Source organism: Mesoplodon bidens (assembly GCF_964165515.1).
Source record: "Mesoplodon bidens genome assembly, chromosome: 5".
NCBI classification, from domain to species: Eukaryota; Metazoa; Chordata; class Mammalia; order Artiodactyla; family Ziphiidae; genus Mesoplodon; species Mesoplodon bidens.
The window spans coordinates 129,838,141-129,910,229 of record NC_138161.1 but is presented as its reverse complement, the minus strand read 5'-3'; the positions used below and the strand labels follow the sequence as shown (position 1 = coordinate 129,910,229).

Here is a 72,089-nt window from a genome sequence, read left to right as displayed (position 1 = left end):
GGGACCACTCTTCATCGCGGTATGTGGGCCTCTCACTATCGCGGCCTCTCTTGTTGCGGAGCACAGGCTCCAGACGCGCAGGCTCAGTAGTTGTGGCTCAGGGGCCTAGATGCTCCGCGGCATGTGGGATCTTCCCAGACCAGGGCTCGAACCCGTGTCCCCTGCATTAGCAGGCAGATTCTCAACCACTGCGCCACCAGGGAAGCCCCCATGCAAACTTTTTTTTTTTTTTTTTTTTTTTGCGGTACGTGGGCCTCTCACTGTTGTGGCCTCTCCCATTGCGGAGCACAGGCTCCGGACGCGCAGGCTCAGCGGCCATGGCTCACGGGCCTAGCCACTCCGCAGCATGTGGGATCTTCCCGGACTGGGGCACAAACCCGTGTCCCCTGCATTAGCAGGCAGATTCTCAACCACTGCGCCACCAGGGAAGCCCCCATGCAAACTTTTTAAAGAAATTATGTACCCATTGAACACTTCGAAGTTGACATCTAAAATTTTTCGTTACAGATTTTTATAATAGCAAAGGATTTAATTTCTGGCATGCAGTAATTATTAACATTTTAAATTAAAACTGATGTATCAATCCTTTAAATGTACCCAATGGAATCTAAATACAATGATTGGGTGCCAGCTATCCCTATTTTAAAAACACATGAACAAGCTTTTCTTTCTTGTAAAAGCTCTTCTGTGGTATTTAAAGTAGAACATTTTATTTCTTTACTTTTTCTCCTTGAACTTGCATTTCCATTTCACTTACCCTACAGAATTTTATTCTAACATAATATACTTGTATGCTTGAAAGTCTTTTATTGATCAGGCTATTGTATTTTCTGCAACAAATACGTGTATGTAAAAAAAGGTTTGTACGGGAATAAAGACACAGACCTACTTGAGAATGGACTTGAGGACATGGGGAGGGGGAAGGGTAAGCTGTGACAAAGTGAGAGAGAGGCATGGACATATATACACTACCAAACGTAAGGTAGATAGATAGTGGGAAGCAGCCGCAGAGCACAGGGAGATCAGCTCAGTGCTTTGTGACCGCCTGGAGGGGTGGGATGGGGAGGGTGGGAGGGAGGGAGATGCATGAGGGAAGGGATGTGGGAACAGATGTATATGTATGACTGATTCACTTTGTTATAAAGCAGAAACTAATTAAAAAAAAAAAAGAAAAAAAAAAGGTTTGTAATTATTTCCTGTTACCTCAAGGCTCCAAATGTTAAAAACATTTAGCTTGGGTTGTCATTATAGTTATTTTTTTGTGTAAAGTTGATCAGAATAACATAAATGTATGATACATTTTGATAAACATGTGCCAAAGAAAAAGTAAGCTTGTATTAGAAATAAACTTAATAAAATGATTTTTCAACTAATTCATGTATCTGGATGAATACTGTTTATTTCTAGAATGAGACAAGAGTCGGGGAGAGCAAGAACAAGCCGGAACCCACGAAGGCAGACCGAAACCTTTCCCATTTTCCCAAATACTTTCCCATTTTTATTTTTATTGATATGAGAAATGAGAACATTTATTCACGTATATAGGAAGTTGGACATGGAAGGACTCTTGCTGCAGCAATGACATTTAATTCTTTGAACTCTGTATATTTTAAGGGCTATTATAACAACCCCTGAGAATTAACTTGTAAAGTAGATTATGAAAGCAGTGACGTTGTTGTTTAGATCACATGGACCTGGTAGAATTGATTTATCCACCCCACCTGGGCAAGGAACCACAATTAGCTGAGGTGTTTGCTGAGGGCAACAGTAAAGGTAAGAACTAAAAACTCACGCTCAGCTGAAAAAATCTAACAGGGTATTTCTTTCTTATTTTGATATATGTCAACCATAGAGTTTTGTTTCTCTTCCCTTATTATCCTTTTATCACATTTTTAAATGTGTCAATAGTATTTAACTTTATATCTCAGTATGTAAGTTACAGGATAGCAAAAGGGGCATGTGAATCAGCTAGAAGAATGAACAGCACCCAAGAACAAAAAAAGGGACTTGGCGTCTCCTCTTGTGGAAAGGATTAGTGGGATTTGATTGAGCTGTGGTTCAGCTCATTGGCAAGTGGCGGCAGCTGGGTCTGCTTTAGCTTTTCTGACTCCTGGGCGGGGATGTGTGTTCAGCTACGTGAAGAAAGGCCCTGGCTTCTGCCGGACACCATTAAGGTCAGAGGCAACAAGAGCTGACATAGGTTTTGGTCTGCCTTTGTGGGTTCCAGCTTGTTCTTGCTCTCCCCGACTCTACATCCATCTTCTCTTCTTTTTTTTTTTTTTTTGCGGTACGCAAGCCTCTCATATTGTGGCCCCTCCCATTTGCGGAGCACAGGCTCCGGACGCGGAGGCCCAACGGGCCCAGCCGCTCCGCGGCGTGTGGGATCTTCCCGGACCGGGGCACGAGCCCGTGTCCCCTGCATCGGTAAGTGGATTCTCAACCACTGCGCCACCAGGGAAGCCCCCATCTTTTCTTCTTGATTGCCTGCCCCTCATCAGTCAGGAAGACAAACCCTTACTGTGATAGTTAATTTTATGTGTCAATTTAGCTCAGCTAAGGGATGCCCAGATAGCCGGGAAAATATTATTTCCCCGGGGGTGGGGAGTGGGAATTCTGTGGCTTCTGGAAGAGACCAGCATTCGAACGGGTGAACTGAGTAAAGCAGCCCGCCCTCCCCTGTGCGCGTGGGCATCATCCAACCCACTGAGGGCCTGAATAAAACACAAAGGTGGCAGAAGCTGAATTCACTCTCTCTTTGCCTGAGCTGAGACATTCATGTTCTCCTGCCCTGGTAATTTGGTACTCCTGGTTCTCAGGTTTTTGGACTTAGATTAGGATTTACACTATTAGCCCTTGATTCTCAGGCCTCTGGACTCAGGCTAGATTATACCACCAGATTTCCTGGTTCTCCAGTTCGCTGATGGCAGCTGTGGGACTGATTTCTCAGCTTCCATGACTGCATGAGCAATTCCTATAATAAATCTCCTTTTATCTCTATGTATAGCTGTCTATATATCTGTATCTACATCTATCCTATTGGTTCTGTTTCTCTGGAGAACCCTAATACATTTACAGAGACTACTTAACCAGCTCCCAAAATTGCATGGGGTCTAGTTCCTGTAACAAACCCCATATTAGTGGTTCTATTTCTTTGATAGAACCCTGACTGATACAGTAAGTTGTAAAAATACATTGAAATCAATATGCTATTTAAAAAAATTTGCAGTAATGCAATGCAATTTGTGGCTCACATTGTAAGTTATTTTGTTGTTGAAGCCAGTATGTAGTTTGATAAAGACAGGGTATTTCTCCTGTAATTAAGTGTGGGAGCACATAGGAACCGTGGTGTTCTGTCTTAGAGAATAATTATAGTGGAATTTAGCATAATAACCTGAAATAACTTTGATAATTTTTTGGGCACTATAATCAAACTTTTCTGACTTATTTTATAAAAGAGAAAGGTAAATAACACTAAAAACTAATTGGTCCAACAGCCAGCATATAATTTTTTTAATTAATAAGGGATTTAAAATATTGAACTTTTTATGAAAAATAAATGAGATTTTACTCAAATTAAAATAAATGTTTCATGATATATAATAAAATATACTTTAAGTAGGCTGTTAACAATATACACTGAATCTGAGAAAATGTTACACATAAATTAATTCCAATGTGTCCTGAAAAACTGACAAATCTAGAAAATATTCTTGTTATATTTAAAAGAATCAGCATCACTAATCTCTGCTGTTTTGGCTGCTCAAAGTTGCTTTTCTTTCCAGCTAATGGCAAATTCTAGGCATGAGTATTGAGAAAAGCAGAAAATATTTGCTTGTGTTTAAATACATGAAAAAAGTTATTTTTAGCATTCAGGATTTCTTTTTAAATTTTATTTATTTATTTTTGCTGTGTTGGGTCTTCGTTTCTGTGCGAGGGATTTCTCTAGTTGCGGCGAGCAGGTGCCACTCTTCATCGCGGTGTGCCGGCCTCTCACTGTCGTGGCCTCTCTTGTTGCGGAGCGCAGGCTCAGTAGTTGTGGCTCACGGGCCTAGTTGCTCCGCGGCATGTGGGATCTTCCCAAACCAGGGCTCGAACCCGTGTCCACTGCATTGGCAGGCAGATTCTCAGCCACTGCGCCACCAGGGAAGCCCGCATTCAGGATTTCTAATCGATGCTCTCTTTGCTTTGCTGTCATGAAATTCTCCCTCGGATGATTCATCCTCTGAAAGTATGCTGAAAAAAAATGGACAAGAAATATGAACAAATAGTCCACAGAAAAAGAGCTGCAAATTGCTTCTAGTCATCAGGGAGAATGTTTAGTTTTATCCCGAATAAGAGAAATGCAAGGTAAAACTGCACCAAGAGAAACAGAGCTCATGGAGAAGTAAGGAGGAGAGACCTGGGGTGTGTGTTGGGTTAGCAGGTGATAGAGATTAATATATGAGATTCAGAGCTGGGGATTCAGGGAAGAGGGGGGAACACTGGCCTCAAAGTGGCAGCAATGTGTAAAGAGGACACCTCCTCCAAGTGTTAGTGCTGTGGGGGAGAAAGCAGCCACCTCTTGAGATGGTTAAAGACAAAACTCAAGACAAGAAAAAACGAAAAATAAAAACCAATCTGCAGGGCCTCCCTGGTGGCGCAGTGGTTGAGAGTCCGCCTGCCGATGCAGGGGACGCGGGTTCGTGCCCCGGTCTGGGAGGATCCCACATGCCGCGGAGCGGCTGGGCCCGTGAGCCATGGCCGCTGAGCCTGCACGTCCGGAGCCTGTGCTCCGCAATGGGAGAGGCCACAGCAGTGAGAGGCCCACATACCGCAAAAAGAAAAAAAAAAAAAAAAAAAAAAAAAACCAATCTGCCAAGATGCAAGATTGACAAAAAATTTAAAAGTTTGACAATTCTGTTGACAAAACTGTGGGAACAGAAACTTTTTTTATTTTTAACATCTTTATTGGAGTATAATTGTTTTACAGTGTTGTGTTAGTTTCTGCTTTATAACAAACTGAATCAGTATATGCATACATATATCCCCATATCCCCTCCCTCTTGAACCTCCCTCCCACCCTCCCTATCCCAGCCCTCTAGATCATCACAAAGCACCGAGCTGATCTCCCTGTGCTATGCAGCTGCTTCCCACTAGCTATCTATTTTACATTTGGTAGTATATATATGTCAGTGCTACTCTCTCACTTTGTACCACCTTCCCCTATCCCCCTGTGTCCTCAAGTCCGTTCTCTACGTCTGTGTCTTTATTCCTGCCCTGCCACTAGGTTCAACATTACCATTTTTTTTTAGATTCCATATACATGCATTAGCATATGGTATTTGTTTTTTTCTTTCTGACTTACTTCACTCTGTATGACAGACTCTAGTTCCATCCACTTCACTACAAATAACTCAGTTTCATTCCTTTTTATGGCTGAGTAATATTCCATTATATATATATACATATATGTGCCACATCTTCTTTGTCCATTCATCTGTCAGTGGACGTTTAGGTTGTTTCCATGTCCTGGCTGTTGTAAACAGTGCTGCCATGAACACTGTGGTACATGTCTCTTTTTGAATTATGGTTTTCTCAGGGTATATGCCCCGTGGTGGGATTGCTGGGTCATATGGTAGTTCCAATTTTAGCTTTTTAAGGACACTCCATACTGTTCTCCATAGTGCCTGTATCAATTTACATTCCCACCAACAGTGCAAGAGGGTTCCCTTTTCTCCACACCCTCTTCAGCATTTATTGTTTGTAGATTTTTTGATGATGGCCATTCTGACCAGTGTGAGGTGATACCTCATTGTAGTTTTGATGTGCAATTCTCTAATGGTTAGTGATGTTGAGCATATTTTCATGTGTTTGTTGGCAATCTGTATATCTTCTTTGGAGAAATGTCTGTTTAGGTCTTCCGCCCATTTTTGGATTGGGTTGTTTGGTTTTTTTTTGATATTGAGCTGCATGAGCTCCTTGTATATTTTAGAGATTAATCCTTTGTCAGTTGTTTCATTTGCAAATATTTTCTCCCATGCTGAGGGTTGTCTTTTCGTCTTGTTTATGGTTTCCTTTGCTGTGCAAAAGCTTTTAAGTTTCATTAGGTCCCATTTGTTTATTTTTATTTCCATTACTCTAGGTGGTGGGTCAAGAAGGATCTTGCTGTGATTTATGTCATAGAGTGTTCTGCCTATGTTTTCCTCTAAGAGTTTGATAGTGTCTGGCCTTACATTTAGGTCTTTAATACATTTTGAGTTTATTTTTGCATTTGGTGTTAGGAAATGTTCTAATTTCATTCTTTCACATGTAGCTGTCCAGTTTTTGCAGCACCACTTATTGAAGAGAGGCTGTCTTTTCTCCCTTGTCAAAGATAAGGTGACCATATGTGTGTGGGTTTATCTCTGGGCTTTCTATCCTGTTCCATTGAATCTATATTTCTGTTTTTGTGCCAGTACCATCCTGCCTTCATTACTGTAGCTTTGTAGTATAGTGTGAAGTCAGGGAGCCTGATTCCTCCAGCTCCGTTTATCTTTCTCAATATTGCTTTGGCTATTCAGGGTCTTTTGTGTTTCCATACAAATTGTGAAATTTTTTGTTCTAGTTCTGTGAAAAATGCCATTGGTAATTCCTAAAGATGCCTCCAGAAAACTACTAGAGCTAATCAATGAATTTGGTAAAGTAGCAGGGTACAAAATTAATGCACAGAAATCTCTTCCATTCCTATACACTAACAATGAAAAATCACACAGAGAAATTAAGGAAACACTCCCATTTACTATTGCAACAAAAAGAATGAAATACCTAGGAGTAAACCTACCTAAGGAGGCAAAAAGACTGTATGCAGAAATCTATAAGACACTGATGAAAGAAATCAAAGATGATACAAACAGATGGAGAGATATACCATGTTCTGGGATTGGAAGAATCAACATTGTGAAAATGACTACACTACCCAAAGCAGAAAATCTTTTGTATTTCTGGGAGGAGTGTAAAACTGTATAACCCCTATGGAGGGGATTTGATGAAATCTAGCAATATTACGTATGCATGTACCTAATATCCCCGAAATTCATTTTAAAGATTCACTGGCAAAAATACAAAATGATAAATATACAAAGACTCTTCTCATCGTAGCACCAAACTCAAAATGCAAATGGAAAGAATGCAAAAGTTGACAAATAAAGGACTAATTGAATAACTATGGTATACACACAGTGGAATACTAGATAGCTATAAAAAGAAGGGACTTCTGCAGGACAAACCGTCCATTTCTTTCAATAAGGGTCAGGCATAAAAAAAGAGAACTGGAAACTGTTATAGGTTAAAATAGTTTGAATGAAGTCAAGTGCAATGTACGAATTTTGTTTGGATCCTAATTCCAACAAATCAACTGGAAAAAAGACATTTTTGAGATACTTAGGAAAATTTAAATATGGCATAGGTAGTAAATGATATTAAGTGATCATTATTTTTGTTAGGTGTGATGATGACATTGTGGTTATATTTAGAGACAGGTATAGAAAGATGTATCTGCTGAGATACGTACAGAAATAGCTATGGATAATATGATATATAAGGTATAGTGTTTGCTTTAAAATATCCCTTCCCCACTACTAATAAAGTGTGTGTGTTTGTGTGTATGTCTGTGTGTAGGGAAATAAATGAAACAAGGGTGGAAAGATGCCTATTTTCGTTGAGGTTGGGTGATGGGTACTTGGTTTATCACACTATTCTCTATTTTTGTATATGTTTAAAAATTTCCATAATAAAAAGTTAAATATTTTCAAATTCAAAGAAAAGGGATAGAGCCTTTTAAAATAAAAATGTATTCCCACCCTCTACTTGACTATGTATTTTAATTCACAACATCCCAACACAAGCCAAACTACTCAGTTGCATTTCACAATTATAGTTCTATTAGAGAGAATCCCTAATCCATTGGCTTTCACTGTTCTGCATTTCGTGCACCCCAACACCAGCTGGCCCACTTAAAGGTTGAGATCCGCCTTTAACCTTAGAGGTGTATAAAACAGAGAAAGGCAGGAGGAATTATGGGTTCCTGATTAATTAATTAACAAAGAGAGAGGTTTTTATACCCTGGGGCAATGCAACCGTAAGATCTGGAATAGGTGAGGGCTAGTGTGGGAGGGGACTGTTGTGATGCAGCCCCCTCTCCTAGGTGGATCAGTTTTAGCAGAGTACCTATGGAAGCATAGGGTCTAGAAATCCAGTACCTTAAAATAATCCCTGCTCTAGTTTCTCTGGGAAGGTCTTTGTTTATCTGCAGAGGTGCAGGCTCTCATGTGAAGACTGCTCATCTACAGCTTGGCGTGGGTCCTCAGCATCCCCTGATGTCCTGCTTCTCTGGCCAGGTCTCAGTGCAGGGTGGCAGTTCGTGCCATGTACAAAGGAGCCAGAGTGCAAGAGTAGGGAGGAAGTCCAGCCCCAGGCTCGCCAAGCTTGCAGCCTGGCAAGGAAGGGCCTTCAGGTACTCATCTTCTGGGGAGTTTTCTGTAACTTGTGCAGAGGTGGCATCTGTGCTAGTGGAGACCCAGGCGCTGGGTGCCCATCCCTAACATTCTTCCGGTTCCATTGATTTCCCAGTATCAGGGCTTTAGGCCTCAATGTTAGGAACCCCAAATCATCTTCACTTTGGGATTTCAGTGGCTTTGTGTTGATTGTAGAAGTGGGGGGTCTTTCATATATCATCTACTCAGTCATGTTCAGAGGGCAGCAGATCTTGGAGTCTCAGGGAAACGCAGACTGTAAAGTAATCTTCATCGTATCCTCCCTTTTCTCCTTTAAACTCTTACTCCCTCACTGCAAAATCAGATGCTTTCAGCATCTTGAAAATTATACACGGATCCTTTTAACAATTAAGATATACAATGCTTGCTACAGAAATATTTTTAGAATAGCATTTTCCTGATTTTAAAAATTATACGTGTTCATCATTAAAAAATCTTGGAAATTTTTTGAATGAAGACAAAAAATTCTACCGTTCAGAATAAGTATTAACATTTTCTAATTATCTACTTTTCATGCATAGATGTCTATGTAGCTCTATTTGACAATATTAAGAATGACGTGTATTAACAGTTTTACATCTTGTTTTTGTCATTAAGTCTTTAAACAATTTGTTAAAACATAATTAAAGAGTGTACTAGGAAAGGCACTGTGCTGGGCTGTAGGGTATACAGTGTGTGTGTGTGTGTGTGTGTGTGTGTGTGTGTGTGTGTGAACTCATATATGCATGATTATATTTTCCAGCTTGTTCCCCAAAGTAAAGAGGCAATAGATGTTATCTCTGCCCTCCCAGACTTTCCAATCTAGTAGAAGAAATACTACATGTACATAATTAATTTCAATACAGTGGCAGCATATAATAAATCATGAATTCCTCAGAGATAACTTGGAGATGGGATGAATCTACACATGCATGTTCTGGGCATTTTCCTGTTCTAGTAGCTGAGATTGAAGAACTATAACAATAGTCTTGGAGCTTCCCACCCCCCCCACCATCTGTGAATGAACAATTTCTGCTTTTCAAATGTAGAAATCATTGAAAAGTTTGGTATGCTCATGACAAAGGGATGTTGGGATCAATGGAATTTGTCTCATTTTCATTGTTCCCCACCTCTGAAAGGTCATTCTACCAACACTCTGTTTTGTCCGAGGCAGTTAGAGTCCTGGGGAGCTCTTCCACCTGTCTCTGGAATGTTTTGAGGGTGAGGAATAGATGAGACATTCAAAGAATGAGAAGAGGTTTGGCTCCTCCCTCCTTGGTGTGCCATAGGAAAACACTAATTTGGAGTAATTAGGGCTAAGTAATGGAGAAGGCATAATGGGACATTAGCCATGCATATGACACAACAGGAGATTGCCCCTGCTAATGAGGAGAGAAGACCCAGTCTCCAGTAATTCAGAGACTGCACAGTGAAGTCCCATCTGAAAAGTGAGACTTCCAGGTAGGAGGGGACTGGGAGATCAGAAGTGAGCCTATGATGGGTGAATGTACCCTTTACAGAGGCAGAGAATTCCCAGTGTGTCTCCTGGTGTGTTTCGTGTAATTTTCTCCTGCTTCAGCGTCTGATCACCATTATGTATAAAAGGGATAATCCAAAGACCAAGGGGTCACCTATGCCTTTGTAGCTGAGGCTCTGCAGACTTAACTGGTTACCCTTCCAGAAAATGGAGGTGGTATTTCTAGTGCTTTTTATTGTCTTTCCTGGGAAGCTTTCAGGATTTTGGTGAATTTGCTTACACTCATACTCATGGAAAAATCCCATTAAATCTTGCTTCAGGGTGATTTGATTTGATTGGGGAAAGAAAGCTCTCTTCCCACCTTCTAGCAAGGATTTGCATATGGTATTTATTCCCCCTTAGTGCAGATAGGCAGATATTTTATAGGAAACTGTGCAGACCTTATTTGGCATTCTTTATTTAAGGAAAAGAATCACTATTTTGTTGGCACTCACCATTCCTGCAGGGAGGAAAGTCATTACATGACAGGAGCTGGGCCATCCAATACCAGGTGGAGAAATTTCAGAGAAAGCCACCACCGGAGCACACTGCTCCCAGAGCGCTGTTCAGAGTGCGAATACATTTGGGTCATCTGAGGGATGTAAACAGCCGGGCCAACTTCGGAGTATTTTTTGGATATGCTTGCATGGAAAAATCAGACTAAGAAAGTAAGTCAGGTTCCACCTTGAGAAAAGCTTCAGTGAATTTATCACTGACTGCAAGGGAGCCCCCTGTAATGATTTAACCCCATTCAGGTGGAAAATGATATTCTTGGTCATATGACCATGGAAATTTTTCTTAGCAAGACAGGAAGTGGAAATTTAGTTTGTTATCGAATAATAGTGGCAAAAAGCAATAAAAGTCTTCCTCTGAGACAGGGACAAGGCAGTGAGGCTCCGCCAGAAGGCGTGCTGACCTGTCATTACCAGGGTGGTCATCTGTATTTGGTCCACCCATTTTCTCAGTCTACAGTTCACAAAAAATATTTGCCTAGGGGGTGCGATGTGTGGGGTAAATGCTTTTCTTTGTGCAAAGCCAAGATTCATTTAGAAAGGAGGACTGACCCCTGGTGACCTCTGTGCCCCTCTGCCGTCAAACTGAGTTCTTGGAAGGCAGAAATCTTTCTGACCCCGTGAACTTCCTGCTTAAAATCCCTTAGGCTTCCGTATGATACCCACACCCTTTGATGATCTGGTCACGGGCTACCCCTTTAGCCTCTTCTCTGATAACTCTTCACTCTGATCTCTGGGTGCCAGTCATACCTACTTTTTCTTTTTCTTTTTTTTCTTGTTTTTTTTTTGCGGTATGCGGGCCTCTCACTGTTGTGGCCTCTCCTGTTGCGGAGCACAGGCTCCGGACACACAGGCCTAGCGGCCATGGCTCATGGGCCCAGCCGCTCCGTGGCATGTGGGATCCTCCCAGACCGGGGCACGAACCCGCGTCCCCTACATCGGCAGGTGGACTCTCAACCACTGCACCACCAGGGAAGCCCCTTTTTTCCTTTTTTTAATCTAATATTTACCGAGCCTGTTCCGTACTACAAGTCAAACACTGTGCTAAGGATTTTTACATGGGTTAGCTCATGTAATCCTAATGGCAACTATACGAGGTAGGCACACAGAGGTTAAGTGACTCACCTGAGGTCCAGTAGTTAATAAGTGCTAAAGCAGGATTTGAATCTGAGCAGTTTGACCACCGAGCCCATTCCCGTCACTGCTGGGCTCCACCGCCTTCTCACCTGAAGGCACCACGCTCACCCGCCTCACTGTCTTTGTTTATGCTGTTCTTTTTGTTTTTCTTCCTCATGGATTCCTTTCCTTGTTTAGAAATCATATGGACGTCACCTCCTTCAGGAAGCCCTCTCACATGCACTCTCCCAGCACCTGTACTTAATTGTCATAGCCCTTGTCACACTTGTGTGTGTGTGTGTGTGTGATATTTTTTATAGTCTCCCTTGTCACTAGGCCAACAGCTTCTTTTAGCTAAGAATGACGTCTTTGATCTCCACAGTCCTACTCTGAGTTCCCAGAACTTAGGAAGTCCTAAGTATATAGTAAGACAGTCAATACAGTTTTTTCTTTTAGGCAACAAATGCGTGATGTGTACCTTTTTCTCCCCAAACAGTCTGAATATGAGGGTCCGGGGTGGGGGTTAGCAGCGCTAGGCTGAAGGGTCCCAGTTTCCTGTCTTTTTAATTCACTGTCCTGAAGGTGCGGCTGTCGTCCATGTGGGCCTAGAGGGACCATCTCCACAGTGTCCACTCACATTCAGACAAGTGGGAGGGGTGAAGGGAGTGACGGAGCCCTCACCCTTTCCCTTTAAGGACTCAACTTGGTGTTTGCACTCCTGACTTCTGCTCACATACCATTGGCTGGAACTGAGTTACATGGCTGCATCTCACTGCAAGGGAGCCTGGGAAATGTATTCTGGGAGGCCATCTGCCCAGATAAAAACTATCAGTGTAACTGTATTACTGTAGAAGGAGGGAAAGAAATATTTGGGGATAACTATCAATTTCTGCCCCAGTGAACAAGAATTTAAAAACCACCGGAGAGTCTATCTTGGGCATGTTAAGTTAAAACAGCAGGTGGAGTGTTGAATGTTTAGTTTACTAAATAGTAATTTATTTTATAGAGTCTAAAGCCTTTAACAGTTTTCTGGCTGGAATCATTTGTCAGTGAACATAGGATTAATGAATCAATTTAGTGGAGCCATGGAGGAGTGGCCTGTCGGGGAAGGTTTCCTGGAGGAGGAGCATCTGATCTGATTTTTTTTTTTTTTTTTTGCGGTACGCGGGCCTCTCACTGCTGTGGCCTCTCCCGTTGCGGAGCACAGGCTCCAGACGCGCAGGCTCAGCGGCCATGGCTCACGGGCCCAGCCGCTCCGCAGCATGTGGGATCCTCCCAGACCGGGGCACGAACCCGTGTCCCCTGCATCGGCAGGTGGACTCTCAACCACTGTGCCACCAGGGAAGCCCCCCATCTGATATCTGACGCATGTGTAGGAGTTAAGCCAGCTGATGACCAACCCATGTCTCTAGGTCCAGGGGCTGCAGTGGTGACCAGCTATGCCTGGGCTACCCCCAGCTTCACGCTTGCCCCTCAGACTTCTTGCCTTCTGTTCTGGGGCCTCCCTGTTGACACCGATGCATGGGAAGTTATGAAACCCCCATACATACACAACCGGAAATGCAGGGCAGAAAACACCCCCTGGAATAAACCATCAACCCGAGAGGAGGGCTGCTAGATACATTTTTCCCCCTTTCTCACCCAGCTGAACAGTCCTGAGGCACATTTTAAATGGCTTCTCAGGATCTCCCCGGTGGTCCAGTGGTTAAGACTCTGCACTTCCAATGCAGGGGGCACAGGTTCGATCCCTGGTCGCGGAACTAAGATCCCACATGCTGCAGGGCGTGGCAAAAAAAAAAAAGGCTTCTCAGAGGAGTGGCAGGAGGTCAGGCTTCTAGCGCCCTCCGTGCATCTCACCCTCGCGTGGTACTCCTCCTTCCCTCTCTCCCTCCCCGTGTCCCTTGCTCCTGCTTCGTGGAATTTCCACCCCTAAATAAAGGAGAAGCATGGAAGCCTTCACCTCTCAGACTCTGCTTGCTGGAGAACACCTTGTTTCCTCAAATCCCATTTCCCAGTCCGTCAGCAGCATGAATCCATTCTCCTCTGTGCTGTCTGTCTGAAAGGGGCAAGGTGCACAATAGCCATCCACATGAGTACCCACCCCAACTTGCCCTGAAGGAGAGCGTAACTTCTGCAAAGACTCAGAGGCACAGGACGTTTTCAGAAAGCCATTCAACCACACATTTCAATTTAGATCTCATTGATCCCATGTTAGCATGGGGAGAGAAAGTTATTAAAGACTGCGGTTGAGTGGTTCCTACCTGGCCTCTGTCTCTCACAGAGGAGCTGGCATTGGCATGGGGTCGGGGTGGGGGGAAGGCAGGGAGGTGGACCTGCCAGCATCAGTGTCCCTCACAGCCTTCAGGAGTGGAGACAGGTTTCTCCAGAGTCAAACTAATGTTAGGATGAAAGTCCCTCTCCCCAACCCCATACCCACAAAAAAATCTCCCACAGAGACTCAGCAAGGCACAAGAGTCTCATCTCGACTGTGGAGTCCCTACTTTTTTAAAAAAGTCGCTTTAATTTTTATTTTTTGTTGAAGTATTGTTGATTTACAATGTTGGGTTAGTTTCAGGTGTACAGCAAAGTGATTCAGTCATATGTCTCTATATATGTATACACACACACACACACGCAAACACACAGTAGGTTCTTAGAGTTCCTACTTTACATAAAACCCAGAGGAAATCTGATAAAGTTTCACCTGTTGACCAGTCTTGTTTTTGCCTTTTATTTGTTTAATTGTGAGAATATGACATTAAAGAAATTTAAGAAAAGAGATCAAAGATCAGCCACAGTCCCTCTCACCTAATACAGTGCCAGGGAGCAGCTGTGGTAGGTGATCTTCATGGTGTCGTCTGCATCCAGGAGCCTGTGGATCTTGACTATGATTGTGCTTCTCTCCCCTGTCCTGGTGAGGCTGGTGACAGCCCATCACCTTTGTGAGTCCCCCAGTCGGCCCCAGCAGGGCCCCCACACTGCCATTCTCCCCTGTGCCTGGAGTGGAGCGGATCCTGGAAAGGTCTGAACTGGAGGGTACGATCCAGATGGTTCCCTTATGAGCCCTACAGGGGCAACCCTCTGGGTGTGGAGGCATCTTCCTGCCATTTGGGAAGAACTTGAATGTTTTTGATACAACAGCAAAGCACATGGGCTTATGATTTACTTTTCTTATAGAATCGTAAAAAATAAAGTGTAAAGAGAATCATCCACAATTCCATCATCTCCTGATAATCATTCTTACTATCTGAATATATTTTATTGTATATGTACATATAAAATGTTCTCTGCTCATCACATGATTGCTTGAGCATCCATGCTACCTTGTTAACAAGAAGCCCAGAATGTCCCCATGGAATTCTGTTCTATAGGATGCCCCACTCCCCATGCTTATTTGTTGAAAAACTCCGGGAGCTTACTTGGGATAGAGTAGCTTAGTCCTGTTTCCAGATGCCAGGTGTGAGTACCCCCAGAAAATGTGATCATTCCTCTCCCACTCATTGCATCATAGAATTGCTCTTGAAGACCGATTCTGTGCTATTGGACAGATGACCTTGGTACTCTCTGAAGCATTACAGAGGTGCTTCACATGTTAGCTTCAAGGTCAGAGTCATGGAGTCCCAAAGCATGAAACAGCTGAGGAATGGCACAGCTGGGAAGTAGCCCATCCCAAGGCCTTTGTGTTGAGTCTAGACCAACTCTAAACTCCCCCCAGTATTCATAGCAGCACTATTTACAAGAGCCAAGACATGGAAGCACCCTAAGTGTCCATCGACAAAGGAATGGATGAAGAAGTTATGGTATATATACACAATGGAATACTCAGCCATAAAAAAGAATGAAATAATGCCATTTGTAGCAACATGAATGAACCTAGAGATGATCATACTAAGTGACGTAAGTCAGACAAAGACAAGTATCATATGATATCGCTTATATGTGCGATCTAAAAAAATGATACAAATGAGCTTATATACAAAACACAAACAGACCCTCAGACATAGAAAGCAAACATGGTTACCAAAGGGGAAAGGTAGGGGGGAGCGATAAATTAGGAGTTTGGGATTAAAATATATACACTACTATATGTAAAATAGATAAATATCAAGGACCTACTGTGTGGCACAGGGAATTTTACTCAATATCTTGTAATTTATAATAGAAAAGAATCTAAAAAAGTATATATATTGATATATGTATATATATATATGACTGAATCACTTTGCCATATACCTGAAATGAATACAACATTGTACATCAACTGTATTTCAATAAAAATTTTAAAAAGCTACCCCCTTTTCCTCAGGGTGATTTTGTATCATGGCATCATTGCCCTTTGCTGATAGTACTGGATCTTGCTTAGGATCACACCATGATTCTCCTAACAAGTTTCCCTAACTTGAATTTCAGTAAGCAGGGGCGGGGTGTTACAGTACCTTCTTATCCAGAAGGAGCCTGGGCACTTTATGCTCGTAGGTCTACCTATCCCCACAATTCTCCAGTCCTCCCTACTAGGGGGAGGGGAGCTTTTGCTAAGCTCCATGAAAGGTAGAGACCAATCACACCCTTCTCTCCAGGGTCATGGGTGGCCACCACGTACACTTCTATAATTAACAGGACCCCTCAAGCAATGGTATATTGGTCAGTGTTTAACCGGCAGATCTCTGAAAAGACAAAAAGCCCTGAGTTTTCGTTTGCCAATTTTTGTGACGGAAATATTCGTACCAATTTCAACCTATCCAGGTGATGCCCCAGGACTTGGACTTGGGTGTTGATGCACACGGTTGGCACACTCTGCCCTGGAAGTCCAGCCAGCTGCAGGACACCACTGCCTCACGTGACTGGGCAGGGCAGAGATCTGCTCTGAGTGCATCTTTCACTCTAGAAGCATCTTCTGCTAGAAGCATCTTCTAAGTAAGTGCATAAGTAACTAAAGTGTACCACACTATATACTTAAAGACTGAGATCATACCAAACAATGTATTCTTTTAACATTGAAATAAGGCTTCTGGTATCCAGTTGTTTTTTTGTACTTATCAAATATCTTAGAGGAGGTTGATTATTTTGTTTCATTATCAGGTTTAAAAAACTGTGCCCATCACTCGAAGCACCTCCCCCTGCCCATAACTTAGTAGGGCCCCTAGTGCAGAGAACACCCCCTTCTGGGGCAGCTCCCTCCACCATGTTTCCCTTGTTTTCTGGGGATTTTGCCCATGGCCTTAAACATACACTGTGGTAAGATGTGATTTCGTTAAAACAGGAAAACCTTATAGGATCTGTGTATTGATTCACCATATTTTTATTCAGAATGTATGGTGTGCCAGGCACTGTTTTCAAGTGCTGAGATTTATCACTGGACAAAACAGACAAAATTCCTGTCCTCGTGGAGCTAACCTCCTAGCGAGGAGAGGCAGACAATGAATGAATGAATGAATGAATCAGTGCTGGCAGCAAGGACCAATGGCATGCTGGGGCAGAATTCACTTTTTGCTGGAGGAAACAGGAGTCTTGGCACCTTTCAGAAAGATTCCCAAAGTTGGTTAACCTGCTGTGGACTCCTGAAGGGCACTGTTTGAGGTCAGGGAGATGGCAGAACAGCCTTCAGCTTTGAAGTCTCCCTTTCTATCAGCCCTCAAGACTCAGACTCAATGGGTTGAGAGCAGTCTAAGGGCCCTGGGAAAAGATGGGCTGGCCCCCCTCCCCTGTCCACACGCCCCCCCCCGCCCCCCGGCTTACCCAGTGAGCCTTGAACTAATTAGCGAGCAGAGGGAGAGGTGGGGGAAGGAGTCCTGGAGGAAACCAAAAGCTACCAGTCCTGGCCTTGCAGTTCACTAGATATAACACGTTGGGCAGCTTGCTTACCTTCTCTGAATCTACTTCCTCACCTGGAAAACAGGTTACTAAGTCCAACTTCAAGATCGTTGTGAAGCTTACAATAGCAGCTGATACATGGGAAAGCATATGGCAAACCTAACACAATTTAAATGCCATCTATTTCATATCCTTTTGATGATGAGCTAAAAATACAGTGACAGAGGTGAGTTAGGCTGGAAATTGATCATGTGCTTTCTTTGTGATTCTCTCTCTTGCTATGTAAACAGCATTTCCAATACAATACTAGATGCTGAAGCTATTTTCAAGTAGGGATTTAAAGCAGAGATGAAAGAAGCATGGATGGTAGCCTGTGGGCGTGTGAGACTTCTGATTAAGTGTGAACCTCCTCCGTCATAGCAGAGGGCTCTTGGGATTGGACCTAATCAGAAGGTTGCAGCGGGTGCTTCCTTGTTCCTGGATGCTGGAAGGAAGGGAGAGGTTCTCATGGTGTGTGACTCGGGTGGAGGTGAGATGTGTGGGCTGACAGAATGTTCTGGTGCCGGAGTGCTGGGGGAAAGACGCAGTCAGTGGGGACAGTGGCCGTTTTACACCTCTCAACCTTCCTGCCGTCTTGCGTTAAATTCCATTCTGTGGAGTTTAAGGGAAAAGCCGTTTCCTACAGTTGTAAATTGCGCACACAAGGTGACCCTTGTTGTAACTTAATAACAAACTTAATTTTGGGTCATTATTTGCCTGATACCACAGGCAGCTGGGCACGTTCACTGTTGCTCTAAAAACAGCCAATTTATGTCAAAGCATTTGCATGAATGAAATGGTCACTTTTAAAATTTGGTAATAGCAATTGGCAGGATGTGGACCTAAGTCAGTGTTAGGAAACGTTATCTATAGCCTTCAATACCATGTCTTTAAAGTACACGGACACATTGTGTTTAAAAACGTATGTGAAGTTCTTAACTATTAAACTTCCACTAAAGCGTGAAGCATGTTTTTTCTTTCCTTGATGATTGTTTTACTGTCTGAAGGAGCCTCAACTAGTTAATGTAACTGCTGTCATCCTAATAATTTTGGAAACAGATTGTGGGTTGTACTTATTTAAAAATGAGAAAATTGGAGCTCAAGAAGGGAATGCTATTTTCTTCTTGTGCAAAATATCAAGGCAGAGTAATTACAAGAAGTCAGCTTTTCTGACTAAACAGGTATCTGTTGTGTCTTTTCCATAGAACATGTGCACAATTACTGGGCTGTACTGTTCTTTTCCTTCTCAGTTTAGCTCTCTGGGTAGCTTGTCCCTTAACAGTCTGTCTTGAGACCTCTGGAGGTTCTCCCTCCCTCCCTCCCTCCCTCCCTCTTTCTTTCTTTCTTCCTTCCTTCCTTCCTTCCTTTCTTCCTTTCTTTCTCTTTCTCTCTCTCTTTCTCTCTCCCTTTCTTTCTTTCCCTTCCTTCCTCCCTTCCTTCCTTCCTTCCTTCCTTCCTTCCTTCCTTCCTTCCTTCCTTTCTCTCTCTCTCTCTCTCACACTCATCAGCATCAGCCCTGCTTCACTCCCTATTCTTTTCATCCGTAAAGGCAGCTGTCTTGATTAGATCACCAAAAGATACCTTTTTATCAACATCAAATGACTGATTAAATGTATCTCTCAGACCAATAAATGACTTATAAGGCCATGTGTGAGAAGGAGCTACTGAAAAGAATAGAAGGCACTAGATGGCTTTAAGAGTTATTGACTCACAGACATGGAAAACAAATTTATGGTTACCAGAGCGTTAGCAGGGGGTGGGAGAGGTAAATTAGGAGCTGGGGATGAACATACACACACTACTATGTATAAAATAGGTAACCAACAAGGACCTACGGTATAGCACAGGAACTGTATTCAATGTCTTATAATAACCTATAATGGAAAAGAATCTGAAAAAGTGTGTGTGTGTATATATGTATAGGGGAAGAAAGTAGAAAAAATCCCAGCCTGGGTATGGCCTGTAGATTGGAATGGCAGTTGTTCACACACATTTCTTCGGTTGTTCCTGGGAAGGGGTGGCACCTTGACAGGCAGAGCAGGGAGATCCGTCACACCTTACGTAGTTGGATCTCTTAAATTCTTGGACAATGAGTTCATCCGTTCCTTTACGCTAGCAGCTGCAACCTGAGTATGCAGGGCAAAGTGACCTAGATCATTCCACGGAGCAAAGTATTTTCTATGGTGTCCTGTTCCTCTTTTGAAATGGGAAATCTCATTCTATGGAAAAGACTCCAAATTGCTTTTTCATTTTACACACTAATAGCCGGGGCAGCTACAAACGGCTTTAAGCAGTGATTACAGCTCTGTGCATGGAACAACTTTCTGCCTTTGGATTACCCTGGAAATTCAGGCTCTGGAGTATATCTGATGTTACTCTGAGCTGGACTCACCATTTGGAAAGGACTCCTAGTGTGCGTGCTTGCCCTCACCTCCCCCGTGACCTGGTACTGGTTGTGCTCTGAGACTGTCCTGTGAACTGCCCACCAGCCAGGGGCTATTTCACTTTCTATGGTGACAGTTGAGTTCACTTAGCCAGCTCATTTGCACAGCTCCTTCCTCCCCGGTGGCTTTCAATTGCCCAGTTAGTGAATCTGTCTTACTTTTAAGTAGCAATCAAGCAGGTTGTTCACCTTCTACTTTGGTTCTGGCCGTCAGGGCTGCCCTGTCTTTCTGCCTGGTCAAGTCTGATTAGTTCTTGCACATTGTGGCTTCTTGGGCTGCTGCCGAGGGGTAACCTGTATGTTTCCTGTGACACATCTCTCGTGGATGGTGGTCAGCCATTCAGGCACCCAGGGGAGAAAAGGGAAGGAGTGCAGGGAAGCTGGGGCTTCTGGGAGAGGAAGGGGCCATTTGCATTGCTGCCCCCCTCCCCGTGGGGTTATAATCTCATGCAAAACAAAAGCTAATTAGAGGTGAAGGGGCTTAATCAAGTAGGGGAGGGTCTGATTTCAGTGTGTGAAATAGGCCAAAGTACCAGCTTCTTTTTTTTTTTTTTTTTTTTTTTTTGCGGTACACGGGCCTCTCACCGCTGCGGCCTCTCCCGTTGCGGAGCACAGGCTCCGGACGCGCAGGCTCAGCGGCCATGGCTCATGGGCCCAGCCGCTCCGCGGCATGTGGGATCTTCCCGGACCGGGGCACGAACCCGTGTTCCCTGCATTGGCAGGCAGACTCTCAACCACTGCGCCACCAGGGAAGCCCCAGCTTCTTTTTAGGGAACAGTGTTGGTTACGTTAGGGAGCAGGGGATGGTGATGAAACTTTCACCCTCTCCCTCCACCATAAACAGTCCTGCCTCTCAGGATACGTTGGTCAGAGGCAAAGACTTCTTGTCTTTGCAAATCTACCAGATCCTTATTATTTTACTATGGCCCCTTTCAAACAAATGGTGTTAGTACCCCTTATAAATAGCTATTTTTTACAAACAGCTTTACTGAGATGTAATTTACGTTCCATAAGGTTCATCTGTTTACATGTTCTTTAGTGTATGTACAGAGTGTGTATTCAACGCTATGATGTAATCTTAGAACATTTTCATCATCCAGAAAAGAAACCTTGTACCCTTTAGCAGTCACTCTCCACCCATCCTCCCTGCCTACCATCTCCTCCCAGCCCTAGGCAGCCACTAATCCACTTTCTGCCTCTATAGATTTGTCTTTTCTGGTCATTTTATATAAATGGAATCATATAGTATGTGGTCTTTTGTGATTAACTTCTTTCACTTCGCATAATTTTTGAAGTTCATCTATGTTATAGTCAACTGTGATGTGGTCATCTATGTAGGCCATTCCTTTTTATGGCTGAATAATATTCCATGGTATGGATATACAATATGTTGTTTATTTATCAGTTGATGGACCTTTGGGTTGTTTCTACGTTTTGACTATTATAAATAGTCATTTATAATATAATGCTGATGTAAACATTTGCATGAAAGTTTTTGTGTGGACATAGGCTTTTGTTTTCTGGGGTACATATCTAGGAGTGAATTGCTGGGTAATGTGGTAACTTCATGCTTAACATTTTGAGGAACTACCAAACTGGTTTCCAAAGTGGCTGTACCATTTTACATTTCCACCAGCAATGAAGCAATCAGCATCCTTACCAACACTTGTCTTTTTGATTGCAGCCATCCTAGTGGGTGTGAAGTAATATTTCTTAGGGTGTTAATTTGCATTTCCCTAATGGATAATGATGTTGAAGATCTTTTTGTGTGCTTATTTAGCCATTTGTAGATCTTCTTTGGAGAAATCTCTATTCAAATCACTTGCACATTTGAAACTGAATTATTATTGAGTTATACACGTTCTTTACATATTCTGGGTACAAGTCTCTTATCAGATTCATGATTCTCAAATATTTTCTCCCAGTCTGTGGTTGTCTTTTCTTGATGGTGTTCTTTGAAGAACAAATGTCTTTAATTTTGAGAGGTTCAGCTTATCAATCTTTTCTTTTACTGCTTGTGCTTTTGGTATTGTATCTAAGATACCATTGCCTAATACAAAATCTCAGATTTATTCCTATGTTTTCTTCTAAGAGTCCTATAGTTTCAACTTTTACATTTAAATCTATGACCCACTTTGAGTTAAATTTTGTATATTGTGTGAGATAAGGGTCCAACTTCATCTGTTGCATGTGAATATCTAGTTACCCCACCACCATTTATTGAAAAGTCTATTCTTTCTCCCATTTAATTGTCTTGTCCTCTTTGTCAAAAATCAACTGACCATGAAATTTAGGGTTTATTTATGGACTCATAATTCCCTTCCATTGATCTATGTGTCTATCCTCAAACGTCCTAGTTCAGAAAAATCTTTTTATTAATTATAATATGCATATAGAAAAGAGCATACATTTAAACGTATAATTCTGATTAATTTTTGCAAGTGAACACAGCTGTGTCGCCAGTGCTCAGACTTGGAAATGCAACATTACTAGCACCCCACAACGCTCTTGTACCCCCCCAGTCACTACTCCCACAGCTTACTGCTCTCCTGACCTTTATCACCGCAGATCTGCCTATTTAAAAAAAAAAAATTAATTAATTAATTTTTTATTTATTTCATTTTCGGCTGTGTTGGGTCTTCATTGCTGTGCACAGGCCTTCTCCAGCTGCGGCCTCGCTTGGCCACTCTTGGCTGCTGTGCATGGGCCTCTCATTGCGGTGGCCTCTCCTGCTGTGGAGCATGGGCTCCAGGCATGCAGGCTGCAGTAGGTTTGGTTCGCGGGCTCTAGAGCACAGGCTCAGTAGTTGTGGTGAAGCTTAGTTGCTCCATAGCATGTGGGATCTTCCTGGACCAGGGCCCGAACCCGTGTCCCCTGCACTGGCAGGCAGACTCTCAACCACTATGCCACCAGGGAAGCCCCAGTTCTGTCTATTTTTGAACTATATGTAAATGGATCTGTGTAGCACGTAGCATTTCCTGTCTGGCTTCTTTCCTTCAACATTATGTTTATAAGCTCCATCCATTTTGTTTCATGTAGCAATAGTTCATTAGTAACTAATACGAGTTTTTGATATGGCATTATAAAATACAACATTTAATGATCTACATAATTCAACAAAGCAATATTTTCCAAATGACTAGTGCATGGGAAAGATGCGTTGAAAGTGTAAGATATACCAATGAATTTTAATATAACAGAGTTTGAAAAGCTCGTTGATATGGTTTCACTTTCTGCATTGCAACTAACCTTTCAGATATGACTACTTGTAGAGTTCTGGTGTAGTATCAAAGAAGAATAGCCACAAAGCTAGTCCATTTCTCCTTTGTTTTCCAGCTAAATACCTATGTGAGGCCAGATTTTCTTCATGTATTTCAGCCTAAAAGTGTATCACAACAGATTGAAATAAGAGGCAGATATGAGAATATATAGCCATCTCATGTTAAGCTGGCCATGAAAGAGACTTATGGAAATGTAAAGTAATGCCACTGCTTCCTTTGGAAAATATAGTTGTTTTTCATAAGATAGGTTAACATGTAATAGGTTTATTATTGTTATTTTAAATGAATAAAGAGATAAATATTTAAATAAATTTTCAGCTTTAATTTCTAACAGGATAAATATTAACAGAATAACCCTGATAAACAAAAGGTTTTTGGGGTCATTGATAATTTTCAGAGCATAAAGGGGTCCTGAGACCAAAAAGTTTGAGAACCACTGGGCTAGTGGGTAGTTAGGCGTTCAACGCTTAAGCATACAAATACGTATGTAATTATTAACCACCACAGTGAGTGTATAAAGGAGAACAGGTGCTAAGAGGGACAAACCAGGGAGAGCTATTAGATGGGGGATAGTGTCAGAGAAGGCCCATCTGAGGAAGTGGTTTTTAAGCAGAGATCTGAAGAGTGAGATAGGACTGAACATCCTTGTTGGCAGAGGGAGGAGGATGTGCAAAGCTCCTGAGGTGAGGGTGAGTTTGGCTTGGGTGGAGCATGGTGATGATCAAGAGAGGGGCATGAGATGAATCAGAAGTTCAATCCCACAGGCTCTTGGAGATCATGTTAAGATTTTGGCATTTTGTCCGAAGTCTATAAACATGACTCTACTATATAATATGATCAGATTCAAAGTTTTAAAAGATAACTGTTGTGTTGAAAACAGAAGTGGACAAGAGAGAAAGGGACGGGAGCACCTGGGCAGCTATTTTTTTTTTTTTTTTTTTTTTTGCGGTACGCGGGCCTCTCACTGCTGCGGCCTCTCCCGCTGCGGAGCACAGGCTCCGGACGCGCAGGCTCAGCGGCCATGGCTCATGGGCCCAGCCGCTCCGCGGCATGTGGAATCTTCCCGGACCGGGGCACGAACCTGTGTCGCCTGCATCGGCAGGCGGACTCTCAACCACTGCGCCACCAGGGAAGCCCTGGGCAGATATTTGAATAGTCCAGTGGTGTCTGCACCAGGAAGGCGGCAATGCAGATGGAAGTATTTTAGAGCTGACATTTATAGTTCTTGCTGCACCCCCTCCACAGCCCTCCCCCCTCACCGCCATTGGAGCTGAAGAGAGAGGAAGACTCCAAGGAGAGCAGTACTACCCACCATGCTTAGTGACACCAGTTCTAAGTATCACAAAAATTAAATATCCGTCGCATCAATTTTATAATTAGTTGCTAATGTGTGTGTGTGATTGAATTGACCACATTTACTTAATTATTTTTGATGAGATTGAAAAAGTCACTCTCATAGCACCACCTTGTGGACAGTAGTGGGAAGTTTTAAAAATTGGGTTTAATAACTGGAGGGGGAAAAAAAAAAAAAAGACACACCAAGTGTTCCAGAAAGTTTACCAGTTATCAGCCACCCCAGGTCCTTCTTGGAAAGAGAGGGGATATGAACATATTCAACAGAATTCATTTCCGGCTATCCTGAAGCTGACTGGCTGTGTTTATTCGAAGTCCGTTCTCTCCGGTTGAGTTTTGACATAAAGCGTCACTGACTGAAAATACCTTTTATTCAGATGTCATTTGAGGGACACCTCCTATATCTCTGTCTGCTCCCTCTCTGTCTCTTTTCCAGGCTCCTCAGAACTTGCCTGACCACTAACAGCAGAACTCCTCGGGGCTCCGATTCAGGCCCAGTTCTCTTCTTACATCATACTCTCCTCAGGCAAATGTATTCCCGACCGTCAGGTTGCTCATCACTGGTGCCTCCCAAGTGTATTTATGTGGTTCAAACCTCTCCTCTGGGGTCCAGATCTTTATTTCTAACCCAGTGTTCTGCCTCTGCATGGGAATGTTTCACATCCAAGACTGAACTTGGGATTTCCTCCCCTCCAAAACTGCTGTTCTTTTAGTGTTTCTAAATTCAATAAAGACACAAACTTCCATCCAACTTTCAAACCAGAAGCTTAGAAGCTATTCCTGATGCCTCCTTCACCCTCATCTCCCCCCCACCCCAGCCCCAGCAATCAATCTCTTGGCCTTGTCTGCTTTACCCACCACGTAGTTTCTCCTGAGTGGCCCACTTTGGCCTACCTTTACTGCCACAACTCTGCTCTGGTCACTTCTTGTCTAGACCCCTGCTGCAGCCTTCTAACTAGTCTCTGTGTCCACCGTGGGCTCGCTAATCCATTCTCCACACTGAGGCATTTTCTCAAAATGCACATCTTCTCAGGCCACTGCAAACCTTCCAAGGCTGCCCGTGCCTCCTAGTCTACAGTGCCTTGTGGTGGGTCCTTCCCTGCCCCTCCAGCTGCTTCTCAGCCACGCTCCACCCCATGCTCTGCATGGCAGACCCACTGCGTCTCTGTTCCTCAAGCGTGTCCACTGCAGGGATTGGCACCTGCTCGTCCCTGTCTCCCTCCCCTGCTTATCTCCACTCAGCCTTCCTACCTCAGCTTAGCCGTCTGTTCCTCAGAGATGCCTTTTCCTGAACGTCCAGCCTTTATTATAAGCTATTACACATCAGAAATACCTTCCCTCTGAGCACTTATCTCAGTTTCCAAGTTTATATTCACTAAAGTGGTTTCTTGATGAATGCCTTTGCTTCAAAAGAGCTCCAGAGAGAAGAGGGCCCATGGCTGACTTTGCTCGCTGTATCTCTCCAGCACCCAGCCAAGTGCCTGGCACATAGGTGATGTTTAAAAAGCTCCCTGAGTGAATGAGTGAACTGTTGTGTCTCTGAGGCCCTGACGAGGCAATTATAACAGTCCACAGTGTATATCCATAGTTTGTGTTACCTACTTGTAAATAAAATCAGGTCCAGGTGTGATGGAAGGTTGAACATAACCTGCAGATGCCAAACCTGGCCAGGGACACTCAGGCCCGCCTGCCCCCTGGCCTGGTGCCACCTGGGCTTGTGACATTGGTAAGCATACCCTTGACAAAAATGACACGTGCATCTTCGCTAAGAACAAACAATGATTTTGAGGGACGTACCAAAAGTATTTGCCGTCTCCTCAGGGGCATGGTCTCACTAAAAACACATTCAGTTTAGGTAACTTCAGAAAAATTATTATCTCTATCTTCATGCAAATAGCTTTTTCCTGCTTTATGTTTTAGAAGCTGACAGGACAATTAAAGTCATTTATCTCAAAACACAGAAAGTTCAAAGGTGAACTGCCAGTCCTAGGAAATTTCTAGCTACTTTTAAATAACATGTTCCCACGTTACAAAAAGAATCAAACATTATTGGGTGCCTTGTTCATAAGATGAAATAAACACTCATTTTCACTGGATATTGACATACAAAGAGATTAATGCCTTTCTATATCAAAATTATTATACAATTATATATAAAACATGTTCTTAATCTTTCCTCTATTATTTTACTTACTAATACATTTGTTCCAGGAATCATTTAAGATATTATAACAGCACATAAAATACAGCAAAGTAACATAAATTATAAATCAATTAAGAATTCAAAAGAAAAATAGGGTAGGATAGAAAATAGATTCAGAAATGGGGCCAATTGAAAAATGCCTTTTGTAGGGACTAATATCCTGCCGGGCAACACTGCTGGTTGTCTGCACAACAGTCATCCTGCCCTCCTTCCTTCTGCAGAGCCCTGATTATGTTCTGATACCGAGTATCCTGTGCTCAGTCCTGGAGGATGAACCGTGGTTGATCTAAGAGAATCATGGGCCCCTATCTGGACCATTTTGTTAGAAAGGAATGTCCTTACTGTGTGAGACACTTTGAGTGGGATCTCTTACTTGTGGCTGGGAGGTTTCTGACCGATGCACTTGCTATGGTTCTCATTAGGCTCTAAGCTTTCCAGCAGTCCACACCAAAAGGGATATTTGGTTAGAAATAAGTCAGTGTCCATAAAACAAAAACAGGCTCGCACCTCAGGAAAAGCACAATATTGCCAAGACTAAGAAGTATGCTGAGGGTCTGTAGGGATCCACTCACTTGTCCAATGTATTTAAAATCCCGAGTAAAAGCATCAATGATAAGGATACTGTAATCAGCAATCCAAGCCATATTGCCTTTTTCTTTGGACATAATTTATTATTCACCTTGAAGTTTCATTTTCTATATGCTTCTCAAGTTGAAACATTATTCTTTGAGCCAACAGAAAATGCATTTAACAAATTAATTTGGACAACGGGTGCAGACCAGTTGTTCTTTGCAAACGAACCTTTGGCTTGTGAATACAAAGCCCTAATTCTGAGTCGGTAGACCAGTGGGGTGGGTAGGAGAAAGGTCTAGATGGTCCCCGTGTGCTTCTTTTAGAAAGAATATGTGTCTTGCTCTGGGTATTTCTACAGAAAAAGTGTAAGCATTCAACAGGACAGGGAAAGATCATATTCTAAAAAGAATTGTTTTCCCCCTTGAACAATGACATAAGAAGACATTTTATTTTTGTATATAATTTTATTTTGTCTGGAAATCAGACTTCTTTCTCAGTTTATCTGTTTGTCCGTCTATGTATTTATATCCAGCTTATAAAGAAACGAAGCAAACGTAGCACTGATAGAAAGAATCTCTCCTTCTGTGGGCTCTCCTTGATGGCTTGAACTCCCAGCCAGCTGCAATAGCCAGCCTACCAGGAATAGACCCCACTTCAAGCCCATTTACTATTTTAATGACAAGAACTTGCTAATGTGGGCACTCAAAATGTAACCTTGGAAGGGAATGCTCTTCATACCAGGAAATCTTTGAGAAGGCTTGAGTTCTTGCCATAACTAAAAATCTGATGATGTATTACTGATGACTTCATCCCCAAATGAAAGCTAGCTCCCTGCTTCCATAATCCCCGGGGAGAATCACACCGAGAAGAGAGGCATTTGGAGAGAACGTGAAGGGAAGAGACTTCAGTTTCTCTTTTGAATAAAAATGAAGGCACCAGTCTAGGTGAGTATAGAGGACACACCTTCCAGATGCTTCAGTAAGTGGCCTGTATGTCTCCTACAGCACTGATATAGCAACTGCAGACACTTCATAGAGGACCAAAGAAAGAACAGATTGCTCATGGGGGGCGGGGTTTGGTGGGGCTTCGGAATGAGGAATGTAGATGTGAAATGGTCTCTCCCCCACTTAGGCTTTGTATCCCAGCGGTGCCGACACTTCAGACTTCATTGCACATCCTGGCTTTCTCTTTAGTAAAGGGGAACAGTTCCATTCCAGTTGATGGTGGCCTCTCTCCACTTGGTTCTGATAGCCATCTCCACTGGAGAAAACCGTCTTCCTAGCCTGTGTTCATCTTCATGTCGGACTCTTTCCCAGTGATGGGAATGAGTATCTGAGGGGGGAAACAGCCAGCATTTAGACCCCAGCCTACGTATACCATTTTGGAGGAAGCCAGGAAGGAAGGAATGTAGGATGGGTGGGCAGGAGTTGGGCTCAGCAAGCTGTGTTCCTAGAACTGGGTAAACAGAGGGGGATTCTAGTAGATGATGGTATTTAGACTCGCCCCATACAAAACACGACCATGATAACCTGGGTTGTTGTAGATTTTGGAAACGGAATATTGACGACATGTAATGGCATGGTCCAGCACCAGATGGGACACATAGAGCCGGGTGTAGGTCACCAGCTGTTGTCAGGAAAAACAAGAAAAGAGAGAGCTTACCACTTCTCAATGCTTCCAGGAGTACCTTTGCATTTTGGGGTGAAGGGCGAAGTATTCTCATGAGTAGTCAAGAACTGAGGTCCAGGCCCAGGTTGGTCTCAAATGACATTTGAGAGGGTACTTAACATCTCTCAGCCTCATTTACTCAATTAGAAATCATTTCTTGGCCACTTCAGTTTCCTCTATGTAAAATAAATATCATAGTATCTACCTCAGATGACTGTTGGGAGAATTTAATGGGATAATGTATGTAAAGTTTTCAATACAGTGCCCAGAACAGAATGCTTGCCATGCATGTGAGCTAATAAAAACAAAAACAAAAAACGATGCTTTCCTCGAAGAAGAGAGTAAAGTAGAAACAATAATATATTTTAAGGAATGTATTGTCAATGTCCCACTAAACGAAATGGGCTCATGTATATCTATAGATCTATATAGATATTTCTCATAAGTAGAGAAAAAGAATTAGGAGTTACACAGATAAAGCAGTCACTAAGATACTTTTCCAAATTTAGTCATAATAATGAAAAGTTGCTTAACACCAGACCTGTGATACTAAATGCAAAGAGTCAGACATCAAATCAGCAAGGCTCCATCTATGGTGCTGAGGTACCAGATACAGCCTCCCAGTCTCACCATAGTTTTTCCCTTGTCCAAAAGGCCAGTGTTTAAAGACATCTTAAGATTAGTCTTTTTTCCTCATGTGTTTAAAAAAATGTGGTGGGGGGCTTCCCTGGTGGCGCAGTGGTTGAGAGTCCGCCTGCCAATGCAGGGGACACGGGTTTGTGCCCCGGTCCGGGAGGATCCCACATGCCGCGGAGTGGCTGGGCCCATGAGCCGTGGCTGCTGGGCCTGCACGTCCGGAGGCTGTGCTTCGCAATGGGAGAGGCCACAACAGTGAGAGGCCCGCATACTGCAAAAAAAAAAAAAAAAGAAAAAAGAAAAAGAAAGTATGGTGGGAATTGAAATGGATTTTGTGGTTGCCCTTGGAGCAGAACCTCTAAGGTTTGCTGGGACTGTGCCTTCGTTATCGTTGGTTTCCTAGTGGCTGGCTCTTAGTAGGCCTCAAAAATGCTTTTTGAACTAATCTGAACACAAATGCCCTCTCAGTTTTGTTACTGTGTCCCAGGATGATCGATCATCTGATGTTTGTTCTTGGGATAGAATAGACCAGTTGGAACCCCCCTGCCCCTGTCCCTTTGTTTTTCTAGTTCTTTCCTTGGTCATTACATGCCTTGTGCTCACAGAAGACCCCAGGGAAGACTTTTTTGGAAATCTGACTCTCAACCTTTTGTTTTTTCTCTTACCTAAAAGTTGTTGGTTCCTCTGTGCTACTTCTAGACCCCCTGCCCTTATTTAAAGCAGGTTTAGAATTTCCACGTTACAAGGCTTAGGTTAGGCCCATGGGATTGATGCCTAGGTTTCATTTCAGAGATCACACTTCTACATCTTCCTGTAGAGCTAGCATGAGCTGTGAACCGGCAGTAGCTGCATCTCTCTGAGCACACTAAAGGTCAGGGCACTTGGGATCTGGAATGCTCGCCTATGGTAAGGTGCGCAGGCTTGTTCTGTGCGGGCTGGCCACTGTAGAAGTACAGATCAAAGAGGCACTCCACTTTCCAGTCTGATAACAGCTGCCTGTTTGTGCTAAAAAGGACACTGTAATTTCCATTGATGTTGCACAGCCAAATAGGTAACTTGGGAGTCTTCAGCATGCTGCCCACCTGCAAGGGGAGAGGGGAATGCAGATGAACATAAAGATTTGGCCACGTTGTGAAAGATGCTGATATGGCATCAGGATCAAAAAGCAGCTTGGAGGCTTGGCGTTGCTCTGGGAGCTGTGCAGGGCGCAGTGTGTGAAGGAAGATTTCAAACGAAAGCTTCATCATGAATGAATTTGCATTTATGAATGGTGTGGTGGTGATGCTGCAGTTTTCCTCTGCATGGGTTGTATTTTAAAACATTTTGGGGATGGGCTCACGGAGGAGGTGGAACCATCTCAGTTCAGTTTGGAAGAGGGGTGGAGAATAAATAGATAAACTGAAATAGAAATGTAGGGGTGGAACAAGAGAACGTCGAGTGGTCTTTGTGGTTGACGAGTGTATTTATCCCCGTTCCCAAGGTAGGACAGTATTTCATTCAGCAGGTGGTCATTCTGGCAGCACTGACCATTTAGAATATAGGAAAAAGAGACTATTTAGAATATGGAAATAGTGAATATTTTGAATACAGAAAAAAGCTTCTGGGAAATAAGGGGAACACACACACCCTCACACTCACACAGATATGCATATATCTGCATGTTAACGTGTAGATCAATTGTGAAGAGGTGCTTGGAGCTGAGGGTACTAGTTTAATATTACGTATAATTTTAAGTTCACTGTTTTAATCAGCTTGTTATCTGGTTTTTCCAGGCAACTGTCAATTCAGCCTTGAATTTTCAAGTTAGTGCATTAGATTCACAAAAACACCACTCTGGGAGGTGTCGTAATAAAGTGTCCTGCACACTGCAGTAGCCCCTGAGGGTATCTCGATATTATAGTGTATTTTTCTTAATGATGTCTCCCATTTTGTTTGAAGAGGCAGGGAAGCACTTTTTTTTTAATGCCACTGAAACTCATTAATGTTAAAAAAATTTTTTTTTCTACTTAAAGAGATAGACAGGAGCTACATGGAAATCCCCTTCATTTTCGCATGATGCCAGGGAGAGCTCTGGACCCTCAGCCCTGGCACGTCTTCCCATAACAAAAGGATTCAGTTCTGTCTCTTTTCTTCTCAGTCCTTCAAGTTATCCTGTGTGCTTAAGAGCAAATTCTTTTGTGTGGAAAATTGAGCTTTGAGAAAATGATCACGTGTTTTGTAAACCCAAGTACTAAAGGCTAATAACTTGACATTCTGATTTCTCAATAGTTGTATTCAAATCTCTTCCTTTTTCTAGAGTTTAAATTCTTCAGTTGTGGGTGAGTGGGTGAATCAGAGGTGCTTTTGTCTTTCAGCTTTTCTCTTCAGCTACTGGAGAAAAATTATATTACTGTGTTGAAAAGAAATGACTTCAATTTTAGTTGATAGTTGGAAAAAGGGGTGCAAGCCCAGCACCCCAGTCTGGATATGTTCATAGTGAGTGCAGGAGTTGCTCGTCTGCCACACCAGCACCGGCCCCTCTGGGCTGAGTATAACATGAGCCTCTCACACACCAAACGTGGGGCAAGTCGCCCACTGGCTACGTCGGAAATAAAGCACAGAGGATGTGCCATTGACGCAGCCCCATGTGTTTAGGTTCCAGGAGCCACCCCCAAGTTCCAAAGAACACTGTCACCATTCATAGTTATAAAATAAGCTCTTTCTTTCTCAGGCCTTCTTGCGATGGTACCTCCTGTACTAAGGTTATGTGTAATCAAAATATGATCCATATGACTTGGGATTGTTAAGGTTGGAACACATGGATAAACCAATTAGGAAACTGAGGGCTGTTTGTAATAAAAAGCCACTCCATTTGAACTTCAGGTCGATGTTCTGGCTGATTTTACACAAATGAAATTTCCTGTAAATTATGTGTGGGTGGATGTAATAGACTGTAGTCATATATGATATTGTTTCATGGAATCTTTGTAACATAGGCAAAATTCAACAGGAGCTCAGATTCATACTCTGCAAATGGCTGACACCACACTGTTGTGATTTTATGCAACAATGCAATGGTTTTCTTTCCTGAACTCAAAGCTACTCAAGATTTCATTAAAGTAGGAGGAAAATGAAGTAGTCATAAATATAACAATCTCCAGCACCCAAAGTGACCATCCAGAGACCCCACACTAAGCAGACAGAGTCCCGCTTGCCTTGAGAGATTCTGGTCAAGAGGAAAATGTCTGTCACAGTACTTTGGGTTTTCACTCCAAGGGGTGAGCCTTCGGATTACAGCTGAGGACATACCTGGTTTAAAGGGAGTCCCACAAAACCAAAACTGAGCACCTCCCAATGGAACCCAGCCAAATATCATGCCTCTTTCATTCCTCTGAGCACCATGTAATCTGTTTGACTGGAAGCTTCTGTTAAGGATTTGTATTGCAAGTTCAAGATGGTGGAGTAGAAGGATGTGCGCTCACTCCCTCTTGCGAGGGCACGGGAATCACAGCTAAATACTGAACAGTCATCGACAGGAAGACACTGGAACTCACCAAAAAAGATACCCCACATCCAAAGACAAAGGAGAAGCCACAGTGAGATGGTAGGAGGGGCACAATCACAATAAAATCAAATCCCATAACTTCTGGGTGGGTGACTCACAGACTGGAGAACACTTATACCACAGAAGTCCACCCACCTGAGTGAAGGTTCTGAGCCCCACGTCAGGCTTCCCAACCTGGGTGTCTGGCAACAGGCGGAGGAATTCCTAGGGAATCAAACTTTGAAGCCTAGCGGGATTTGATTGCAGGACTTTGACAGGACTCGGGGAAACAGAGACTCCACTCTTGGAGGGCACACACAAAGTAGTGTGCGCATCGGGACCCAGGGGAAGGAGCAGTGACCCCACAGGAGACTGAACCAGACCTACCTGCTAGTGTTGGAGGGTCTCCTGTAGAGGTGGGGGGTGGCTGTGGCTCACCGTGGGGACAAGGACACTGGCAGCAGCAGTTCTGGGAAGTACTCCTTGGCATGAGCCCTCCCAGAGTCTGCCATTAGGTAGGCTCCAGTGTTGGGTTGCCTCAGACCAAACAACCAACAGGGAGGGCACTCAGCCCCACCCATCAGGAAGGTTGCACAAGCCCCTTAGATAGCCTCATCACCAGAGGGCAGACAGCAGAAGAAAGAAGAACTACAATCCTGCAGCCTGTGGAACAAAAACCACATTCACAGAAAGATAGACAAGATGAAAAGGCAGAGGGCTATGTACCAGATGAAGGAACAAGATAAAACCCCAGAAGAACAACTAAATGAAGTGGAGATAGGCAACTTTCCAGGAAAAGAATTCAGAATAATGATAGTGAAGATGATCCAGGACCTCGGAAAAAAAATGGAAGCAGAGATCGAGAAGACGCAAGAAATGTTTAACAAAGACCTATAAGAAATAAAGAACAAACACCTAGAAGAATTAAGGAACAAACAAAGAGATGATCAATACAATAACTGAAATGAAAAATACACTAGAAGGAATCAATAGCAGAATAACTGAGGCAGAAGAAGGGATAAGTGACCTGGAAGACAGAATGGTGGAATCCACTGCTGTGGAACAGAATAAAGAAAAAGAATGAAAAGAAATGAAGACAGCCTAAGAGACCTCTGGGACAACATTAAACGCAACAACATTCGCATTATAGGGGTCCCAGAAGGAGAAGAGAGAGAGAAAGGACCCTAGAAAATATTTGAAGAGATTATAGTTGAAAACTTCCCTAACATGGGAAAGGAAATAGCTGCTCAAGTCCAGGAAGTGCAGAGAGTCCCAGGCAGGATAAACCCAAGGAGAAACATGCTGAGACACATAGTAATCAAATTGACAAAAATTAAAGACAAAGAATAATTATTGAAAGCAACAAGGGAAAAATGACAAATAACATACAAGGGAACTCCCATAAGGTTAACAACTGATTTCTAGGCAGAAACTCTTCAAGCCAGAAGGGAGTGGCATGATATATTTAAAGTGATGAAAGGGAAGAACCTACAACCAAGATTACTCTACCAGGCAAGGATCTCATTCAGATTTGATGGAGAAATCAAAAGCTTTACAGACAAGCAAAAGCTAAGAGAATTCAGCACCACCAAACCAACTCTACAACAAATACTAAAGGAACTTCTCTAAGTGGGAACCGCAAGAGAAGAAAAGGACCTACTAAAACACACCCATAACAATTAAGAAAATGGTCATAGGAACATACATATCGATAATTACCTTAAATGTGAGTGGAATAAATGCTCCAACCAAAGGCACAGGCTCACTGAATGGATACAAAAACAAGACCCATATATATGCTGTCTACAAGAGACCCACTTCAGACCTAAGGACACATACAGACTGAAAGTGAGGGGATGGAAGAAGATATTCCATGCAAATGGAAATCAAAAGAAAGCGGGAGTAGCAATACTCGTACCAGCTAAAATAGACTTTAAAATAAAGAATGTTACAAGAGACAAGGGAGGACACTACATAATGATCAAGGGATCAATCCAAGAAGAAGATACAACAATTATAAATATATACGCACCCAACATAGGAGGCACCTCAGTACGTAAGGCAACTGCTAACAGGTATAAAAGAGGAAATCGACAGTAACACAATAATAGTGAGGGACTTTAACACCTCATTTACACCAATGGACAGATCATCCAAACAGAAAATTAATAAGGAAACACAAGTTTTAAATGACACAATAGACCAGATAGATTTAATTGATATTTATAAGACATTCCATCCAAAAAGAGCAGATTATACTTTCTTCTCAAGTGTACACAGAACATTCTCCAGGATAGTTCACATCTGGGGTCACAAATCAAGCCTCGGTAAATTTAAGAAAATTGAAATCGTATCAAGCATCCTTTCTGACCACAACGCTATGAGATTAGAAATCAATTACAGGGGGAAAAAAACCCGTAAATAGCACAAACACATGGAGGCTAAATAATACATTACTAAATAACCAAGAGACCACTGAAGAAAGCAAAGAGGAAATCAAAAAATACCTAGAGAGAAATTAAAATGAAAACACAATGATCCAAAACCTATGGGATGCAGCAAAAGCAGTTCTAAGAGGGAAGTTTATAGCAATACAAGCCTACCTCAAGAAACAAGAAAAATCTCAAATAAATAATCTAACCTTACACCTAAAGTAACTAGAGAAAGAAGAACAAACAAAATCCAAAGTTAGTAGAAGGAAAGAAATCATAAAGATCAGAGCAGAAATAAATGAAATAGAAACAAAGAAAACAGTAGCAAAGATCAATAAAACTAAAAGCTGGTTCTTTGAGAAGATAAAAAAAAATTGATAAATCAGTAGCCAGACTCATCAAGAAAAAGAGGGAGAGGACTCAAATCAATAAAATTAGAAATGAAAAAGGAGAAGTTACAACAGACACAGCAGAAATACAAAGCATCCCAAGAGACTACTACAAGCAACTCTATGCCAATAAAATGAACAACCTGGAAGAAATGGACAAATTCTTAGAAAGGTATAACCTTCCAAGACTGAACCAGGAAGAAATAGAAAATATGAACAGACCAATCACAAGCACTGATATTGAAACTGATTAAAAATCTTCCAACAAACAGAAGTCCAGGACCAGATGGCTTCACAGGTGAATTCTAACAAACATTTAGAGAAGAGCTAACATACATCCTTCTCAAACTCTTACAAAAAATTGCAGAGGAAGGAACACTCCCAAACTCATTCTATGAGGCCACCATCACCCTGATACCAAAACCAGACAAGACACTACAAAAAAAGAAAATTACAGACCAATATCACTGATGAATATAGATGCAAAAATCCTCAACAAAATACTAGCAAACAGAATCCAGCAACGCATTAAAAGGATCATACACCGTGATCAAGTGGGATTTATCCCAGGGATGCAAGGATTCTTCAATATATGCATATCAGTCAATGTGATACACTGTATTAACAAACTGAAGAATAAAAACCATACAATCATCTCAATAGGTGCAGAAAAAGCTTTTGACAAAATTCAACACCCATTTATGATAAAAACTCTCCAGAAGGTGGGCATAGAGGGAACCTACCTCAACATAATAAAGGCCATATACGACAAACCCACAGCAGACATCATTCTCAGCAGTGAAAAACTGAAAGCATTTCCTCTAAGATCAGGAAAAAGAGAAAGATATCCGCTTTCGCCACTATTATTCAGCATAGTTTTGGAAGTCCTAGCCACGGCAATCAGAGAAGAAAAAGAAATAAAAGGAATACACATTGGAAAAGAAGATGTAAAACTGTCACTGTTTGCAGATGACATGATACTATACATAGAGAATCCTAAAGATGCCACCAGAAAACTACTAGAGCTAATCAATGAATTTGGCAAAGTTACAGGATACAAAATTAATGTGTAGAAATCTCTTGCATTCCTATACACTAATGATGAAAAACCTGAAAGAGAAATTAAGGAAACACTCCCATTTACCACTGCAACAAAAAGAATAAAATACCTAGGAATAAACCTACCTAAGGAGACAAAAGACCTGTATGCAGAAAACTATAAGACACTGATGACAGAAATTAAAGATGATACAAACAGATGGAGAGATATACCATGTTCTTGGATTGGAAGAATCAATATTGTGAAAGTGACTATACTACCCAGAGCAATCTACAGAATCAGTGCAATCCCTATCAAATTACCAATGGCGTTTTTTACAGAAGTAGAACAAAAAATCTTAAAATTTGTTTGGAGACACAAAAGACCCTGAATAGCCAAAGCAGTCATGAGGGAGAAAAAACGAAGCTTGAGGAATCAGACTCCCTGACTTCAGACTATACTACAAGGCTACAGTAATCAAGACATTATGGTACTGGTCCAAAAACAGAAATATAGATCAATGGAACAGGATAGAAAGCCCAGAGGTAAACCAATGCACCTATGGTCAACTAATCTATGACAAAGGAAGCAAGGATATACAATGGAGAAAAAACAGTCTCTTCAATAAGTGGTGCTGGGAAAACTGGACAGCTACACATAAAAGAATGAAATTAGAACACTCCCTAACACCGTACACAAAAATAAACTCAAAATGGATTAGAGATCTAAATATAAGACTGGGCACTATAAAACCCTTAGAGGAAAACTTAGGAAGAACACTCTTTGACATAAATTACAGCAAGATCTTTTTTGATCCACCTCCTAGAGTAATGGAAAAAAACCCAAAAATAAACAAATGGGACTTAATGAAACTTAAAAGCCTTTGCAAAGCAAAGGAAACTACAAACAAGATGAAAAGACAACCCTCAGAATGGGAGAAAATATTTGCAAACGAATCAATAGACAAAGGATTAATCTCCAAAATTTACAAGCAGCTCATGCAGCTCAATATTAAAAAAATGAACAACCCAATCAAAAAATTGGCAGAAGACCTAAATAGACATTTCTCCAACGAAGACATACAGATGGCCAAGAGGCACATGAAAAACTGCTCAACATCACTAATTTTTAGAGAAATACACATCAAAACTACAATGAGGTATCACCTCACACCAGTTAGAATGGGCATCATCAGAAAATCTACAAGCAACAAATGCTCGAGAGAGTGTGGAGAAAAAGGAACCCTCTTGCACTGTTGGTGGGAATGTCAACTGATACAACACTATGGAGAACAGTTTGGAGGTTCCTTAAAAAGCTAAAAATAGAATTACCATATGACCCAGCAATCCCACTACTGGGCATATACCCAGAGAAAACCATAATTCAAAAAGACACATGCACTCCAATGTTCATTGCAGCACTATTTACAATAGCCAGGTCATGGAAGCAACCTAAATGCCCACTGACAGTCGAATGGATAAAGAAGCTGTGGTCCATATATACAATGGAATGTTACTCAGCCATAGAAAGGAACGAAACTGGGTCATTTGTAGAGATGTGGATGGATCTAGAGACTGTCATACAGAGTGAAGTAAGTCAGAAAGAGAAAAACAAATATCGTATATTAATGCATATATGTGGAACCTAGAAAAATGGTACAGATGAACCGGTTTGCAGGGCAGAAATTGAGGCACAGATGTAGAGAACAGACGTATGGACACCAAGGGGGGATAGTAGCAGTGGGTGGTGGTGGTGTGATGAACTGCAAGATTGTGATTGACATGTATACACTGATGTGTATAAAATGGATAACTAATAAGAACCTGCTGTATTAAAAAATAAATAAAATTAAATTAAAAAAAAAGAATTTGTATTGCTTTGGGGTAGACACAGTTTATCAGCTAAGCTCCCCCAAAGGAGGATTCTAAATATGTTTTATTGGTGAGATTCCACCAATGCAGAATTTGTGCGTGTTGCCTCATGTTGCCATGGTAAGAAGGAAATTAAATTGTGATACAGTGGTGCTATAAATAAAATACCTTTCTCCTTAAATTCACTCATAGTGTAATAAGCCCAGTGTGTTCAGCCTTACATGCAGCAATCAAGCCTTCCATAACATGTATCATTTAATGTAAAGTTATGAAGATAGGAAGAAGGATGGGGCAATTCTAAGCACCAGAGGGTGAGGATGGAGTCCACATAATTCTTTCCTATGCCACCGTCTAGAACAGTGGCTCTTACAGTATGCCTTTGCACAGCGAGCTTGATGTTGAAGTCCCAGGGCCCTTAGCCGGTGATCTGAACCAGAGAAAGCTGTTGGAAGTGTTGTACTTTCTTCGCTGATTCCTGGTGACAATTTGTGTGCATGACTGCTCGTGGTCTGGCTCTCATCTCTAACACCTGGAACTTGAGTTGATGTAACTTCTCTCAGTGAGTTTGCAGGGATGTTGTCATATTTGCAGGGCACTACCTCAGTGACTCAGTGGTAGAGAACAGTGGGTGGAGCTTCATCTGGTACTTTTAGGGTTGGATATCTTCCTATCAGTCTCTTTTTTTTTTTTTTTTTTTTTTTTGCGGTACGCGGGCCTCTCACTGCTGTGGCCTCTCCCGTTACGGAGCACAGGCTCCGGACGCGCAGGCTCAGCGGCCATGGCTCACAGGCCCAGCCGCTCCACGGGATGTGGGATCTTCCCAGACCGGGACACGAACCCGTGTCCGCTGCATCGGCAGGCGGACTCTCAACTGCTGTGCCACCAGGGAAGCCCCCTATCAGTCTCTTTAAAGGGAAAATGTAAAGAGGGAAGAGGGTAGGACTCGGATGGTGATGTGCTCTGCCAGGGCTGCCGGGGGAATAAATCCAGAAAGACCTAAATGGCTTCAGTCCCTTCTAAAAACCAGAGTTGATTTTTCTTCTCTGTGGCAGGTGCGAAGGTAATGTGAACCTCCTAAGGCTTTCCAGATGGTGTTAGACTCCAACTGCTTTATGTTCTCACTTAGGTATTGGGACCTCACACTCAAACCTGTACCTTCAAATAGAAAAGTGACGGGAGGCTTCAAAATAGTGCCTTATCCTGAGGGGAGCTGGCTGTGTGCTGCAGGAACCATCCGTCTGCTGGGCTCTGGGGGCCTTGCCATGTCATCTAATGAGAGCTCCTTTTTTATTTTTTAATCTCACCCACTGGGCTGTGACATTGGGACTGAAAGACGTGAGTTTTTGCAATCTCTGCAATTTTGTCACCAAGTAAGAAGAGATTCACTTCGGGAAGACAGATGCAGTGGTACAGGAGGGGTTTCACCTCGACAGCAGAATCTGTCAGGCAGCACGTTGGTTTTCTTTTGAACTCAGAAACCTTCTTATATTAGGTTTCTATTACCAGTGCTTATATAGAATCTTCTGATTTAGAGCACCCACCCTAGGCAGGAGTCCCTAAGTACCCATAAAATGCTTAAACCTAAATGCTTTTGGCATATTCATGTGTCCTGTGCAGAGTCAGCATGCCTCAGAGCAGAAAGGGAGGGGAGTGATGGTGAGATCCTCAATCCAGTGATGCTTAAAGCTTTGTCCTAGACCCACATCTGGTTCTTTTCTGAGCAAATTGCTGTTCTGCAAGAAGTTCTATGATAAAATGTTATGAAATACTAGACATCTGTATGCACTGCAGTCAGATGGGGCTTCTGGTTAGCGTGTCTGTGAGTGCCACTGAGCTTGTCCTTCTAGCATGTAAGTGAGAGATGTGGTCTGACAAACCACAGGTGAGGGGTGACGGATACTTGAAAGGGTGCGTGCTACCAGTACCTGAAGTTCATGATCAACTCAAACTCACCACTGCTTTAACCTAGAAGTCAATGGATAAATTTCTAGATGTTGAGCACGACCGTCATGCATTCTAAAACTGAGCCATGGGCTTCCCTGGTGGCGCAGTGGTCGGGAGTCTGCCTGCTGATGCAGGGGACACGGGTTCTTGCCCCAGTCCGGGAAGATCCCACATGCGGCGGAGCGGCTGGGCCCGTGAGCCATGGCTGCCGAGCCTGCGTGTCCGGAGCCTGTGCTCCGCAACGGGAGAGGCCACAACAGTGAGAGGCCAGCGTACCGCAAAAAAAAAAAAAAAAAAAAAAAAAACAAACCCTGAGCCATGATCTTGCCACCATCTAACTGTTGTAGTTCAGCATCAGTGTACCTGTGATTGATCTTCTAGATTATGTAATACAAATCTACATCTCTATGTCAATACATTGATGTGATCGATTACGAAAGTACTTCTGATGATATCATGCCAAGAACTGGCATTTTGTATTTACCACTTTATCAGAAAACAACCCAAGATGATCATGACAGGCACCGTGGTACAGTGGGCTGAAGGGGCCTTTGAATGTAGCTGGTTCTGGGGTCAGAACCCTGGCTCTGACACTTCCCTAGCTTGTGGCCTAGGGCAACTTCCTATACTTTTCTCAGTCTGGATTTTCTCGTCTCTAAAATGAATGACCAAACAACAGCCAGTGCACTTGAACTAACACTGATTATAACTTGGAGTGGAAGTGAGGGTTAAATGAAAGAAGATATCATTACCAGTGGCTTAGAGAGAGCCTGGCACACAGTATGTGCTCTACACAAGTGGCTGTTGGTGCTATAATGACTAAACGAGCTTTAAAAAATACCATCTTCAGGGATGATGAGAAAATATAAAATTCTTATATATATAAAATCATTCTATGTAAAAATTATTTTAATAATAATAGATGAGTTGTGGATTGCTCTTATCCTGGAATATAATGAGCTGCTATAGAAAATTAAAAAAGCACCTTCAGATTAAATAAAATTTATAGGTACACATGTGGATGCCTAATACAGTCATATATCTCAGCAGTTCAAGTAAGAATACTACCTACCAGCCTATATTTGCTGTTTAATACATTTGTTCTGAAACCAAACTTGAAGTGCACGTTAGAGACAACATAATAAACATCCTCCGGGTTTTAAGCCATTAGTATACAATTTCAGGCAATTTTTACTGCGGGTAGGATTCATAGGTGTCTCCCTGGGGAGAGAACACTGACTCTAAGAAGAAAGGATGAAAAGCCACATTAGTCACTTTTCGAAAAGATGGAAGCCTTGATTTCTACGTGTGATTTCTATGTAGATTTAAAAGCTAACCTGGCCTGTCGCCATCCTTTGCCCTACTTCCAATTTGTGAGCAGGCCTTTGGATGGTGGTCCTGAGGTCGGGTACATTTTGCCCTCTTCCCAGCAGGAAAGCTCTTATTTTTTTTAATTTTTTTTTTACCTTAGGCCTTGGCCTCTTGATTGACTTTAAGGTCCCAACAAACATCCACTTTATTATTGGAGGATATTTTAGGCTCTGCAAGTACTTTTCTTTAGAGCATGATTTAGTAGCACTATTGGTCAGAGCTGACTTGTATCAAAAGAAATGTGATCCATGGAAAATGGTAGCACTGGATTGCTGTGAATTCTTGACTCTCTGAGGCTCTCCCTCTCTCTCTCTCAATCTCACTCTCTTTCTTGGAGCAGGGGCCAGGGTGGTGGTGGTGGGGTGCATAGCCTTTGATATAGTTTCTTTTGTTGGAGCAGCTTAGTAGCTGTTTAGCAAACACCTGTTTAATTTTAATTTAAGATAAGGTTTGAAACTTGCCCCAAAAGCCTTGCAAACAGTAAAAAGGAATAGAAAGCTGTCAACCTTTCTGATACTGATTGAAAGAAGCTACTCTTTCTTGTAATTTCAGTTGAAATAGCTAGTTTTCCAATTCTGCACACCATGGATTTAATCAGCTGAGCCTAACGAGATTTGTTTTTTTTCTGTTTTTTAGAGCAGTGATTCAGTCAGGGCAATTTTGTCCCCCAGGGGACATTTGGCAATGTCTGAAGACATTTTTAGTTGTCACACTGGGCGGGGGGCGTAGTGGGTAAAAGCCAGGATGCTGCTAAACATCCCATAATGCACAGGACAGCCCCCATCACAAAGAATTATCCAGTCCAAAATATCAGTAGTGCTGAGGTTAAGCAACCTCTGTTCCAGAGGTTTCTAACCTTGGATGCACATTAGAATCACCTGAAGACTTAAAAAAAATTCAATGCCCAGGTGCTCTCCAGGCCAGATAAACAGAGTCATTGGGTAGGACAAGGCTATACAATTTGTCGGGTCCAGTACAAAATGAAAAAGTGGGGGCCTTTGTTGAAAAAGTGTTAAGAATGTTAAGGCAGTGACAACAGAGCATCAAACCAAGTGCAGCACCTTGTAAGTGTGGGGCTGAGTGTGAGCACACAGGTCCTACACACATGTAGTTGACACTGTTCTGGAGGGTGACCTGGGCATTGATAGTTTTAAAAGCTCTACAAGTGTACCAAAGACTGGCAGACACCTCACCAAAGAAGACAGACAGATGGCAAATAAGTATATGCAAAGATGTTCCACATCATATACTATAATAGTATCAGGGCAATGCAAAAAAAAATCCCAATAATTGAGATACCACTACACACCTATTAGAATGGCCGAAATCTAGAACACTGACAATGCCAAATGCTGGCAAGGATGTAGGGCAAAAGGACGTCTCATCCATTGCTGGTAGGAATGTAAAACGGCACAGCCACTTTGGAAGGCACTTTGGTGGTTTCTTACAAAACTAAACATACCGTATAATCTAGTATTTGCCCTGCTTGGTATTTACCCAAAGGAGTTGAAAACTTACATCCACACAAAAAACCTGCACATGGATGTTTATAGCAGCTTTATTCATAATTACCAAAACTTGGAAGCAGCCAAGATCCCTTTTGTCTGTGAATGGATAAATAAACCATGGTTTATCAGTAGAATAATATTTGTTCAATAAAATGTTACTCACAATATTCCAATGGAATATTATTCAGTGCTATAAAGAAATGAGGTATCAAACTGTGAAAATACATGGAGGAAATTTAAATGCATAGTATTAAGTGAAAGAAGCCAATCTGAAAAGGCTACATACTCTATGATTCCAACTAGGTAACCTTCTGGAAAAGGCAAAACTATGGAGACAGTAAAAAGATCATTGGTGACGGGGGTTGGGGGGACGGAGGGTTGCACAGCAGGGCACAGAGGATTTTTAGGGCAGTGAAACTACTCTGTATGATGCTATAATGGTGGATACATGTCATTGTAACTTTGTCCAAACCCATAGAATGTAAACACCAAGAGTGAACCCTAATGTAAACGATGGACTTTGGATGATAACGATATGTCAGTGTAGGTTCATCAGTTGTAACAAATGTACCACTCTGGTGATGGATACTGATAATGTGGAGGCCGTGCATGTGTAGGGACAGGGGATACATGGAAATCTTTGTAAATATTTCCACTCAGTTTTGCTGTGAGCCTAAAGCTGCTCTAAAAAAAAATAAAGTCGCTTGAAAAAAACAAAACTCTCCAGGTGATTTCAATGTGCAGCCAGTGTCAAGATCGCTGTTATTTAGCTTTTATTGCCTATCCTTCCTATAGCACTCAGTTTATGTACGGGTATTGGCCCACGTATGACTCCTCTTTGTATTGGACACAGAATCTCACAATCAATAGATGCTGAATGAACATGGCTGAATAAAACACTCTACTGTTATTCCTTATCATCTATTATAAAGCCTTATGTGTGGAGAGGTCATTCGGGCTTTCCAAACAGGCTTCAGCATTCATGAGTTTGTTCGCTGTTCACATCAGTCCTGTGGTTTCAGGGCAAGTGTTAGGACATTAGTCTGTGGATGAGGAAGCAGGCTCAGAGCAGGTAAGTGACTGGCCCAAGTCACACGCCTGTGAGTGGCAGGGCAAGGCCTCCAGCCAAGTCTCCTGGTTTCCGGGACAGGGCTGTTTTCCACGTGTTACGGGAACCTTCTCACTTTTACACCAGGTTTCTAAAGGATGGTGCACGTGCCCCTTGGTGGCATGTGGCATGGAAGTCAGGGCATAAGGGGTGAACTTTAAAACAAAACATGTTTCCTTATTTATTTAATATGTATTAGGAAAAAAATAGCATATCAAGTCCATAGTTTGTATTCCTGCTGCAGAAAACGTTAGATTCAAATTGTAAAAGTGAGTTGATTTAAAGGAAAATATTAAGCAAATAACAGCAGAGGTGGTGCGAAGATATAACAAAGCTTTTGAATGACCTACTTAAATGACAGAACTATGAGAAACACTTTTAAATCTTTGTAGTTTAAACTGAGGATACAGTGAAATAATATAGTGAAAGAGCTTTGTAACAGTAGACAAAGCACTAAAATTGTTGTGGTTTTTGCACCCTCGCTCCTTGAAACTTGGCCCCAGTGTATCCTACCAGACTGAGTCTTGGCCTGTTACTGGGCTCTGATCGGTACAGAATGCTTTACCGTGGACCTCAAGTGACCATGCATGGTTGAAAGAAAAGAAAAATATGGAAAATGAAATCTGTAAGTCCCCTATTTCTGGCTTAGTTTTCCTTGTCATTATATATATATATCAAATTCTAAGATGAATTCCCAAATTGTCTGGAACAAACGATTAGGAACTTTATAATAATAACAAATCCATTCTCTGTCTAGGGAATATTCAAAGTGCAGTCTTCACATTCCTACAATGCATATCTTTGCATCCATTCAATATGATGAAGGATATATATTCATTGGCATATAAGGACGTTAGTGTTGAATGAGAAAGGCAGGGTTCAGAGGAGTAGAATAGAGCATATTTATATGAGAAAGGGAAGGAAGCATTTCTGAGAGGATTGACCCTGGGTGATGGGATTGGGTTCATTTCTTTTCCTTTTAACTTCTCTGTCACTTCTCATTTTTTCTTTTTCTTTTTTTAAATTGAAGTGTAGTTGATTTACAATGTTATGTTAGTTTCTGGTGTCATTGTTCTATGATGGACTAGATTTCAAACTCAAGGAATACTAGGTAAACTTTTAAGACACACTTGTACACAAAATATACTAATTCTGCGAAAGTCAGACGCTCCGTTCCCAATGCTATCAGGCGTGATTTGTATGTGCTGTGAGATGCTGATTTCATGATTAGCACATTGTAGCTGGAGCCAACAGTAGGAGGAAAGACAGATGAAGCTATGGATATAAAAGGACATTATAAAGTGTAAAGCCCTGTACGTTGAAAGGGATTTTGAGCTGGAACCAGGAGATTGAAGGACAGGCTCTGAGCAATGGGGCCTCATTTGGTGCTGGTGGGCAGTGAGCCTGGGGGCGTTTGTCACCATCACATTGAATTCCATCCCAGCTAGAGTTAGGGCCGCTCCAAAGAAGTGTTGCTTTTTATAGAATCTGCCTTGCCTTCCCTGGGTTTTGTAATGACATTTTGGTGAAAATATCACAGAAGCACCTTTGATTTGTGGTTTGGGTGGGTATACTTGCTTCCTCACTCTCTCTCCTGGTTGTTTTTACAGAACCACATCTTACTTAATTCTCTGGCTGTGCTTTTCAACAGCACAGTATACTTTCTGGTTGTCAGAGGTTGTACATCCCCTGAGCTAGAAAGCTTTTTGAGAGGTGTTTCGTAAGTGGGATTCCCTTTTTTTTAGTTATTTTTTTTTAAAGCTTTGAGCAATAGATAGAATATATGCATTCATGTTTGCATAATAAACGGTTGGGAAGATAACCATTCTCTGCTGACAGTATTGATGTCTGATGAGTGGGGATGCCAGGAGACTTTATTTGTATATTGCAAGTATTGTTTAAAAATTATTTGCATATTACTTGTATTACCTATACTCTGTATACATAAAAATATATAAAGTAAAATATGAAGCAAGTAGACTTGGATATTTCCATTTAGTCACTGAAAAATCTCTATGTGTGTCTATATGTGCAAGTGGAAGGCATGCAGGAAAGTAGTAAAGGAAAAAGTAAGCTCCCATTTGAATTGCCTTGTCCAAATAGTGACACTCTGGTGGTGTGATTGAGAATTGGAACACACTCACCTGTGAAAGTCTATCATCCTCTGAGGTGTCCTTACACCACTGCAAATAGCCGATGTCACTGCGGGTCAGGACCCCACATAACATTTCCTGAGCCTTTCCTTTTTGATAGCCGTTAAAGACGTGTGGACTTGCTCTTCCAGTTAAAATCATGTTCAGAACTGCCTAGATGACACATTTTACAAATATTTACATTTCAGGTAGCGTTGACACAAGGACTTAATTTCTTTTTTCTTCTAATAATCATAAAATGTATCATTTTTAGTGAAAAGAATGAAATCCCACAATATATAATTCTGGGAAAACGTATGTCATGAATGTTTGGTAGTGTTAAAACAGGAGTTTATTGATTTGTTTTTCCTTGAGCCATGCCCCATAACTCCCCATGGGCCCTTCCTCCCTTCATATTTTTTTGAACTTCGGTTTCCATAGTTGTGATTTAAGCTGCATGCAGCTAAGGAATTTTTATAGTGCTTTTCTTTCAGTTATTAGGGACTCCTGGGCAGTCTTGTCAAGATATTTTCTAATGTTTCTAGAATCTCAGGGATGGCAGGCTCTCAGAGGTAAACTAGAAAGGACTGTAATGGAAAGTGGAAAGATAGAATCTGATAACAAACTCAGGGGAGCATCTTGGTTTTTCAAAGATAATTTGATCACTCTTCACTTAAGGAGAGAATATGCTTAGTTGAAAGGGAAAAAAAAAAGCCTAATTGAGATGCTACAATAAAAAGGCAAAGTCTTCCAACCCACCTGCGTGCACAGGAAACCTCCAGCATTTGGTCGTAGCAGATGAGTGGTGGAGACGTCCAGGTCCTTCTGAAGCCTGCAGAGTGGGAGAAGCCACCAGCACTCACGGACGGTGATGCTCCAGGGACATGCAGCCTCTCCTCCCTCCTCCCCCACAACACAGAGCAGCAGGGACTTGGGCTTGCCTGGTCACTGTCCTTCCCATGTGCCTGGCATGTTTCCGTCTGTCGCTGGGAAAGCTTCTAGGACTGGGGCTACAGAGGTGATTGGGCAAGCTCTGGATGCCGTTGGGGGAAGCCAGTGATAGGTGGTCAGGGAGCAGGACAAAGTGACAGACCTCACATGTTAGAATCCCTGGGTGTGGGCTCCGCGTGGGTGCTGGGCTCTGTAGCTGAGTAGTAGTAGTTTGCGCTGAGTGCCAAGGGACGCTTGGCTTAGGGTGGTGACACGTGACCCCTCCAGAGAGTGCTGGCCCAAGGCAGAGTTGACCAGACTGTTCAAGTGGAAACCACCAGCTGGGGAGTTAAGCCCATGTCTTGGCTGCAGCCTCTACTGTTTCACCAGGGCCAAGGGGTCAGGGTTCCATCCAGGACAGTATAATATCGAGGTGGAAAGCGGCTCGTGTTGTCACCCAGAGGGAGATGCTGAGTTATATGAGCTGTATGTGTTCTTGAACGAACCTGTTCACAGGACTGGAAGGTCAAGCACTTCTGTGAATAAGACCTAAAGACGTGGGTCAAGCATCAGATATAATTCAGGGCAGTGTTTCCTAAATTATGGCATGATGTTAGGTGGTATAGATATAAGCATTTAAAAAATTTTACAGTGATGTGTTTAATACATTTTTTCTTTAGCACAGCAACTACATGATTTAGAGGATATTAATGTTTAAGAAGAGGACGATATTGAAATGTGTGTTGATTTTGAATTTTTTCTTTTATTTATTTTTTGGCCGTGCCACACGGCATGCAGGGTCTTAGTTCCCTGACCAGGGATCGAACCTGCGCCCCCTGCAGTGGAAGCACAGTCTTAACCACTGGACCACCAGGGAAGTCCCAAGTGTGTGTTGACATAAGGACATTGTTAAGCAAATAATAATATAGATCATAAAAGTTTGATATGCAAAAGACAAGTTTTCAGGAACTGCTTCAAGGCTTGACATTCTTCCTTTCTGGGGACCCTCTGTTTCTCTCTCTCTGACTCTCAAAAGCTTCCCCTTTTCTCAGGGTCCAGAAGAAGATCTGTTTCTTCCCAGAAGCCTTCCTTGGCCACCTTATCTGTTGCGGCCCCTCCCTCCTCTGGACTCCGTTAAGATTCATTGTCTCTGTGCTTCATTTGGCACATCAAGTACCACCTGGGACTTGCTCAGTCTCTCTGTGTACCCCTGGTTTTTCCCAAATTGGAACCTGCAAGGAGGTCAGGGCCATATCCTCTTTTATTTGTATTTCCCACAGTGCCAAGAACAGGGCTTTGCATTTCATAGGGACAAAATAAATATTTGTGGATTTATATTTTGTCGTACATAGAAATCATAAAATATTTTCATTTATGAAAACTGTACAAATAAGCCTGAGTGGTATCTGCCAATATTTATAACCACAAGAAAAAGGAACCTACGACTGTGCTAGAAAAGTAGATTCAAACTTTTCTGATGACATCCACTCTCCCATGAATATGGCCAAACTGACTACAGAAAGGGATGCATCAACAGAAGAGTGTCCACTAGAAAAAAATTGCACTCATGTTTCCAATGAGGCATGAAAATATTTTCCAACACAAGAGAGCATTGTTTATGTGACCCCAGAGCTATAGGAAATACCTGTGCAAACATGTGTAGAATTTACCTTTCAAATGTTCTGGAGAAGATCAGGCTGTAAAGAAACAAGATGACACCATGGCTTCCTTCTCCTTTGAACTATTTGAAAAACAAAGGAAAAACACATTTGCATAAACACAGTGCATCTCTGTGTATCTGTGGGCACGAATTCAAGGATTTACACCTGACAGATTTGTTTTCTAGCTGCCGAAAGGACCGTGGGAGCTCTCTCTGCTTCTCTAGGTCACCTCCACCCTCAGAGGCATCCTTTCTCCTTGCTTCAGGCGCGCCAATGGCACCATCATTCTCTTGGTTTTCAACCCATCTTTCCTCCACTTCTATCGTGATTCTCTTCGAATCATGGCTAGGACATACTGTATACTTCCTCTCCATTTTCCAGCATCTATCCTAGCTCAGTTCCTCAGATCTGCTCTGGCTGGCCCTTTTCCAGCCTCCCTCCATCAGTGCATCCTTCATCATCATCCTGTTAAACTCAGGGGGAGCAGAGAAGCTTTCTAGAAATAGCTTTGGAGTTAGACAAACCTGAGCTCCAAACCAGTTCTACTATACTAACTCCAGCTTCTTTAAGTTTCAATCTCATCTGCAAATGTAGATAAAAATACCCTTTTCCTAGGATTGTTGCAAAAGTTAAATGAAAGAATGCACAGGACCTACCTTAGTTCTTAGAACTTGCTAGAACCCCAGCAAAATGACCGTCTGTCCCTCTCTAAGACACTTCTCCCTGTCTCTTTTCTTGGCCAGGTTACTTTTCTGCTCCGAACTTTCCAAAGGTGCCCTGTGAGGTCCAGGATAAAATCCGTCCTCATTCAGAGCCTCTCACTGGTTGGCCTTATCTTAGCTTTGTGTCAATACTCTACCTGCAGACAAGAAGCTCCTTGGCTGGCTTTCAAGGTGCCCAGGCTTAAAGCCTCTTCTTTAAAGGCATTGTATCAGGAAGCCTTCTGCTAAAACGCATGCACTTTTCCTTTTGTGGATTAATTTGTCCCCTTCACTATCTGTGCCCTTGCAGGGGCTGGATCTTCAGGCAGGAGAAGAAATTTCAGTGCCCACAGAAGCCAGATGGGAACCCAAGTGGGTGTACGCCAGGACGTGAGGGAAACGGGGAGAGGTGGGGCCCGAGGCAAGGGACAGCACTTGTGTGTCCGTTTCCTGTTGCTGCCTTAACAGACGACCACAGACGTGTTGGCTTAAAACCACAGGAATCCATCATCTCACAGTTCTGGAGGTGAGACATCCAGCCCTGGTGTCACTGGACTCCATTCACACTGCTGGTTGGCCTGTGTTCCTTCTGGAGGCTATGATGTCTCCTAGCCTTTTCCAGCTTCTAGAAGCTGTCCTTCTTCCTTGGTTCATGACGTCACATCACATAGCCTCTTCTCCTCTGCTTTCCTCATCACATCCCTTTTTCTGAATCTCCTGCCGTCCTCTTTCTCTTATAAAACCCTTATGATTCATTGGGCCCACCAGAAAAGTTCAGAATAATCTGCCCATCTGGGATCTTGAACTTAATCACATCTGCAGAGTCCTTTTTACCAGTTAGGTAACAGCATTCAGTCTATCACGACTCGTCTAATGGGCGTCACTGCTCCCTTTATCAGCTGATTGAAGACATGCTAGAATACAGGCCTACTGCTGTCAGATGTTCTGATTTTGGGTGGGAGTGGGGGGGGACCTAAACATTTAGTTTGTGTGTGTGTGTGTGGGTTTTTTTTTTTTTTTTTTTTTTTTTTAGCTGCTCTGTGCAGATTGAGGAGTGGCTTAACCTTAGTTCCCCGACTGGGGATTGAACCTGTGCCCTCAGCAGCGAAAGTGAGGAGTCCTAACCACTGGACCACCAGGGAATGCCCAAATATTTAGGTTTTTACGTGGAATTTTCTGATTATTTTTGAAGTTCATCAAGTCGAGTTTTTAAAAATACAACACCGTAGGAGCTAATGCTGCAGATCCTATGTGATAGATGTATTAGTTTCCTAGACCTACCCTACAGATGGCCAGAAGTTTGAATGGCTTGAAACAGTAGGAATTTATTCTTTCACAGTTCTGAAAGCTAGAAGTCTGAAATCAAGGTGTCAGAGGCGGGCCATGCTCTCTCTGAAGGCCTTAGGGGAGGATCCTTCCTTATATCTTTCTAGCTGCTGGTGGCTGCTGGCAGTCCTTGGTGTCCTTGGTTTGGGAGGTGCATCACTCCAGTCTCTGCCTTCATTATCTCATGGTGTTCTCCCTGCATGTGTCGGTGTCTATGACCCAATTTCTCTCTCCTTATAAAGATACCAGTCACTGGATTAAGGCCCACCTTAATCCAGCATGACCTGATCTTAACATGATTCCATCTGCAAAAAAAGTCTTTCCAAATAAGAGCATTGGGGGTTAGGGCTTAAACATATCTCTTTTTTGGGGAGAGGGGAGATGCAATTCAACCCATAATAACAGTAGGCCTACTGCCCACATGTAACCCTCAGACCTCTACCTTGTGATCTCTGCCTGAAGACAGGGCACAGAACTGCTTCATTTTGATAGTGAATGGCGTTTGCTAAAGGTCTGGATGGGGGCTGATCACACATGCAGCCCCAGTTAGGGAGTGCCCTTCAGAGGAATATCTATGCATCAAGATGCCCCCTCACTCAGGAAATGGTGCCAACCCTTTCCCCGCGTGGCTATGGTAATGGTCAGCTTGGGTGTGCTTGACACCACTCTTGTGCAAAGTCCACCTGCACCATGCGGTCTGATTCTGCTTCCTTTCATTACTTATTCCAGCTCAACTCTTAGTCTTTTTTAAATTTTATTTTTAAAATAAATTTTTATTAATTAAAAATTAGTTAAAAAATTAAGTAGAGTTGATTTACAATGTTGTGTTAGTTTCTGCTTTACAGCAAAGTGAATCAGTTACACATATACATATATCCCCTCTTTTTAAGATTCTTTTCCCATATAGGTCCTTACAGAGTATTGAGTTCCCTGTGCTGTACAGTAGGTCCCCATTATCAACTCTTAGTCCTTGAGGGGGAAAACCTATGGATAGCTCTAGCTCTAATCGTCTTATTCTCAACTCTGGCTATGCTTAAGAAGCCCTTGCAGATGTGAAAGACTTTCTTATCGAATCAGACTCTCCCAGGTCTGAGTTGAAGAGATGGAAGACAGAGAGGGAAGGGTTTGCCTCTGTTTGCGGGCAGAGTCGTTTCTTACATGGTTCCTGATGTACATGTAGCCCCATTAAACATCTCCCTCTACCACAAAAAGTCCCTAAGCAGGCTTCTAGCTTAACATTTCATGTCAGGTATTTAAAATCTATCATATAGCTTTCATTAGTTTCGTATTGCTGCTGTAACAAATTACCGTACATTTAGTAGCTTAAATAATACAGATTTATTATCTTACAGTTCTAGAGGTTAGAAGACTGAAATGGGTCTTACTGGCCTAAAATCAAGATGTTAGCAGCCCTGCGTTCTTTCTGGAGGCTCTAGGGGAGAATCTGTTTCCTTGCCCTTTCCAGCTTCTAGCAGCCCTGCCCACGTTCCTTGGTTCATGGGCCCCACCTTCGACCTTCGATGCCAGCAACAGTGGGTGGTACTCTTTTCACATCACATCAGTCTTCTCCTGTCTTATGCCTTCCTCATCCACATTTAAAGTCCCTTGAGATTACACTGGTCCCACCTGGATAATCCAGGATAATCTCCCTATTTTAGAGTCATCTGATTCATAAGCTTAATTCCTCTTTACCATGTAATGAAACATTCACAGGTTCTAGGGGGTAGGGTATGGACGTCTTTCAGGGGACCATTCTTCTGCCTACTACATAGACCCAAGAGAGGGTGGGAGAGGAAGGTCTGGGGTAACTGGTTTAAGCAAGATCACATAGCTAGTGTGTGGCTGAGAACTCATGCACAAGTTTCCTGTCCCTATGACCTTTGAAAGGAATGGGGTTGTGAGTTTCATGACTCAAATTTTCCCTTTCCACACAAGCCACGTTTATGTGGCTTCATGGTTACTCTGCTAATTGTCCTCTGCTACATTGTAAGGTTCTGATTCTTTAGAAAATCAACTTTCATTTATTTATCCACAGAGGAAACTTAAGAAAGCACCTTCCCTTTTCCACCATGCCTATCCCCTACTTTGTGTCCTTCCCACACAGGAGGTGGGAAAGATTCATTGCAGGGGAGGGCATGGTGTGGAAGGTACTGATAGAAGACGTGAAAGGGGGCCACCTTTTTCAGACTGGCAGGCATTTTTCTGAGCCAATGTGAATGGCCATTTTGGCACTTTAGACTACCATTTTTGTGTTTTATCCCTTAGATGAGGCAAGGCTGCTCTAACATTTTCTCTTCCCATAAAAGCAATCTTATTGTATAGGCCCTCTATAGTATTATTCTCTGGGTTTGATTAGTCAAGGAGAAAGAGGCATTTGTGAGTGGGCCTGAGTGTGATCTGGCCTCTTTCTATTATTATTATTTTTTTTGCTGTACGTGGGCTTCTCACTGTTGTGGCCTCTCCCATTGCGGAGCACAGGCTCCAGACGCGCAGGCCCAGCGGCCATGGCTCACGGGCCCAGCCACTCCGCGGCACGTGGGATCTTCCCGGACCGGGGCACGAACCCGTGTCCCCTGCATTGGCAGGCAGACTGTCAACCACTGTGCCACCAGGGAAGCCTGGCCTCTTTCTAGATTGTGGGGAGGGAGAGACAGATTTCTCTTTCCCTCATTCTGCCCTCTCTGAGTCCTCAAAATGACCTGCTTTTCTTAACAAGCATCATTAGAAATACACTTTATAAAAGGAAAACGATTCCTGTAAGAGCAGTTCAACATAAAGGAATTATCTCAACACTTAAACACTTACACACTGTACATGATCATAGATGAATTTCTCAGTGGCTTCTTTCTCTGAAAGTTCAAACAGCTGGAGCTATAAATCAGAAATAGAAGATAAAAATGAAAAGGAAGATGAAAGTTATATCTAGAAGGTGTCAACTCACTGTTAGTACCTCAAGGGAGTTCTTTGTTTCATTGCAAAATCACATTGCTAGAAACTGACATATTATCTTACACAAGGCCATGTAAAACATACATGGTAAGGTTGGGTGGCCACCGGCCTCACTTTTACATGCCTCAGTTTTAAACCAATATGGTATCTTGAGCAGGAAAACTGTAAAGAGTTTTTTTCCCTAATAGGTAGAATTTAGCCAAGTTTAAAAGAGTGGCTATGGAAATGGAGTTTATGATAATTTCAGGCATGGGATATTCTTAAAAAATTTTTTTGTTGTTGAAGTATAGTTGATATACAATATTATATAAGTTACAGGTGTACAATATAGTGATTCACAATTTTTAAAGGTAATACTTCATTTTTAGTTATTATAAAATATTGGCTATATTCCCTGTGTTGTACAACATACCTTGTAGCTTATTTTATATATAATAGTGTGCACCTCTTAATCCCCTCCCCCTATGTTGCCCCTCCCCTTTCCCTCTCCCCACTTATAACTACTACTTTGTTCTCTATGTCTGTGAATCTGCTTCTTTTCTGTTGGGTATGGAATATTCTTGATCATGGTGAATCCTGGAAGGAGAAATTCATAGCAGGCATCTCTGTTTTAGCTGCTTGGATTACTTATGCCCTTGATCCTTGCCTCTTTGGCAGGTACCTTTGGCCACATCAGATGCTTACATCGTGGAGGTCCACCCAGGAGCATCAGTTCCACCTCCAGTTCCATGGTGAGTCTAATACTCACCCAGGCTTCACCATCCTTTATCTGGCAGGACGGACAGGAGTGCACTCACCCGTTCAGTGAAACTGTCCCCAGAGTAGTCAGGAGTCGGGGCGACGTAAGTGTCCTTGGTGACAAGGCAGATGGTGGCTTTCCGAGCTGCTCCTGCGGCCCACAGGACGTCCGCGAGCGCCGCGGCCAGCGCTCGCTCCTGCCTCTGCACGCTTATCGCGCACAAACTTCAGCCCAGGGGGAGGGTAGGAACGCATTGCAATGAGTGCCCCCTAGCTGAGGGCCTGGGCCTCTCCACTTTCATGGACCCTTCTGAGTACAGGATGGGTCCGTTTGGTTCCTTCGTCAGCCTACATTGTGGAGGGCCTCATCCTCTCTGCCCGCACTGAGCGGGCATCCTCACCCCAGAGCATTAATCCTCTGGGTTCTCCACTGACCCCTCCCTGTGCATTACTGCCCCTGCTGAATCTCAACACGGTCTTCTCTCCTGAACTCCAGCTGGGCTCCATCCAATCTCTCTAACCCGATACCACAGGCCCTTCCCAAGTGCAACACCAACAATCCTTCCAGTTTTATCTCCCAGGTTTCCATTTTGCAAACCCTCTTTCCCAGATGGACTAGTTCCCTGGGCATAGTTTCTGCATTCTACCTCCATGCTTTCTTCGCATGTACTTGTCTGCCTTTAATATGCAAGTTCTGTCTGTTCTTCCTGCCTGATCACATCCTACGAATCACTTGAGGCCCACTTCCTCCTTACTAACTTGTAGTTTACACTCATCTGGCACTCACTGGGCCCAGAGTTGTTCTAAGCACCTAACACATATTACCTCATTTAATCCTTATGAGAACCTGTGAGGTGGATGCGATCAATATCATTAGTCCCATTTTAGAGATGAGGAAAGTACGACAGGGAGGTGGAGTACTCTGCCCCCGGTCATTCCCCTTTAAAGCAGTAGAGCAGTGGTTTGAATGCAGGCAGTGTGCCTCCTGACTTAACCATTAGATTGTTCTTAACCATTAGATTCCATCCAATAATCCCAGTGGGTGAGACTTCCCCGGAAACGGGAGCCAATCTTTACATCACAGACCTTTCCTATGCTCATGTTCTAAATGTTTAACATTGACAACTGTCGTCCTGATGAAGAAACACATGATAGAGGTTAATGAATGAACTCAGCCATGATTTATAGCAGCGGTCCCCAACCTTTTTGGCACCGAGGACCAGTTTCGTGGAAGACAATTTTTCCACGAACGGGTGGTGGGGGTGGCTTGGGGATGATTCAAGCACATTACATTCATTGTGCACTTTATTTCTATTATTATTACATTGTAATATATAATGAAGTAATTATACAGCTCACCACAATGCCGACTGGAGGCGGAGCTCAGGCGGTAACGCGAGCGATGGGGAGCGGCTGTAAATACAGATGAAGCTTCGCTCACTCGCCTGCCACTCACCTCCTGCTGTGCGGCCCGGTTCCTAACAGGCCACGGGCTGCTACCAGTCTGTGGCCCGGTGGTTGGGGACCCCTGATTTATAGAATCCACCTAGCTCTATGGTGATACCGAAATGAGTAGCAGGACCCTCACACTCCAAAACCCTTGTCCAAGGTAGAATGAGAGTCAAACAAAGTGCTGTGAGACTACAGAGGCAGGAGGGAGAGCTTGTGTTTCGGGAAGGTTCAGGAAGGCTTCATGGAGCAGGTCGATAATAGCAATCACTCATTCCCATTTATGTAATACCTGCCGCATGCCAGGTACTGTGCTAAATGCTTGCTATTCATGTAGCAAATGCTGTATGTGTTCCATCTAGATCCCTTGAGATCCCTTTTACTCAGTTGGTGGACATGCCCCCCCCCCCCCGCCCCATTGCTTTGGCTACTGCCGCTAGTGGCTCATACTTTTCAACTTTCTCTGAAGAATTGGAGCCACCTTCCCTGGAAGTGACTGGGAGTTGTGCCACCTTCCCATAGGAGGGTCCATAGCGGATGCCTGATGAGGGTGGGAGGTGAAAGGCCCTTCCCCCTTATCTGAAGATGGAGCAGTTGCCCCCCAGAGCTCCCATGGATCAGGCGGAGGCTAGACATCACTGGCAGCCACATGCCTTCTCTGCTTCTCCTCCTTCCCTAGCCTGCTTCCCTGCTCTCTTAGGCGTTTCTCCTGAGGGCATTCATTCCCTTAATATATCATGTGCATGAAGAATTCCCATCTCTGGCTCTGCTTCTAAGGAAGCTGGCAATTCACGTTCTTAGAATAGATTAGACATTCAGTTCCTGTTTTGGGTGATGGTAAGTTACCCTGCCTGAGGGTAGGTAGATGCCTTTTAATTATTTCCGTTTCCTCTAATATCAACCATAGAGTCTTACACATGATAGGGGTTCATTAGCATCTAAGAACAAAGTAATTTGAACTGATTTTTTAAATAGGCAACTACCAAACACTGTACTTTGTCAGCGTGATTAAATAGGAGGATGAATCCTTCATTTATGAGGTTTGTCATCACCGCTTTTGTTCTCTCTCTGGAACTCTTAGGTTGGGACTTCCTATCAAGTGTTGTCAAGTGAGCCTATCTGGAGACCTGGTGCTTCATTTCCTCCGTCAGGGAGCTCTGCAGTGGAGCATAAAAACTGTCAGTGTTACCCCTGCAACTGAACATTGAAAGGGACTCTGGAAGAGCTCTACCTAGTCATGAAATTCAGTCCCTCTGGGAGAGCCAGAGCCATTTCTGTCTTACGAGGCAAGTCCTCTTATGAGGCAAGTCCCCTTCCTGAGGCACCCTGGGGGATTTTCCCTGGTGGTTATTTAGCCTACAAAGGTTCTTGGGAAATGGGTCATTCTTTGCAAATACTTCTCATCGGCCTCTTACCTGAGAAAGTTGCAGTCTTTTCCCTTCCCTGTAAACAACAAATATTTAAGGATGGATCCTTGTACAGCCATCTGAATGCTTCGGGCACCTCCCTGAAAAGCGGAGGGTCAATAGTGAGTTTACAATGGTGGTGGAACCCTCAGGGCCCATCTTGGAAATGGATGTCATTATTTATTCTTCTCGGCAGCCTTTTCCCTTCTGGGGCACAGCATCCCCTAGGCTTAGTGAAGGGTCACTGTTCTCTACATGTGCCATCCCTCCCCGTGGGCTGTGGCTGTGCCATGGCTGGGCTAGAATCTGCAATGACTAGCTTCTCTGTGGAGCCCCATAGACTGGCACCCCGGGATGCCTGTCCCCCTCTGCCCCACCTTCACTGGGCTTGTGCCTCACGTCCAACTGTTAGATTTGCAGGAGGTAAGGAAACAGTCGGCTAGCTCTTGAAATTCTGCCTGGCTAGGGATCAATGATTTGAATTATTGAGGTTTTAAACAAGCCAGAAAGACATTCCTAGATCTCTTCCTGCCTCTAAATTCTTAGGAATGCTTAGGACCTGGAGAAAAGAGCCAGGAAAATGAAAATCTGGAAGAGAGTGGGGAGGAGTTTGAGACTTTATGACATCCTAGATAGCATGTCATAATTTTCAATAGTCTGTTATCATTTAAGGTTAAATTTTAAATCGTCGATATGTTTCTACATATGATGATAATGAAAACATGCCTCGTATGGAGGAGGATGGAAGGAAACACAGACAGGGAGCATGGGATTAGGACTTTAAAAAATTATCACCTGCTATTACCTTTCCCACTTCCAAAGCGAAAGCCAGGTCAGAAAAAGGATCATGAAACCGGAAATAGGCCTTTGTCCAGTCAGAGCTGAAGATCTGGACTGTATTTCCAAAGAGGCTCTGGCGCAGTTTCTGAAAAGAGGGGAAATAAATGGTTCAAACGAAGAGAATTCTTCCTAGACACAAGCCCTCAGCAAACAGACTTAAGCAAGGTGGTGAAACCATGGAGGAGGGCCTGTCGCCTTCCTAGTCAGGTTCACACATTACTCTATTCCCTGACTGTAATTGTCCAGCTCTGTGCAAAAGGTTTGCATAGGGTTCGCTTAGGACATTTTATCCTGGAGGCTGAGAGTGTCAACTCTTCACCTTTTTATCCCCATCCGAGTTCTGTCTTTCTGTCTGTCTCACCTTTCATTGCCAGCCATCTCCCCTGCACCCCCTGAAGATCCGTGACAGGTGACTACGCTCTCATGCCTCTCATTCCTCTAACCATGACTTTGTAACTCCTATCTCTCCCACATTTAGGTCTTTCTCTCTTGCTCCAGAAAAAAGGAATAGGCAGGACTCTGATTCCAGTCTGGGTACAATAGTGGTGTAAATTGGTATTAAACAAGCAGCCTCTGTTTTTTTGCCCGAGAATCTTTAAGTTTTTTTCTGGATACTCTGCAGCATGTTAAGATTGGAGAGGGTCTTTTAGAAAATCCCAGAAAATTGGGTACAAGCCTTTGTAAACCAAACCCATGACAAAAAGGGAATCCCTTTATAATCAGAGGCATATTAATCATTCGGCTTGTGCTAGGTCCTGTGTGGGGTATGGATATGGAGAGAGAACTTCCGACTGAAGTACTCAGGAAGGCTTCGTGGAAGAGGTGGCATTTAAACTAGGCTGGCAGATGGTGTCTAGCATTTATTGAGTATTTTCTACGCACCAGGCACTGGGCTAAGTGCTTTGCATTCGTTATGTTAATTTAATTCCTTGAGAAAGTTGCTGTTATCATCCTCCTTTTACAGGAAAGTATTTGCCTAAGGTCACCCAGCAAGTCAGGCAGAGCTGGTATTCGTACCCATTCTAACACCACTGATCCGCCTCCCCCGCTTTAATCCTGTATGTACCATCCTTTTAACTGCTGTCGTTTTTGTATGCCAATAATTATTGAATTAATATTTCTCATTAGCTTGGGCCGTTTTTTAATAACTTAAAAAACATTTATTTAAAGCATTTCTTCGTTTCTTTCTTTCTTTCTTTGTTTCTTCCTTTCTTGGTAGGGAGGTTGGCAGTTTCTCTTTTATTTCAAATCAGCTCACCGTCATTAAGAGCTTACAAAGGGTCAGATATGTGCATTATCTCATTTAATCCCCATTTTACAAGGAAACATTCATTTAAATAAATAAATAAATAAATAAAGCATTTATTTAAAAGGAAACTTTATACCACATCCTTAAATGAGAATCAAAATCACTTGCCATAATAAAACAATAATAGAGATATAACGATGTTATTAGATTATGCTAGAAACTGTTGCCTGTGAAAGCTCTGACTGAGCCCTGCACTCTTTGTAATTAAAAAGGGAGATAAGAGGTGTTAAAGAGGTGTGAATGTGTGCTGCCCTTTACCCGGTCTTCTCCCTGGCCTGCCAGAGTGGAGAAGGGGCTGACTTTCCCACGAGGTAACTCAGTGCTATTCAGTGTCACTTACTGCCATATCCCCAAAGCACACCATGCTCCAGCACAGGCACATGTCCCACACTCTGTGACAGACCACACAGTGGTCTGTCACCTGTAAAGGCGGGGAGGCTGGGTAGAGAGAGAGATCTGCAAACGCACACACATGGTACCAGGGTATCCAGGGACAGTGAGTAGCTCACTGGGTCTAGAACACTGTGTGTTCTGGGGCCACAGGGCAGGAAGTCAGTGGAAGCTCAGAATGGAAAGTACCTTGGGTCTGATCCTGAAGGGCTTTGAATGTCACACTCAGGCATTTGGAGCCAGTTGAAGAGTGTGGACAAAAGGAACATGGAGCCCAACTGGTCCAGAACCAGGGTACCTCTTCCCAGCTGTGCATAGCGTGGGCACTAATGGTTTCTAAGAAGGACAGATGCAGGAGAAGCATGCATCTGGAACGGTCTTCCACATCTCAAACCAGGGTCTGGTTCCATGGCTGGAGTTTGTTTCCTGGCCACCTCTGCACCCACCCTCAAAAGAAAAGATGGCCTCTACAGAGAAATAGAGACAGGTGCATTTCAGAATAAGCAAGAGACTAGAATTGCACCTGAAGGAAAATGATCTGTCCGGAGTCCATCAAGGAGAGGGAGAAGAAGGCTGATCTTGGGAGACACAGACTCGGTGTGCACCGTAACCAAAGAGGGCCACCAACCCAGGACATCCCCAGCAGAGCCCTGAATATGGACAGAAAGTGTCTCCCTGACATCAAGACTGCACAGAAGGAAACTGCTCGCTCCCGACTCCAGGGTTGAGAAGCCCCAGCTCTGCTTCTTGCCGACCACATGAACGGGAACAGATGGTCCAACCTCTCTAAGACTTTCTTTGCTTATCCTGAAATGGGGATAACCCCTGCTGTGTCCCCATCACTGAAATTGAAAGGTATCACTGCAAGAGGAGAAGTATGGAAAGGACTGTGGGAACCATAAGTGCTGTTATAACCTTTGTGAAAACACAGCCTGTCTACACTGGAACCTCTCATGTTGCATGAAAGAAAGTCCCAGCCCAGATGGAAAAAGACCAGACACTGGCAGGGGTAAGGGAGGAGAAGCCATGGATAATGTGACAGACTAAGACAATTGTGGTTAAGAAAGCTGAGAATTCAAATTCAATTTAAAAAATTCAGTGAGCCAAATCAACTCCCGTTTCTGTTGCCAGCTGCCCCCTCCAACTTAGGGAGCGCCACGGTCCAGATTCACCTCGGGAAGGCCTAGAACAGGGGGACTGCAGGCTTCTCAGGGAGCCCCCAGGGTCCAGGGTGGCAACAGAGATGACTCACCTTGCTTATGTAACACTGACTTTCTTTTCTTTTTAAAAAAATTTTTATTGGAGTATAGTTGATTTAGAATGTTGTGGTAGTTTCTGCTATACAGCAAAAGTGAATCAGTTATACATATACATATACCCACTCTTTCTAAGATTCTTTTCCCATATGGGCCATTACAGAGTACTGAGTAGAGTTCCCTGTGCTATACAGTAGGTCCTTATTAGTTATCTATTTTATATATAGTCGTGTGTATATGTCCATCCCAATCTCCAAATTTATCCCTCCTCCCAACACTGACTTTCATATCGATATAATTTATAACAAGATTAACCTGACACATAGTCAGTGATACATGTATGTTGTCGTGCTGCCTGGTAACTAGACACAAATGGTAAATGGTCCTAATAAATGACTATAACGATGGTTATTATTTAACACAATCAAGCACGGTTTTTCTCTCTTCACTTTGTTAGTTTTCCAGGAATACATCTCTTCCCTGATTGCTGTGATGATGATAATGATGGTGATCATTCTCTCTCTCTCACACACACACACACACACGCACACGCACACGCACACGCACACACAGGTCCTGGATCATTCTTCCCAACAGATTTCATTTCCTTACCCTGACTGCCTTGTCCATTGTCCCTGGTCTTAGAGGGACCTCTTGTGACCACCTGTCCCCATCCAGTCCTCTGCCACATGCTCCCTGCCCACAATTTGAAGTAGAATAATTCTCTTTGAAGCTCCTTCCCTAAATCTTTTCCTGCTTTAGAAATTACTGGACCATCATGGAATCAGAGAGTTTAGAATTACTGCGTCTTAAGAAGACATTTCTCAACTAGCCCATCAAACAGAGTGGTAGTCTCTTTACCTGGTTGTGTTCACCATCAGTTTCTCAGCATCTGGTGCAGTACCTGGTCCATAGTAGGCTCGCAAGAAGTAGTTGTTGAATTTTTAAAAATCTGATTTGGCTCTCTTGTTTTACAGTTCAAGAACTTGGGCCCAGAGCAGCGAAGTGGTATGCCCAAGGTCACATAGGTAGTAAATGGTAGTGCCAGGAATCAAATGCAAGCCTTTCAACTGGTACCAGTCAGGGTCTCAGCAGGAAACAGATGGCACTCAAGTCAGGATAGTTAACTTGAGGAAACTTTAATTCGGGGACCATTTACAAAGATGTGGGCTGCATGTGGGGCAACAACAGTGGCTAACGCAGGGTCCCAGGGTTAGCAAGAGTGAGAAGTTTTTATGTCCCCGACACCTGGAGGGGTGGAAGGGAGAAAAGAGTCCTGGGAGAGGACTGCCTTCCGAGGAGAGGGATTCAGCCAGCTTGGCACACCTGACTTCATTCCCTTCCGTCCCTCCAGGCTCCCTCCAGGGCTCCCATTGGTCAAACTCAACGGGAAGTCAGACGAAGGAGCCCTATTGATGGAGTGAGTACAGCTCAGTCTCCAGCGCAGAAAGCAGGGCGGACAGGGATGGAGTATGCTTCTGAAGGGCACACAATTGACACCCACTACCCTGTACAGAGATGCCTCTCTTGGGGATCACCCAGAGGCAATGAATGAATGAATGAATGAAACATCTACTGAGGACCATCTATCAGCCAGACCTATGTTGGGGTTACCAGGCTGTGCTTCCTGCTCCCGTAAAGCCAGCCCATTTCCTGTCACCCTCGATTAGAGCTTCATTCTTCTGGTTCTCCCCCAGAATATTTTGATCTCCCAGTATTACAGTTTTAATATGATCCTGCTGGGTGATATTGCAAATACACTAGGGGTTTGTTTATTGGCTGCTGATAAAAGAGGCTAGAGGAGTGTGTTCCAGGCTGGGTCCTGCAGAAGGGCCTGACTGTGGGGAGGATGAGAAACTCCTGCTGGGGGGAAGCACAGCGGGGGAGGGGGTGTCACTGTGGAAGAGCCCAGAGGAGGACTCTCACCTTCTCCGCTGATCCCCGTTCATTACACCATACACACTATAAGACGTGAGGCTGGGGGAAGGAAGAACCCTGTGGTATTGGAGATAGGGCAACAAAAGGCGAGAAACAGGAGAGCTGGGGAAAGCAAAGGGGCATTGGCTGCTTTGCCCACTCCCTACTTTCTCAGCAGATTCCCAGCAAAACGTGTGTGCCAATGTCAGGAAATCCTATGAATCGCAATTCCAAATAGAGGGGGGAAGTGAGAACAGCAGAATGACAACGAAAAACACTCTCATGTGAGTGCTAGGATCCAATCGCTCTAAGAATTGGCCAGGCGGCTGCACGGCCAAAAGGTCCATTAGAATTGGTCAAGCTTCCAAACTGCCTCCCTGGACACGAGTATTCAGAATCTCAAGGCTCATCATCTTGAAATCCCAGGGTGTGTTTCATGAATGCTACTGTTATTTAAAGGACACATTATCATCTGGTCCTCATAATGGGAATAAGTCCAGATTAGTTTTTTTTTTTGAAGAAAAATCAATTCTCTTTACTTCTGGGACTTCCTGAACACTCCATCAGGTCTGATTCTTTCGTCTCCCAGTCTTTTCCAAAGGGAGAGAATTACCTTGGAAAAGTCACCAAGGAGGTCTCCAATTGCATCACGTCTGTGTTTGCAATTGGGAGAATTCAGACCCAGACTCTCCTGCCTCCACAATATAGAGAGGAACTAGAAGACTTTGGAAACACCTGTGAATGCCTTTTTTTTTCCTGTTTTTAAAATGCATGACGGGGCTTCCCTGGTGGCGCAGTGGTTGAGAATCTGCCTGCTAATGCAGGGGACACGGGTTCGAGCCCTGGTCTGGGAGGATCCCACATGCCGCGGAGCAACTAGGCCCGTGAGCCACGACTACTGAGCCTGCGCGTCTGGAGCCTGTGCTCCGCAACAAGAGGCCGCGATAGTGAGAGGCCCGCGCACCGCGATGAAGAGTGGCCCCCGCTTGCCACAACTAGAGAAAGCCCTCACACAGAAATGAAGACGCAACACAGCAAAAATAAATAAATTAATTAATAAAAACTCCTACCCCCAACATCTTAAAAAAAAAAAAAATTAAAATGCATGACGGTGTTTTTAGAAATAGATTGTCCATTCACATGGTTCAAAATCCAGAGAGTACAAAAAGCTATGCTGAGAAGACTCCCCCCGACCCAGGGCTCTTGCCCCTCTCCCTCCCCCTACTGTTACATTTTAGGAAGTCTTCTGGAATTTCTGTGTGCATATACAGGCAAATATGGTATCAGTGTAGAATCACAGTTTTCTCTGTTTTCCATACAAAAGGTAGCCTATTTCCTGATATGTGTAAATTTTAAAATGACATTCTCCATAGAAATTCATTAGTAGCCAGTAATACTTTCTGATTAAAGTGTTCATTAGAAACCTTTTACAGTAAAATATGGATACACTCAGCCCTCTGTATCTGCAGATATGAGGGGGGCCAATGGTATTAGGCCATTTTATATAAGGGACTTGAGCATCGGAAGATTTTGGTTTCCTCTGGGGGCTCCTGAAATGAATCTCCCGAGGATATTGAGGGACGCTGTAGTTGCTCTAACTACTGTTTCTACAGCACAGTGTAGGCAGAATAACCACTGAGGCTGGAGATGCTAATAGGATTACACATGACCTGTCTTCATTACTCAAAAAGAGATTGATGAACTAGACACCTAAGACACAAGTTAAGGCACCATCCAGGGACTGTGAGGCCAATGAGCAAAGTGCAGCATCTCAAGAGAGCCCTGCGGCCTGTCTTCCTGTGACATCTGGCACTGGAGCACAAGAGGGAAGGTGGATTGAGGCAGAAAGATCTGTGAAGATAAGAAAGAGCACGTGGGCCTCCCAGCACGTTGGTGCCGCAGCTACGGCGGTGGAGAGAGTTGCTCTGTGAAGCCTGTGAGGATGTGCGTGATGAAAAAGAACACGGGGGCTGTAGTCCCTGTGTGTATGATGATGTTGCACCTGGGCAGCCTCAGGGACAGCTACACTGAGGGTTAGAAATACTGCAGTCAGGGCCAGCCTGGCCTCTGGGCTCGAAAAGCAGGTGGAGACTGTGAGGTTTCCCCAGAGGGGGTCTGGCCCCCACTCCTGCCTCTCATCAGGGACCCTGCCTGCAGGGCACAGACTGCAGAGCTTTATGTCCTTGGCAGGTCTGACCGTAGGCCTTGTTGGTCTTTGCCCAGATGACCAGGCTGGTCCCGGGTGGGTTCTGCAAGCGTGCCCAGGTGTAGGGCAGCGTGTCCTCAGAAAGGAAGTGCTTCCTCCGACATTTGTCCTTAGGGCCCAAAGGAGAGGTCTCTGCCTAAGGATCTAGACTGTGGTCTGGAGGTTGAGGAAATGGGCTGAATGTGGGAAAACTGTCCCTAAAAGCCCTGATTTTCACTATGATTGAAAGGGCCATATTACAGGACAATCCTATTGGTGGAATCTCACCCTCGCTGGTGCTTTTTCCCTGCCTCGACCCCTGGCTTCACTTCCCCAGGTCCCGATCATGCCTCTTTGACCATGACAGCTGGTCCTTTGGCCATTCGCCAAGGCATTGCCCCCAGCCCATGCAATGAGGTGCGTCTGGGTCTCTCTACCTCAGTCCCTCTCCCCAACCCTGGTCAAGTTTTGAATGGAACAAATAGTCCCTGGGAACAGTAGCTTCCAGGTCCACTTGGATTCTTAAGCATCGGGTTCTTTTCAAATCTGCTTATTAGTTGGCAGCCCGGGGGAACGCTTCTTTCTTGAGGTCATCTCTTTGCCCCAAGACTGGGCTTGGAAATGTGTCCCCATCTCCCTCCCTCCTGCCCACAGAGGACAGTGATCCTGTCTCCCACATCTACCTCGTCTTCCACCTTTGCAGTCCTCACTGGCTGCCCTGTCCTACCTTATATGTAAATTACTTGAATTTAACTCCCTCGTGGCTTCACACTTGACTGTCACACTGAGGGAGTAAATAAGGAGAGACTGAGAGTTTGGGAGGAAAAGCCTGTAACGTCACTGGTGTCCTTGAAAAATACCATAAATAAGTCATTTTAATTATATTCGCCTTTTACCAGTAACCACCGTCTGTAGTCTTATCTTCCACAATACTCTCACATGACAGCAGATAAGATTCCCCAGCCTTGTTGTTTGGGGAAGATTACGTTTCATTTCATGTTTAATTGACAAGCTATACTTACCGTGGCCACTGCTAGGGAGATAGGAAAGCCTCCCGATTTTGAAGAGATGATAGAGGGTTTGGGAATAGAACAAAGGCTACTTGATGGCCAATGTCCGTGTCCTTTTGGCTGAGGTATTCCTGTTCCCTCTTCAGTTTCACCGGCAGATATATGGTTGCCTTCACGATTCTGTGTAAAATGCCACCACCAAAAAACAAAGCAAACAGAGCTGGTGATGACCTTTTTTCCCCTCTTTTCTCTCTTTCCCTCTGAAATATCAGTGCTCAGAAAATGTTGTCTCCCTTTTAAAGCTGTCTGAAAATTTTCATAAATAGCAATAAAAGAGGCAGAAAAATCCCAGTGTCTGTGTCAAAAGGGTTTCTCCTAAGTTTTATGTGACTCGGAGAGGTTAAGTGTAACTATGGAAACATAATTAACGCTATCAAGACCTTGACTTGAAATTATGTTTATAGAAGAATGTAAATGTCACTGTCTCTTGTTTTGAGAAGGCAACATTTTATAAACAATGAGTGAATCTTTCCAGTCTATATAAGGTATTTCTCATTATGTTGTTAACTGGCCAGTAAACAAAGTCAGGTTACCTCCTTTTAATTCTCTCAGATTCCGGTTGCCTAGCAAGTGAATATAATAATTTTCTTCCTTAAAAAAATCCACTCCCTACCTTTAAGAAAAATATCTATTTTTACTTTTCTTAACTGATTCTTACGGCATTTAAATATAAGTTAGCGTCGATTCTTCTTCCAATTTACTTCTATCCTAGTTTCATGAAACAAATTTGCCCAGTTGGTAGCTGAAACATGAAGGAAACTGCCTTCCTAGTTTTTCTGGATTCCTAGAGGCTAAGATGCTTTCTTATCTCAGAAACACAGCATCCAAGTCACAGACTACTGGTGGGATAAGATGCATTCGTAAATCGCATGGAAAATCTTTACATTTTTGGCAGGGGTTCCCCCCACCTTGAGTAAAGCATAACTTGACATTTATTTTTTTTCCTTGCAAAGATTGTTTTATCTTTTGACTATTCTATTCCCCCAAATGATAGCTAGCTCCATTTAATACTTTCAGGACTAAAACAGAAGTATTATCTCCCCAATTCTAATAGACTGGGTAAGAGAGTTTCAGCACAAATAATAAGGCTTTTGATCACAGGTTACTTGGAGCAAGGTGCTTTAGTGTTAATAGTTAAAATACTAATAATTCAGTTGTTTGATTGTATCATATATTAGTGCCAAGAAAATCACTTTAATATTTTATGCTGTGTTTGTTCAGTGATTGAATTAATATCTGAAACACAAAGTCCATTACCTTCTAACCTTTTCAGGTGATGTGAGAGAAAAACATCTTTCATCTTATACTGTATAACAGATTTTAAAATACATTTTAACACCTGAATTCAGTCATCTTTTCCTTATTTGAAGATGGTAAGGAAAACAATTTTTCAGAAGCTGAATCAAGACAATAACTATTTTCAGAACTACTTTTCTTCAGGATCACCGAAGCACTTGGGTGTCAGAATCTAGTGTTATTTCACAAGTGTAGGAACTCTAGATTCTCATATTTTTTTTTCTAAAATAATAACCACATGGTGCTTTTAATGAGGAAGAGGAGCTCAGCTCGGTGCTCTGTGGTGACCTAGATGGGTGGGATGGGGTGGAGGGCGGGAGGGAGGTCCAAGAGGGAGGGGACATATGTATACATATAGCTGATTCACTTCCTTGTACAGCAGAAACTAACACAACATTGTAAAGCAACTATACGCCAATTAAAAAGAAAAAGTAGGAAGAGATTTTAACGAAAAAAGAAAGCGCAAGAAAAGATCTTCAACAAGGTTTCTAGTTTTGTGTTTTCACACATTAAATGCTGGGTGCCTGAGTGACGACATTATGTGCACAGAATAAATGCAGATTATGCTGTTAATGTGATTGTTTTGAAGAAGCAGCTAGAGGAAAACACACTGGCTTTGAGAAAAATAATTACCTGAGAAGTTGTATTATTGGTTCCCAACCTATAAATGAAAGAGAAAACATCAAGAAAATTACTCACTATATTCAACCCTTATACCCTCAAACCTCTTCAACTTCAACCTTGCTAGGGATGGCTCTTTCTGTAAACAGTTATACCTGAAGCATTTAAAATGTAAATCTGTAACGGACACTTCTCATGTGGCAAGCGTAAAAGCTGATTGCTTAAACACCTAAAATCCCTCTGGTTCTAGAGAAATGAGAAAATGAGAACATCTTACCGGTGATAACTAAAGATTTCCCTCCACTTGTCCAGAAATGAAATCTTCCTAGTTATCTCCTCTAAATCCAGCTCTTGGGAGCTCTGTTCCGGGTCTGAGGGCTCCATAGCCGTTTAGATAATGTAAGGAATTAGAAGAAGGAAGTTGTTCAGGTGGGAGGGAGAGGGCTGGCAGTGAAGGGAGATGGCTGGCATAGATGCCCAAGTGAAGTGTGTGCAACCCCTACTTTTTGACCAGCAAAGAGATCACGCCACCCAGTAACAGCTTTGGGCGTTTTGTAAGCCCCTGCTATCAGATAATGATTAAACTTTCATTAGAGGAGAATACTTTTGTGTTTTTCTTCACTGTATGGACGCCATGAATGTTTAGTCCAAGACACAGATTTATAAAGAAAGGGACTGCCATTACTTAACCTGTATCAAAGCAACTGGGATAATTTAATCAATGAGAGATACCATGCTGGTGGAATGTGATAGCACCTTATTCTGTGGTGCCTCCTTGGAAATACGTAGTCAAAGAGGATAAAAGCCATCATGCTGATATTGAAAAACGATAGCAGCTACTATTGGGTAATACATAGGCCGAGGAAGAATCTGGCCAAAGGATATTTGATATAGATTTTAGTCCACAGAAATATTACACAATTTGAAGAGGGACTGGTTTGATTTGTTTTGGGGAGAAATTTAAAGGCATGTCTCTTCCTATTGGCTGAATGAATTGTAGCTGTAATAACTGGCATAAAAAATAATATTGATGGCTGTGTAGGTTAATTTTACGTGTCAACTTGCTAGACTATGGTACCGAGTTTTTGGTCAAATACCAGTCCAGATGTTGCTGTAAAGATATTTTTTAGATATAATTAACATTTAAATGGTAGGGTTATGGTTTCTCTGGGTATATGCCCAGTAGTGGGATTGCTGGGTCATATGGTAGTTCTATTTTTAGTTTGGTAAGGAATCTCCATACTGTTCTCCTTAGTGGCTGTATCAATTTACATTCCCACCAGCAGTGCAAGAGGGTTCCCTTTTCTCCACACCCTCTCCAGCATTTATTGTTTGTAGATTTTTTGATGATGGCCATTCTGACAGGTGTGACAGATGAATGGATAAAGAATATACAATGGAATATTACTCAGCCATAAAAAGGAATGAAATTGGGTCATTTGTAGAGACGTGGATGGATCTAGAGACTGTCTTACAGAGTGAAGTAAGTCAGAAAGAGAAAAACAAATATCATATATTAATGCATAAATGTGGAACCTAGAAAAATGGTACAGATGAACTGGTTTGCAGGGCAGAAATTGAGACATAGATGTAGAGAACAAATGTATGGACACCAAGGGGAGAAAGCGGGTGTGGGAGATGGTGGTGGTGGTGTGATGAATTGAAGATTGGGATTGACATATATACACTAATATGTATAAAATGGATAACTAAGAAGAACCTGCTGTATAAAAAATAAATTAAATAAAATTCAAAAATTCAAAAAAAAATTAAATTGGTGATTTTGAGTAAAGCAGAGATTATCCTTTGTAATGTGGGTGAGTCTTATCCAATCAGTTGAATGCCTTAAGAGAAAAGACCAAGGTCCGCAGAGAATGAAGGAATTTGGCCTCTAAACAGCCTTTAGACCTGAGCCTGCAACATCAATTCTTCCCTGGGCCCCCAGCCTGCCAGCCTGCTGTGCATATTTCAGATTTGCCAGTCCCCACAATCATGTGGCCAGTTAGTTTAAGGAAATTATATATATATGTATATATATATGAGAGAGAGACAGAGAGACAGAGAGAGAGAGAGAGAGAGAGAGAGAGAGATCCACATGTCCTACTGGTTCTGTTTCTCTGGAGAACCCTGAGAAATACAATCGTTTTATCAAAACAAATAATGGTTAACAGAAAAGGGTTCCTGTCTTTTCTGACCTAAATTGGACCTCTTCAGCAGGAGGTCACTTTCTCTATGACATATCTGATCATGAGTTTTGTAAAATTCTGGGAATACTAAGAGGTCAAAGCAAAGAGGCTATGTGGATTTATGATGACTAGAGTAGTCAGGGCTGAGGGGACTGGTTATATATTGAAACACAGCAAGTCACCACATCAACCAGAGGCAGATTTAAATGTCCGCGGTTTTGCTTGGGAATGCTCTACTTCCGGTTTCTTAAACTAACTTTTAGTGATTGCTTAACCATTTCATATTCACAGGTCTCATAAACTTCCACCAGGTTCAGTATTTTTATTGTAAACATAAGAGGCATAAAGAAATCCTTTCTTATCTCCCTCCTCTAACCATACATCCTCCTTTTAAAAAAGCTTTACTCTGCTTTCCTCTTTATAATTTTATAGTTTTTTTAAAAATAAATTTTATTTATTTATTTATTTGGCTACGTTGTGTCTTCGTTTCTGTGCAAGGGCTTTCTCTAGGTGTGGCAAGTGGGGGCCACTCTTCATCGCGGTGCGCGGGCCTCTCACTGTCACGGCCTCTCCTGTTGCAGAGCACAGGCTCTGAACGCGCAGCCTCAGTAGTTGTGTCTCACGGGCCCAGTTGCTCCGCGGCATGTGGGATCTTCCCACACCAGGGCTCAAACCCGTGTCCCCTGCATTGGCAGGCAGATTCTCAACAACTGCACCACCAGGGAAGCCCAATTTTATAGTTTTAATGGTGGCATCAGCATTTAATATTTATTGGGCACCCCCTAACCCCCGCTATAGAAAAACAATGAAAATACTTGATCCTTGCTCTCAAATAATATAAAGGTGAGAAATGTCTTGGAATTTCCAATTTAGAAAGTCATATTAAAAAATTAATTCTGGAT

General features: G+C 43.0%; 1 protein-coding gene across 1 annotated transcript; it reads right to left on the bottom strand.

Moving 5' to 3' along the window:
• Window positions 1-28,525: 28,525 nt before the first annotated feature.
• On the bottom strand, window positions 28,526-69,385 carry MINDY4B (MINDY family member 4B; the record flags this gene model as incomplete). The annotated part of the gene is made up of 12 exons (XM_081235372.1): window positions 28,526-28,668; window positions 30,542-30,722; window positions 46,970-47,131; window positions 47,717-47,789; window positions 49,558-49,628; window positions 54,381-54,446; window positions 55,322-55,487; window positions 58,127-58,218; window positions 58,923-59,042; window positions 67,037-67,204; window positions 69,014-69,041; window positions 69,279-69,385. The coding sequence occupies 12 exons, from the start codon at window positions 69,383-69,385 to the stop codon at window positions 28,526-28,528; spliced, it is 1,377 nt and encodes a 458-aa protein (XP_081091498.1).
• Between the last annotated feature and the right edge of the window lie 2,704 nt (window positions 69,386-72,089).